Below are 72,089 nucleotides of genomic sequence, written 5' to 3' on the forward strand. Positions count from 1 at the left end.
TTGTTGATATTGTCAAGGGGCTTTCATACTTCAGAAGTTTAGGATCACTATTCTAGGTGATACGAATCCATTGAAAGCTTTTGAGCAGCGTAAAGACAAAGTGAAATGATGGTTTAGGGAAATCAATCTGATCGTGCACCATAGATTTCAAAGTGGAGACTAAAGGCCACTAAACCAATAAGAAACCTCCTGTGGAAGTTCAGTTTGGGAAAACCAGTGAGCTGAGAATAAGCAATTCCTAAGCATGATGTGATGTGTGACAGTGGGTACACATTAAGAATGGTGCACCCACCATAGATTTATTACTTCTCAGCTACAAATCCACACTGTAGTATCTGCTCCGTGAGAGAGGAGCTGACTCTGTTTGCCAGCTGACAAGGTGTTACGATTTGTCAGCGAAGGGTGCTGTAGGGACACCAGAGGAAGGACTACCTTTTATTGGTCCCAGTGTGTGTCTCGCTCTGGATTCCTGCAGCACACATGGCTTCTCCAAGGTCTGGCTTTTGTCAGTGTGCAACGTCTCTAGCACCTGGTTCCTGTAGCATGAGTTCCTATAGCATGGTTCTTTTTTTTTTTTTTTTTGAAGAGAGAGAGGGTGCGCAAGTGAGTGAGGGGCAGAGAGAGAGAGAGAGAGAGAGCAAGAGAGAGAGACAAGCATGGCTCACTGATGCAGGACTTGAACTCATGAACTGTGAGATCATGACTTGAGCTGAAGTCAGATGCTTAACCGACTAAGCTACCCAGGTACCCGCAATGGCATGGTTCCCTAGGCACCCCTTCAGGTGGCTTTGCAGCACAGCCACCAGTGAAGAACTACCACGAGGATGCTTTCTCTCAAAAACTTCAGAGTGCAATATTCCAGCAAATTCTGCTGGCACAGCACTTCAGCAACTTCTCTACCATCCAACGAGCCGTGACTGCACCTTCTCCAGTGAGGTTTGGATCAGCTCTGGTGGGGAAAATTCTTCAGCGTTGCTAGGTTAGCCCTAAGGGTAGTGACTGCTTCTTTATCTGCTCTGTTTTCCTTAGTGTTTCTTTCTTCTTATTAGTCAATACCCTCTTGAATTTAATAAACATTTATATTAAGTGTCCCCAAATTCCTGTATTTCTGTCTCCTGCTCTGTCCCTGACTGATGTAAATGGTAACTAATTTTGCTGGACACCCATAATTAAGCAACATCTTTCACACCACTCTTTATTTGAAAATACAAAAAGCTATGTGTTGTAGTCCAATAAGGTCATGTTATTAGCCATATATTTCTTGCTGCTGGGGAGCAGTAAAAGCAGTATCATATAAGCTTTTTGAAGGCTGCAAACATGATGAGTTTCTTGAACAAGTTCCTTATAAATAGAAAGGAACAAATTAACATTGTTTTTGAAATCTTTTCTATGGTTGATAGCAGGGTGATAGGAATTTTATTTATTAATTCTTCTAGTCATTAATCCATGTCTTCTCAGTTATATTGTGGCACTTTTTATTGTTATTGTGGAAATCCATCTGGGATTATGATGCTCAGGATTTCATCATTAAAACATATTTTTATACCCTCCTACTTTGGAATTTTAGCAGCAAGGTATCAGGTATTGTATTTTCATATGTTTGATGACATTTATTTATACCTTATGGTCTCAGAAGGCCAAGAGACTTCTGAGTTTAACTCATTCACAGATTTGCACTTAAATACATACTTCTGCTTGAAAATTCCTGTGTAGCTGAGGCTTGTATAGATTGAAAAACACTACATATGAATATATATTGAAAATATCAGTAAATTGAGGTGAGTGTGTGTGTGTTGGGTGGAGGCTGTTTCTTTTGTTACCTGTTACTTTGATGACTAAAAATAGTCCAGATCACAAATTAGCAAACTTAGCAACATTATGCTTTTATTATGAAATAAAATGATACCAGTTCTCTTATGAGGATGAAGGCATGTACATATTATCAAACTTATACAGGTATCTCCTGCTTTCTGAAAGTTCATTGTTGCCCTACTTTGCTTTTATGAAAGACCTTCATTAGTATGGTAGTGGCTTTTTTCATAAAAGCAAAAATCCTCTTCAGATTTCTTTCAGTTAGAGAACACAGGTGCCAATCAATGTAGATCTTCCGTAAAAGGAAAGCGGCTTCACCTAAGGTGCGGAGGGGCACCTGTAGTTAACTGGTGTTCATTCTTTCCCAAGACACCATTCTATACTAGGCCGGATAAAATTGAAATGTGTTTTTTGGCCCTGCCTTTGAAAGGGCTATATATCAGTTTCAGAACGTTAGAAAATCTAAGGAATGCCTGAGTGGGATTTTCAAGACTGACAATATAGAATTCGAGGACGCTTCACCTTGCTGTGTCAGATCTGTTATGTTGGTGATGTTACCCAGCATGTTTGCTAGATGGCGCTAGAGTTCATGCCTCTTACAGAAACTTGATTTCACAAGTCCTCTGTCTATGTAGAGGAGTTCCTTAGTTTTACAGTCATTATTGTAGGATTTGAAAACTTACCACCTTAAAAATATTATCCACAGAGTGTTACTTTGTCTAACATCATTTAACATGCTATATTCCTTTATTCTTTACATTAAAAGATCTGACAATACAATATAAAAACGCTTTCTTTGAATATTCATGTTAAGAGGGAGGCCTAAACATGTCCAAAAGGAGCTTTTTCAGAAAATAGTGAAAATTGAGCTTTCTGTATGGTTTATACTTGAAATTGAGTTGGGGAATTAAACAGTTACATGCTTATTTTAAACTTAAAAATATCAATTTTTTGCATCAATTATTTTAATGTTTTAGTTGAAAGGCCCCTATAATCCATATATGCATATAAAACACATATAGGGGGATTAGAAATGAAGAAAAAAAAATTAATTTTAAGGTGTAGTTTTTGTGTAGTCATAAATAAATGCCACATTTTTGAAGAGGCAATACCTTACATTTGTTATTTTCTTCATGTTTCGATTTAAAATTATACTATAAAGACATATATATATATATATATATATATATATATATAAAATAAGTCCCCTGCCCATTTATTTCACTTTCCCTCATCTAGGCTGACTTTGTAGAGGTAACTGCTGTTAAAAATTTGATGTCTGTTCTTTAATAAATTTTTTTGAACAAGACATAAATATATGTTTTTTCATATTTGTGGATTATCTCTCTATATCTTTATAGGTTATCTCTGATCTGTCTATAATACAGTTTTAATCTTAGAATACCCAACTTTAACCTTTGTATACCCAGTCTTGCACAAAAATATTCAAACAAGAGAACATTCCCAACACATCGTAAAATCTCTTTCAAAAACTTTTTCCCCTAAGTCCTTATTGTCAATATTGTTCTCACTTACAGCAATAATTTAAAGACTCACTCCATTCTTACCCCAAGCTTTCTAAATTTTTCCACGCAGTTCACTCAAGACCAACCCTCTTCTCTGTCTTTTCTCCTCTCTCTGCTGTAGTTCTGTATTATGTCAGTAATTTTTTTTCTCTTTGTTCAACGTCTAGATTTTACAAAACAAATTAGAGTCTTCTAGCTGACTGAGGAAACAAGTCAGTCATTTTCATCTCTCTTGTAATAGAGACAAAAAGGGTAACATATGGTTAACACTATACCATCTTTTCTTTTTATCCCTCTCAACACACACACACATATATGTGCACACACACTGATGCTCACATATCCAGATTTCTTGATCTTTTTTAGTTACATAAATGAAAAATCATACTACACATATTGTTTTGCATTTTGCTTTTTCTGCTCAACAATTTATTATGGACATTTTTAAATGTCCATATATATACATCTACTTCTTAGAAAACAAGATCATTCCTTAACAAACTAATCCATAGTATTCCATGCATTGGTAAGTATGGATGCACTTTATGTAACTGTTTCCCTACTGGTATTTGAGTAATCTCTAATTTTATGGTATTATTCTAAGAATACTCTGCTAGACACATTTATGTATTTTCAAAGATACATAATTGGAATGGCTGGTGTGTAAATTTAAAACGTAATTGACGATGCCGTATTGCTTTCCTAAAAGGTCCTACTGATTTATGTGCCCATCAGTAATGCACAAGCATGTTCATTTTCCAGTTGTCTTGCAAACACCGCTTAGCATCAATTCGTAACATTTTCCAATACGAATATTAAAGTTATCTTATTAAATATTTTCCACCTTTTAATCAAATTAATGAATGTATACATTTTATAAAGTAAAATAGGACCATAAATTTATATTTAAAAAAAGCATTTTTGGGGCACCTGGCTAGCTCAGTCAGTTAAGTGTCTGACTTTGGCTCAGGTCATGATCTCGCGGTTTGCGGTTTGTGGGTTCGTGCCCCTCATCGGGTTATGTGCTGACAGCTCAGAGCCTGGAGACTGCTTCATATTCTGTCTCCCTAGCTCTCTGCCCCTCCCCCCACTCACGCTCTGTCTCTCCCTCTCAAAAATAAATAAACATTAAAAAAATTTTAAAATAAAAGCATTTCTTCCCCCGTTCTTGTTCTGACATTCCTGCTAGTCAAATGTTGAATCTCCTAGATTGACTTTTACTTGGATAGGCCAGATTTTGCTATGATAAATTTCTGTTGTGAAGTCTCAGTGCTTAAGCCAACAACTGTTTGTTTCATATTCATGTTCAAAGCGAGCTGAGTGAAATTAGATCTGCTCCACATAGTCACACACGTGTCCGGCTGATGGAGGCTCCACCACTTGCTGTCGGTTGGTTATTTTGACAGGAAAGAGGGTGGAGAACTTTCTCTCTCAGCCTAGAGGTAACACATGTCACTCTGCTCACATTTCATTGGCCTGAACTAGTCACATGATCCTGCCTTTTCCCAAGGATTCTGGGCACATAGAGGAATATTTAATGAGTGTAACTATCTTTGCCACAAACCTAGAGGGCTCTCATCCTTTCTATCTAGTTTTTCAAGTCTGATGTTTCTTATGATATAGCCAAAATTTAATCGTTCCGCCTTGAAAAACTAGTTCTTCTAAATTTTTCAGTCACATTTTTAATTTCTAAGAATTCTTTTCTTTCATGGTCTTTGTTTTTTTTTAAACATTTTCTTCTGATTTCATGAATTAAATTTTTTTTCTTATTTCTCAGATTTTAATTTTGGTTTTAACTTCTTTGCTTTTTGCCACCTACGGTGACATTGCCATTGTTTCTTCAAATTCCCCCTTTCTGGTTTGTGGTGGGGGTGGGTTGATGGTGGTTTTTCTTTCCTATGGGAGGCTTTTCTAAAGTGGTGATTCTTGACTCTTTGTATCTAAGTCACTACAAAGATGATTAAAGTCTCCATGCAGCTGGGTGGGAGGGCTGGTGAAGGGGCTTGCTAAATGATGTGCAGGGCAGTCAGATGTGGGATATGTGTGGGAACCCCTGAATATTAAAGCTCTGTATCTGTGTGTCTTTTTTCTCTTGAACTTCTCAGTTCCTCCAGAAGACACTCTTCTAATCCCTGAATGTTTGAAGTGAAAAAGCCTGCCTCCAGTGTTCTGGTAGTTAATTGAAGAAAAAGAGAATGCAAACCTCTCATTCAGTACAAATAGTTTCACTTGACTGTCCTATTTTTAGTCTAGGATTGTGGCAGAATGACCAACTTGCCACCAATATTCATGCTTTCATATCCATGGTATATGGAGTTATTATTAGAAACAGCTTCCCAGCCAGACCTATATTTTCCAGCCCCTGTTATATCTAGGCACCTAGTCCATACAACTCTGCATGGGAGATGCTTTATACTCTTTCTTTTTTTAGTTGCTTGTAGTGGAGCTAAACCTCAGTCAAACTTTCAAATTTACATTTTGAAGATGGCAGTGTTTGCACTTGGACGCCTAGCTGACTCTGCAGAAGGTGTATTTATTAGTTTCTCGTTGCTGCTATAACAAATGACTGCAAATTTAGTGGCTTCAAACACTACAGATTTCTTATCTTACAGTTGTAAAGGTCAGGTGTCTAAAATGGGTCAGTAGGGCTATGTTTCTCTTAAAGGCCCTAGGGGGAGAATCTGTTTCCTTCTTTTTCAGCTTCTAGAATTCCTAGGCTCATAGCCCTTTGCTTGGTGACCTCTGTTTCTGTTGTCACATCTCCTTCTCTCACTCTGATCCCCCCTGCCTCCTTCTTATAAAGACCCTTGTGATTACACTGGGCTGACCTGAATACCAGAATACCCTCTTCATTTCAAGATTTTTAAATTGGTATTATCTACAGAGTCCCTTTTGCCGTGTAGGGTAACCTATGCATAGGTTTTGGGGATTAAAATGTCGATGTGTTTAGAAGGTTATTAGTCTGACTCCCGCAGAACAGGACTGTCTTCTTCACCGTTTATGCACTAACTCCTGTTACATGAGCAAAAAAAACAAAACAAAAAAATCCCAACCAACCAACCAAACAAACAAACAAAAAAACCCCAACATCTATCATGTAAAAGTAACAAAACTGGGGTAATTATCTGCTATAGCTTTTTAGCAATATGTTAACCAATACAGAATTGATGTGGGGTTATATCATAACAAAAACTTAAAATAGTAACATTGAGTTGGGGGTTCAATGGTGAATGGTGAGAAAACACAGATTTTGTGAAACTCTTATCTGTGATAACATGGAAGGCAGTCAGACGCAACTCCTACTGAGTCCATAACTCTGGTGAGAATGGCTGGGAGGAGCAAGAATATTAGTGTGCGTTGATCATTTATTGATGCATTTAGCACAGTGTTTAAAGAAAGAAATGAGTTTTGTGCAGAATTAAAGAGATTAGGCAAAGTTCAGAAATTTGTGGCCTTTCAGGCGTAAAAGAGGCAACTGCTTCTAGACACGAGACTTTAGGAAATAAAGACTACAAAAGGCTTTGAATGGCAAAAAAACCCATTAAGAGTTCCCAGTTAAACAAATGATTCATCCTGGCAGCAACTATCACATTAAGGATATTACTTTCCCTTTATTTCACATGGCCTCAAGGTAGATCCCATTAAGTTGGTAGAGAAAGAGAAATAGTCCTGAGAAGCAACAAATTATAGGAGGCTTGGATTTATGACTTTGGGGGTGGTTATGGGCACTAGGAATTGATCCGAAACAAATAGATCAGAAGTCTGTTAAGATTTTTGGAGAATTGTATAACTTAAGAAACTCTTATCTTGGTCTAAAAAAAGCATGTGTTGGTAAAACAACCACAGAAACCCCAATATTTCACCTCAGACTGAGAAACTGATGCCCAAAGTATGTAATTCCGAGCATCTTTATTTGTATTCACTTGCCTTTGCATGCCACCCATCTTCCTTTGACACCAGTTCCAGTTAGTTTCCTGAGTTAAGGAGATTCAATTGCACTAAACAACTTTTTATTTGGCAAAAAATTACAACAGGCCAGACAAATATAAAACCTTACACTCCATTATATCTAAAAATGTAGGTTCCTCTTTAGCTCCTATGAAAGGTTCCTATGGAGACCTTTCACAGAAGCTAGACTTTGCTACAGAACTTTCATAGAATTAGAGCTTGGAAAGAGCTACAGAACAGATGGTATGTGTTCAGAGGTTGTCTCACTTTTTCAGACTTTATAAGAAATATGTGCCACTTAGGACGACTCTACGTACTTTTTTGCTTTAGAGTTACCTGATCTCTGTAAGACAGATTTCATCACCTGGCACAGGACCACTCCCAATGAGTGAGTGCTACTAAAACATTGCTATACTATATGACAATGCCATAAGGTATTGGGCCAAAAATAGATTAATGGTGGATTCCTAATGACTGGGATTGGACTTGTGTTCTAAAAGTTACTGATTATACCCACAAATTTTGTATAAAACTCTCATCATGAGTATCTGATGACCACCTTCAGAGTATTCCCTGACATTACACAAGGTCCGTCTGGCCCACTGGTTTCTCTACTCAGAAAAAAAGAGAGTTGTTTAGATAGTTAAACTTAAGAATAAGAAAAATTGGAGCCTAGTTTACATTCACACTGTTAATCATTGAAAGATAATTTTGGACAGTTTTCTCCTATCCCCAACCCTCTTCAATTTATATTTTACAAAAGCCCCCAAAGATGTAAATAATCCTACATGCAGTGGTTCAAAGTATAGCAGAAGGGCTAGACAATGTAACTGAGGCTTGAAACCTACAGGAGAGGCTCCTGAAATTAGACAGGTGGTGGTCCAAAATGTTTAGGATACTGGCGTCTAGAGGTGGAATGTATGTTGTCTTAGGAGAAAAATGTTGTATTTACATCCTGACAGACCTCTCTCTAGGGTCTTTTATATTACTAAAAATATCCAGGAAGCCAAGAAATGATGACATCAGGTAATTTGGCTTTTACTTCCATATCTGGTTTTGTGGGCTTTTTGGTTTGGGGATGGGATCTTTCTCTTGGTATAATTTGGGCAGTCTTGGCTCCTGCATTATTAGTGAATTACACATTCTGATTACTATCCTTCGGCTAGTATTTGTCTGTTTTCAATGCACAAATGTATGGTTTTCAGAGCCTTAAATGCTGTGGAAAAGTCAATGTCCCAGCAAATGATCCAATTAATGCATTGTCCAGCAAAATAAGAAAATCTGACATTTATTAGTGTTGGAATGACTACCATAAGAAGTTCTACACAACCAAAACATGTCATTCAACCATGTAGAACTGGATTAATCATGTGTTTATATGATAATGGTCTATCCTTTATCTCAGGAGGCAGAATGATCTAAAGGGGGACTATATTAGTTCTCTATTGCTATGTAACAATATTGCTATAAACTTAGAGGCTTAAACAAACACACACTTATTACCTCAGCTTCATTGGGTAAGGAATTTAGGAATGGCTTAGTTGGGCCCGTAGTACTTCAGAGTTTCACAGCATTGTAATCAATGTTTCAGCTGGGGCTGCAGTCTCATGTGAGGCTTGACCATGGAAGAATCCATTTCTGAACTCACATGATTGTTGACAGAATTCAGTTCCTGGTGGGTAGTTGGATTGAGGTCCTCAGTTTTGCTGCCTGCCCTCTGGAGGCCCTTGTCTCAGGTCCTTGCTGAGTGGGTTTCTCAACATGGTGGCCTGCTTCCTAAAAGCCAGTAAGGAAGAAAATCTAGCAAGAGGGATGTTATAATATTTTTTTTAAGTTTTTTAAAAAAATATTTATTAAATTTTTTTATACATTTATTTTTTTGATAGAGAGAGACAGAGCACAAGTGGGGAGGGGCAGAGAGAGAAGGAGACACAGAATCTGAAGCAGGCTCCAGGCTCTGAGCTGTCAGCACAGAGCCGGAGGCAGGGCTCGAACTCATGAGCTGTAAGATCACGACCTGAGCCAAAGTCGGACGCTTAACCAACTGAGCCACCTAGGTGCCCCCAATCTATTTATTTTGAGAGAGAGAGAGAGCACGCATGCAAGCAGGGAAGGGGCAGAGAGAATCCTAAGCAGAATCCATGCTGTCAGCACATAGCCTGATGCAGGGCTCAAACCCATGAACAATGAGATCATGACCTGAGCTGACACCAAGAGTTGGAAGGTTAACCAACTGAGCCACCCAGGTGCCCAGGATATTATAATCTTATGTAACATAATCACATACATCCCATTGCATTTGCATATTCATTTGATTAGGGGAAAATCATAGGTCATGCCCACACTCAGGAAGAAGAGATCATAAAGGCATGAATACCAGTAGTTAGGGATCATTGAGACCACCTCATAAAACCCAGGGGATGAGAATTAGAACCAATTAATGTCCTGTTTCTGTGTCAACTTAGACTATGATTGAGGATACTTCCTGCCCATGTTTAAGCCATAATAGGACTGGAAATATTTTTCTGCTTCTACCTTACATAAAACTGAGAACAAGTAAAAGTAATTTAACTACTTGATTCAGGAACTACTTGCTCCCAGAAGTTAAAACTCTGAGCCAACTTACTTACCAAAACCAGCAGTTTGTTTATCATGACTCTTAATTACAACCCTCACCTCTTTCTGCCCATGCATCTGGAACTATTATGCCATAAATGTCATTATGTCTCTCTTACTACCAACCAGATTCTATCAAGGTGTGGTTTGCCTTACAGCAGAAAGCCTAATAAACTTAGCTTTGTTTGATCATCTTTGTTCTGGTGGTCTTTTTTGAAGGGTTAATAATCAACATTATAACTTATGGTTGTTTTGGTGTCAAATATAGTATGTATCCCTTGTATTCTAAGAAAAAGACTAATATCAAAGCAATTTTATTTAGTCATACCTTAAAGATAAGGCCTTCTCTTCATGTTATCTTAGACCTTCAGGGTGACTAAGTTCCCTATCTTCTGTTTTGGGAGGAAAGCTTATGAATATTCTGAGATGGGGCATTGCCCTCATAGGAGAGGAATTAGGTCAGTGTCTTGGAATTCTTCCACATTGGTTGTCTGATAAAAGAAAGATCTTCTCATGACTGAGGTCCTTTGTGGGTGGCAACGAGGAGAACTGACTCAGCTCTCACACAGCCTCCCTTGCTGAGAGTGAACTGTGTCCCCACTCCAGCAGGTGCTTGGTCTTTCACTTTACTTTTCTTAGAGTAATGGGTCTTGCCCTTCTGTGGTCAACTTTTTATCTAGTGCCTCAGACATAAAAGATGTCATTTGGAAAGAGGCATCGGACTACTTTTGCTTGTCTCAGAGTAGCAATGGTGTTTAATAGTCAGATGTTTCTGATGATGCAATGAGTCACTCAGGACTAGCTGTCTAAGTTGGGAAGCAGGATGGGGGACAAGGGAAGAGGCTCCAGGAGGAATGTGCACATTAACATTTCAAAATATTTGACCACACTATTTCCTCTCTACTACACTCCTCCCTCTTTATCGTGGCTGAGCATGTACATTTGAAGTCATGTAAGTTAAATAAATGTTCCATATGACTGTGTAGTTTCTTTTTTCTTTAACTTGAAGACAAATTTTTATTTTTTAAATTTTTATTAAAAATTTTTTTAAGTTTATTTATTTATTTTGTGGGGGAGTGGAGAGAGAGGGAGAGAGAGAATCTCAAGTGGACTCCGTGCTGACGGTGCAGAGCCTGATGCAGGGCTCAAACCCACGAACTGCTAGATCATAACCTTAGCTGAAACCAAGGTCTGGATGTTAACCAACTGAGCCACCCAGGCACGCCTGCAGAAAAATTTTTAAACAAACTGCTTACTTAAAAAAAATTTTTTTAACGTTTATTTATTTTTGAGACAGAGAGAGACAGAGGGCAAGAGATAGAGGGGCAGAGAGAGAGGGAGACACAGAACCTGAAACAGGCTCCAGACTCTCAACTGTCAGCACAGAGCCCGACACGGGGCTCTAACCCACGAACCGTGAGATCATGACCTGAGCCAAAGTCAGACGCTCAACCGACTGAGCCACCCAGGTGCCCCAACAAACTTCTTATTTTAGAACAATGTTAGGTGTATAGAGAAAGGGTGACACTAATACAGAGAGTTCCATTTATTCCAGACCCAGTTTTCCTTATTATACATTATTATTATGTGAAGTCCATACTTTATTCAGATTTCCTTAGTTTCTCCCTACTGTACCTTTTCTGTTTTGGTGCCCCATCCAGGGTACCACATTGTACTTTGTCATCATGTCCCCATCTTCCTTGTTTTTGATGATCTTGACAGTTTTCAGGAGTAGTTGTCAGGTATTTTCTAGAATATTCCTCAATAGGGGTTTGTCTGGGGTTTTTGTCACAATTAGACTGGGCTTGTGAATGTTTTGGAGGAAGACCATAGAAGTAAAATGCCACTGTTAATCATTGAATGAGACAACTGTGTTTGTCAGGTTTCTCTGTTGTAAAGTTACTCTCCCTCATATTTCTATACTGGTTTTTATTTTGTTTTGTTTTTTGTTTTTTTGAGAGAGAGCACAGGTGGGAGAGAGGGGCAGAGGGAGAGAGAAAGAGGATATCAAGCAGGCTCCACACTCAGGGCAGGGACTGACATGGGGCTGAATCCATGACCCTGGGATCATGACCTGAGCTGAAATCAAGAATCAGACACTCAACCCACTGAGTCACCCAGGCACCCCTATGCTGTACTTTTTGGAAAGAAGTCAGTATGCTTAGTCCATTCCAAAAGGATGAGGATTTATGTTCCATCTCCTTAAGGAATACCTACATAAATTATTTGGAATTCTTCTGTCTCTTCTTGCTCATTTATTTATTTATTGAATTAATCATTTATTTCTGTCAGTATGACTCAGGGATATTTATTTTATACTTTGGGTTATCATCCAATGCTACTTAATTCATTTTGTTGCTCAAATGGTTTCAACTTTGGTCATTAGGAACTCTTTCAGTTGACTCTTGTGTCCCTTTGACATACTCCACTATTTTCTTTTTTAAAGCACTTCCTTATTTTCTGCTACTACAAACTACGAAATGCTCCAGGCTCATCTTGTATACTTCCTGTATTTTCTTTTTAATTAAAAAAAAAAGATACTTGAAAGAGCTATCAAATGAGAGAAATTCAGAAATGCTCATTTTACCCCAACTAAACTATTTACCTTAATACATATACTTTTTCTTGTAGAAATTTTCCTATTCTCTCCATTTTAAACCATTATAATGTGAAATCATTGGTAACATCATAAAAATAATATGATAAATCAAATTCAATTAACTTCAGAATTTAGGAAACTTGGTGGATCTGATCTAGTTTCGTGTTGGCTATTGGTGAAGTTGACCAAGCAACTAGCTTTGAGTATTTAAAGTAGTCTGTTCCTGACTATTCATACCCTGATCCCCTGTAACTTTTGGCATAAGGTTTCTACTTTCATATGTACCTAAACTTTCTTGCCAGGCAAACAGGTAGCCTAGGGCTCTGAGTGGCCTGCAGTATTGGGAGAGATGGCTTCTTCTGCTTGAAGGCATGAAACCATGGGAAATTAAAGTCACCATTCTGGGAAGAGACTGGATTAAGATGCTATGTAGGACAAAGAATCAAATCTAAAAAGCAAGACTTCATTCTAAATCAAAATATTTGCAGCAAAACAGTGCAGAAAATAAGGTAGCTCTGGAAGTGAGGACTGGAGATACTCTCAGTCCAACAGTGTGAAGGGACAAAACCTTTTATCAGGTGCTTGATGGCAGGAGATAACTGTTAGAAGAAATAGCCTAGAAACAGCCTGGTTTCAGATCTGGCTATTTCTCTTACTAATTATGCATTGTTGGGAATTCTATATACCCTCTCTGAGCCTCAGTTTTCTCAAATGTAAAAATGAAGCAAATACTGATACCTACCTCATTACATTGTTAAGATAATTAAATGAGATAATATGAAGAACGCTTAACAAGATATCGGACACCTAGGAAGATTTCAGTAAGTCAGCCATTGTTTTATTGTGTATTATGTAGAGTCGGAAGTCTCTTCCAACTAGCCCTTTGTATGATATAGCTCATTAAAAGAAATTGAAGGTGCGAAGATACAAAGGAACAGTTAGCTGAGAGTGCTAAGTAGCTTTTAGCATCTTTTCCATTTCCTACAACTTAGGTCTTGTTTATATGTTGAAAATAAGATGGAGATTCCATCATTCTTTAGTTCATTGATCAGTGTAGATAGGTATACTAGTTTTAGCAGGTTTTTCTGTAGTTGATTTATCTTATATATTATAAAACTTATCTAATTTTAATTTTTAGTTGATATTTTCTTCATTAGAAAGTTTCCTGTTTTCTTTATTAGAATGGTATTTTTTAAAGAAAGAAACATGGATTAAGGTAACATGAAAAATAATGGAGTGTAAAAAGGACATTTAGTTTACTAAGCATTTTCATATAAATTACCTCAAGAGAAGCATCTTGGATATATGAGATCCAATGAGTGAAAGAGTGAAACTTCCTTGTTAAATTCCTGATAGCAGCCTAGCTACAAAATACAGAGTTTAATTGTGAATAACCTTTGTGTATTTAGTCAGGGTTCCCTATATATGTGTATGAATATATATGGAGAGAAGGAGAGGGAGAGATGTATTATAAGCAGTTGGCTCACATCGTTATGGAGGCTGAGAGGTCCAGACCCAGGAGAGCCATCTTTTATTCTATTTAGGCCTTTAAAACATTGCATAAGACCTGCCCACACTGGGAAGGGCAATCTGCTTTACTCAGTGTATGGATTCAAATGTTAATTTCATCCGGAAACATCCTCATACACACACTCAGAAATTACGTGTAACCAAATATCTGGCCACCTTGTGGCCCAGTCAAATTAACACATTAAATCAACCATCAAACTCAAGCACCAGCTCTTTCATGCTAGTGCTTTCAACAGAGCTTACTTAGCCTCGAATCTCAAGAGGTCAAGGAAATAATCTGTGGCAAGATGGTAAAGTACTATCATTTGTAAAGGAAAAAACAAATACATAAGCAGTCAACAATTGAAATATCAATGAAGACGTGTGACCCTTCAAAGTCCTGCTTTGGTTTAGCCCAACCCTTTTTCATTATGGGTAGAGAACATACCAACCAAGGCAGCTGACACTTGGTTGACATGGTGCAGGGTTTTGGACAGTATCCTCAATTTCCTCCTGGGGAGTTATGATTGTAAAGTGGGATCCAAAGAATCTTATATAATATGATTTTGGAGTACAATCAATTAATATCAGCTAGGTCTCATATTTCTTCTAGTTTCATTATCTCCCCCACCCCCGATCCCAGGATCCTTCTGTTAATTAGGATAATATAACTCCAGTATGGCTTAAGGACCCTAAGATTTCATGCCTATTTCTTCTCAGTGACTCCTAAATCTGTATCTCCATCTTGGACATCACTTCTCAGCTCAAGACTCTATACCCAATATCTGACCCTTTCTTGTCACACTCACTATGCATCATGTAGGTAATGCAGTGATCCTCAATGAAACTGAATTCTTGATTAGGAAGCTTCTAAAGCTATTGTATAAAGTTCCAGGCTGTTCTAGAACACAAGAGACAGAAACTGCCCAAAACTTTGCCTGTGCTTTGGATACTTGAGATTCCTTTAGAGACAACTGTATTTGTGTTCTGGGAAAATCAAGCACAAGCACAAGTAGTGAGCACTTTTAGATATGGTGTTGGACGTGCCCTAATGCAAGCCCCTAGTGATCCCCTCCTCTTGAGTGTGCATGGAGACTGTGACTTGATTGTAACCAGTAGAATATGGCAAAAGCGATGGGAGTTAATTGTATTTCATTCTTTATGAGTCCATTTCAATAGAGTCTGCTGGCCTGGAGAAAATAACTGCCATGTTGTGGGTCACTTGTGGAGAGGGTCACATAGTAGGGAGCTGTGAGTTGCCTCTAGAACTAGAGGGGGACTTCCAGATGATAGCCAGTAAGAAATGGACGTTCAGTCCTACAAGAGCAAGAAAATGAAATCTGCCAACAACCTGAGAGAGCTTTGAAGTAAATTCCTCATTCAAGCCTCTAGATGAAGATACAGTCCCACCCATACCTTGGTTGCATCCTTGTGAGTCTCTGATGGAAGGACCCAGCTAAGCCATGCTGGACTCCTGATGACACATGAAAGCTGTGAGATAGTAGGTGTGTGTTGTTTGAAGTTGCTAAGTTTATGGTCATTTTGTTACTCATCACTAGAAAAGCAATACACACATGTAGCTCTAAAGAAATTTCCTATCTTATGTTCCTGAGAAGATTTAAAAAAAAAAATTTATTGACTTATGAATGCACATCACAAAAATACAGTTCAGTAAAGTTATGCAAACTGAACACATCAGCACCCAAATCCAGAAACGGAACATTACCAGTCCTCCAAAATCCCTTGAGGAAGATTGGAATGCCAGGAACTAACTGGATGCAGTGTTTCAGATGGAGAAGTTAAGTGCTGTGTGTATCGATGCTAATTGGGTAAAACTTTTAGTCATCTGTGTCTATGGAGTTTATATTTAGGGAAGATATTTTATAATCTGTATTTATTTTTGAGAGATCACAAGGGGGGCAGGGGTAGAGAGAGGGGGAGAGAGGATCTGGAGTGGGCTTTGTGCTGACAGGCTGACAGCAGTGAGCCCAAACCAGGAGATCACGACCTGAACAGAAGTTGGAGGCTCAATCGATTGAGCCACCCAGGTGCCCCAAGGAAGATTTTTTTTTTAAATGAAGATGTAGACTGTGTTGAATCTGAAAGTTGATGCTCGTTTTTGGGAGCTGTATGTGTTTGAGGAGCACTGATTTTAGAGTCTGTATACTCTTCCTTCATCTCTGTAATGCTTTATTAGCATGCCATCCACTTTCTTAGTCATTATTTCATTGTATTCTCCCAACAGCCCTGCTAACTAGGTTTGTCAGATATTCACCCTGTAAGTGAGCCTCAGTTATTCATTAGTGCTTAAACATGTTTGGTATGAATCTCAAAGTCAGTACTGATTCCCACTTGGTAGGTGGGGACATAGGTTCCTGGTTGGTTTAGGCTGACAGATTGATACCCATACTGCGTATGTTAAATGTTTTGACTACCACTCTTTTTCTACCTAGAATAAATACCTAGAATAAAATAATTTCAACCTGAACGAGTCCGCGGAGATGATGTATTTCACATGTTTTCAGTAGTGTTCCCCAGATTTCATGGAGGAAGCAGTGGTAACAATGAAGGTGAAATGGGAGGTAAAAGAGAAGGTTGGAGAGAAGAAAACACCACACTCCATTCAGCTTCAACTTGAGCCATTTCAGTCTTGGCTCTTTTAAATATTGGTTTTGGGTAAGTTTTTACATGAAATAAAGGATTCTACTCCTTTAAAAAAATCGAAAACCACTTAAGTATTGTAGCTCTACCATCTTCCAAATTAAGAAATTGAAACTTACAAAGGTTAAGTGACTATGAGAAAAATTACACAATTATATCATTAGATTGTAGCAAAATTTGGATACGAACTCAGGTTTTTGAATCTCAGACTTTTTCACGTGCTCCATCTTTGATGCCTAGAGAGCACAGGATAAAGAACTATAAACATATAAACATATATGTAAGCATATATAAACATAAGTCTAATATTATCTTAATATGTTTCTTCATGAATATGTATGCATTTTTGCAAATTATTTGTTTATAGTGACCCTTAATTCGTGAAGAATTGACATGGCTTACAACAACAAATTAGGAATTTGTGGGAGGGAAAGAAAGATGGACGTAAAGGCACAAAATACCAGTACTGAGGTCTAGATGGTTGTACGGGTGGGCTATGGATGGACTGTGAGCTTGGTAGAGGTCCGTGCCTAGGAAACCAATTCTGCACAACCTAGATTGGGTTTCTGGCATCTGGAAAACACATGAGATCAACAACTGACAGAAAAACACTTTCAGAATCTGGACAAACAAAAGTAACTGCTCCAGACTGTCAGCTCTTACCGTTCTTGATGTGCATAAGGCTTACTTATTTCCCTTTGCTCTAACATACTCAGACTCCAAGTGCCTGAACATAATGTGGAGAGTTAAAATAGGAGTGCCTCAATTCCCAAAGAGCCTTACATCTGTCAGTTTAAGAGGAAACCATGGTATTGCTTTAATGTGTGTGTGAGTGTGTGTGTGTATGCGCCCGCACACACTTTTATTAAACATATGCTTCCAGCCACATTCCACTTGGCAATATCACAAGTACATAATAGCTACAAGCTGTAAAGAAAAAAATAAAAGAGAACTTAACCAGTGTTTTTTAAAAATAAGATAAATACGACCTCCCCAGCTACTTTAAGCATTCATTTACACATTCTTTGAGTGTGCACACTAGCTTTTCTTCTGTCTCCAAGTCTCTATTTATTCACTCCTGCCCAAAGATGAATATTGCAATTGTACATGGTGCAAACATTGGAAATCTGTGTTTACGTTTGTGTTTCCAACTGAATATGCTAATGGTGTTTAATCAGCAGTGATGTTGCTTTATATCAATGTTTTGTGCCACGTACAGCCTCAGTGATAATGTTGTGATAACCAAAATTTTCCCCACATCAAAACTTGGAGACCATCCCAGTTTTTTTTGAACAGCCATTTGATTTCAAAATGTGATGAAATCCTTTAATCATCTTCAGGATTATTTCTGTGTTTTCAGGAAGCATTCAATATCCCCTTAGTTTCAGTAAGGGGTGGAGGTGGGGCTTGAAACAGATTTGCCCTTGCAGCAGTTCAGAGATTTTGGTATTCCAAACAAGCTCACCAGCTGTCTCAGAGGACCTGCAGGAGGAGGCTCCAAGGTTGGTGATGCCGTAGAAGGAAATGGCTCCAGGCTACTTGGAGTGCGATTTGGGATACTCTGTGGTGAAATCCAGCAGCACACTGGCCAGAAAAACAAGAATCCAGGGGCAGTTGAGTGCGATGGAGGTGGGAAATGACAAGCTTTTAGTCACGAATTTACAGAACATATTTCTAATCCTCTAATAATCTAGCTAAGGCATGAGAGGGCCTGCACAAGATTTGATGAGTGTCTGACCCTAGGCAAAGAGCTACTCTGAAGATAAAGTATGTACTCTTTTTTTTTTTTTTTGGCAAATAAATTCCCTTATTCAATCTGGGCCACAAAGACAGAAGGTACACAGAGTTTTTTTCTTTTGTATCCTAATGCAAACCAAAAGAACAACAAATTATTTAAGGTCTATCAGTAAATGCAGTAAAGGGTCATACTCTTGAGTCTTAAGACACACACATATCCCTCTCCTCTCAAAAAAAAAAAAAAAAAAAAAGGAAGAATAGAAACCCCAAACCCCAAACTTCCTTTTATAGAGTAGAAGTATTTCTTATTCTTTGTGTATGTTCAAAGTTGGGACTGCTTTTTTTTTCCCCCCCTCAGTGAGTCTGTGAGAACCCTGCTGGGCTTTTGTTAACAGAAACATGACATACCTTTTAAGGAATACTGTCATCTGGAAAACAACCCACCCTTTGCATTTTAACCTTGTTAAATTGTATCCAGATTCTCTTTAGTGCTGCTTCTCTCACAGGACATAAAACATTTTGGTTCTTAAACACTTATGAGAGGTACACTGCTTGAGATGTACAGATAGCTTTCATTAGCACTAATGGGAGCTATGCTTCTGCAGGAGAGAATAGAGCCCGAAGATTTTAAATTATGCTTGATGCAGATCTTCCAAATGGAATAAATTACGAGGGATGCTTAGGGGGAAAAGGTCCAAATATCCCCTAAAGCCATAGTTTAATAGCAAAGCAATACTTCTGAGTAACGGAAGTGAAGTCAACAGTAATGGCTTTGCGCCTATCACCATGCTAAGTAGCTGATATTGACTCTTGAAAATTCTTTATTGGATTAGTACTGCACTTGAATTCCATTATTTTCCAAAGGACCTGAGAGATAGTTGTCTGTCTTGAATAGTCCACTAAAATGGATTCAGTTCAGTGCAGTTTTCAAGGCCATTTATCTTAAAATCAGTAAGTTTCCAATTGGCAAGCATAATACCAAGATCTTTATTTTTGTTTCTTAATGACCCATTCTGAAAATAGTGCTCCCTGAATCTTTCTTTTTGGGGCATATCTTTTATTTTGTTTTTTTAAAAATGTCTACATTTCATTTTTCTTTGAGAACTATTGCCCACATCCCTGAAATCATTGGAATTGTTTCCTATATTGTTCATTTTGTGACATATCTCCTGTCTTCTTATTTTAAAATTTGTCACATTTTCTTTTATTTGAGACTTTTTGTTTTGTGAATTATTACCTCCCTCCCACTCCCAAAATAACTGAAAAATTGGAGGTTTTTTTTGTTTTTTTTTTTAATTTTATTTTTATTTACTTTTTTTCAATATATGAAGTTTATTGTCAAATTGGTTTCCATACAACACCCAGTGCTCATCCAAAAAGGTGCCCTCCTCAATACCCATCACCCACCCTCCCTGCCCTCCCACCCCTCATCAACCCTCAGTTTGTTCTCAGTTTTTAACAGTCTCTTATGCTTTGGCTCTCTCCCACTCTAACCTCTTTTTTTTTTTTTTTCCTTCCCCTCCCCCATGGGTTTCTGTTAAGTTTCTCAGGATCCACATAAGAGTGAAAACATATGGTATCTGTCTTTCTCTGTATGACTTATTTCACTTAGCATCATACTCTCCAGTTCCATCCACGTTTCTACAAAGGGCCATATTTCATTCTTTCTCATTTCCATGTAGTACTCCATTGTGTATATAAACCACAATTTCTTTATCCATTCATCAGTTGATGGACATTTAGGCTCTTTCCATAATTTGGCTATTGTTGAGAGTGCTGCTATAAACATTGGGGTACAAGTGCCCCTATGCATCAGTACTCCTGTATCCCTTGGGTAAATTCCTAGCAGTGCTATTGCTGGGTCATAGGGTAGGTCTATTTTTAATTTTCTGAGGAACCTCCACACTGTTTTCCAGAGTGGCTGCACCAATTTGCATTCCCACCAACAGTGCAAGAGGGTTCCCGTTTCTCCACATCCTCGCCAGCATCTATAGTCTCCTGATTTGTTCATTTTGGCCACTCTGACTGGCATGAGGTGATATCTGAGTGTGGTTTTGATTTGTATTTCCCTGATGAGGAGCGACGTTGAGCATCTTTTCATGTGCCTGTTGGCCATCCGGATGTCTTCTTTAGAGAAGTGTTTATTCATGTTTTTTGCCCATTTCTTCACTGGGTTATTTGTTTTTCGGGTGTGGAGTTTGGTGAGCTCTTTATAGATTTTGGATACTAGCCCTTTGTCTGATATGTCATTTGCAAATATCTTTTCCCATTCCGTTGGTTGCCTTTTAGTTTTGTTGGTTGTTTCCTTTGCTGTGCAGAAGCTTTTTATCTTCATAAGGTCCCAGTAGTTCATTTTTGCTTTTAATTCCCTTGCCTTTGGGGATGTGTCAAGTAAGAAATTGCTACGACTGAGGTCAGAGAGGTCTTTTCCTGCTTTCTCCTCTAGGGTTTTGATGGTTTCCTGTCTCACATTCAGGTCCTTTATCCATTTTGAGTTTATTTTTGTGAATGGTGTGAGAAAGTGGTCTAGTTTCAACCTTCTGCATGTTGCCGTCCAGTTCTCCCAGCACCATTTGTTAAAGAGACTGTCTTTTTTCCATTGGATGTTCTTTCCTGCTTTGTCAAAGATGAGTTGGCCATACTTTTGTGGGTCTAGTTCTGGGGTTTCTATTCTATTCCATTGGTCTATGTGTCTGTTTTTGTGCCAATACCATGCTGTCTTGATGATGACAGCTTTGTAGTAGAGGCTAAAGTCTGGGATTGTGATGCCTCCTGCTTTGGTCTTCTTCTTCAAAATTACTTTGGCTATTCGGGGCCTTTTGTGGTTCCATATGAATTTTAGGATTGCTTGTTCTAGTTTCGAGAAGAATGCTGGTGCAATTTTGATTGGGATTGCATTGAATGTGTAGATAGCTTTGGGTAGTATTGACATTTTGACAATATTTATTCTTCCAATTCATGAGCATGGAATGTTTTTCCATTTCTTTATATCTTCTTCAATTTCCTTCATAAGCTTTCTATAGTTTTCAGCATACAAATCTTTTACATCTTTGGTTAGATTTATTCCTAGGTATTTTATGCTTCTTGGTGCAATTGTGAATGGGATCAGTTTCTTTATTTGTCTTTCTTTTGCTTCATTATTAGTGTATAAGAATGCAACTAATTTCTGTACATTGATTTTGTATCCTGCAACTTTGCTAAATTCATGCATCAGTTCTAGCAGACTTCTGGTGGAGTCTATCGGATTTTCCATGTATAATATCATGTCATCTGCAAAGAGCGAAAGCTTGACTTCATCTTTGCCAATTTTATGCCTTTGATTTCCTTTTGTTGTCTGATTGCTGATGCTAGAACTTCCAACACTATATTAAACAACAGCGGTGAGAGTGGGCATCCCTGTTGTGTTCCTGATCTCAGGGAAAAAGCTCTCAGTTTTTCCCCATTGAGGATGATGTTAGCTGTGGGCTTTTCATAAATGGCTTTTATGATCTTTAAGTATGTTCCTTGGAGGAGTTTTTTTCTATGACCCAAAGAGTCATTTCCTTTATTTCATTTCCTGTGACAGCACTGTCTTCACTTGAAAATTTTCTTTTGTCTTCCAGGGGAAATCAAGCATTATTTTAAATCAGTATTGATGACTTTTATGGGTAGGAAAAGGGTAGGGCATAGGGGTAGTGAGAGGAAGACAAGATACCATGCACCAGGAGAAGACGAGGTGACCGACAAAAGACCAAATTGGCTGGTGAATTCGTTGTGATTCACATCACCTCTGAGATGTTCAGTATCCCAGCATTCACAGGACTCACATAAGTAATGCCAATCAAACTTAAAAAGACTGAAGTAGAGAGCCCAGATAGACAAGTCATGAATATACAACAGGAGATACTATTTTCTAGAGTGGGATGGTGGTGCCTGCTCTTCAGGACACTTCTTTCACCTCTGGAATCAATGTAACCAGAAGCCAAACGAATAACCAGAAAGTTGTTCAGTAAGCATGAAATCAGCATAGAGGAAGAGGAAATAAAGGAAAATGAAGGATAATTCATCCAAGTCAGTTGATGCCCAGTGAATCATACCTTCTCTACAACAGGGTAATCTATGTGAGGGGTTTACATACTCTGTATTCCTGATCACTCTCCCCAGGGTAGTCTGGAAACTACTACCAATCTCGGGGATGTTGGTTTCTATTTTTTTCTTCCATCTGACCATCTTCCTGTGGTTTATTCAGTCTTTCTTCTTTTTTTAAATACTCAGTCTTTCTTTAGACATGGTACAAATTCAATTGCAATGGCTCTTGCTTGTCAAATTACAGTTACTTTGATTTCACTTTTGAGCTTTTCTAAATTATTTTTTAAACATTTATTTATTTATTTTTGAGAGAGAGAGAGAGAGAGAGAGAGAGAGAGAGAGAGAGAAGAGGGTGGAGGGGCAGTGAGAGAGGGAGAAAGAATCCCAAGCAGGCTCTGCACTGTCAACACAGAGTCTGACAGGGGGCTCGAACTTACAAGCTGTGAGATCATGACCTGAGCTGAAATCAAGAGTCAGACACTTAACCAACTGAGCCACCCAGGAACCCCTAAATTTTTGAGATTAGTTAAAATCTATAGTTAGTGCAACCATCATATGTGCATTTTTCTAGTTCAGAGGCATATTCATTTTCTTCAGTTTTAAGTTCACGGAAAGAGAATGCCTCTCTGTTAATCACTGTATACTGCCACACATCTGCATTATGATACTCTAATAATTTTTTTGAGTGCCTATGATGGACTGGATACTCTGCTGGTGTTCTATGAAGTTCTAAAAGCAGTCTATTTTTATAGGTTAGGAAACCGTGGGTCACAAGAGGCTAAGAAACTTTCCCCCAAACCTTATAGGTATGCAAGAATGAGAGTTGGGATTCACAGCCAGTTCTTTCTGGCTCTTTTCACTGTGTCCCTCAGCCTCCCATACTTTGTTTTTGATGTTTTGTTTGAAATTACTAAAATGGAAAATGGCATGAAAGGTGGAAGAAGATACTGCTTTACTGTTTTCTTTTTGGTTCTTTTTTGGGAAACCAATGTCATCTATTCCCTGAGCCTTACATTTATTTTAATTGTGTCTAGGATTTGGTTAGTATCCATGTCTGCAATCAAAGAAAACGCAACGGAAAAATTCTGAAAAGATGAGGATGCAAGTTGCATATTTCCAGGTGAAGTAGGCCAATCTGGAAAGACTACAAACCAAATGATTCCAACTATATAACATTCTCGAAAAAGCAAAATTATGGAGACAGAAAACGATCAGCGGTTGCCAGGGGCAAGTGGGGGAGGAAGGGGTGAACAGGCAGGTAATTTTTAGGGCAGTGAAACTGCTCTGTATGATAATATCATGGTAGATTCATGTCATTATGAATTTGTCAAAATCTATAAAATGTACAATACCAAGAGTAAGCTCTAATGCAAACTACAGACTTCGGATGATAATGATGTAACAATACAGGTTCATAAATTGTGACAAATGTACCATTCTGGTGGGGATGTTGATAAAGGGTGAGGTTCTGCATATATAGGGACAGGAGGTATATGGGAACTCTCTGTACCTTCTGCTCAATTTTGCTGTGAACCCAAAACAGCTCTAAAAATAGAAGTTATTTTTAAAAAGTGCAGTGGAAAGTAGCAAGAGGAAGTGGGTGTTCTTTGGAAATGTTGCCTGCTGCCTCTTTAAGTAGATGTAGCACATTCAGTTACACAATCACTTCTCTACCCTCATGAGCTTCCTTTCTCTTCTTCCACTCACCCATCCTCATCCATTTTCCTCACAAAACCTTCAGCAGAGAGTAAAGCATCTTTGTGTGCGTTTGTGTGTTGATCTGCGGTTGTGGAAAGGAAGGGAAATATGATTAGTGTTTGGTCTGAATAAAGAAAGAATCGTTCTGGTTTCTCCCCTCTCTCCATGTCAAGGTTGCCTTGGTAGAATTGGAGATCGTGAGGATGAATTGGAGGGGCTAGTAGCATAAAAATAAAATTCTTGAAATAACTGTGAAGAGCTACTTTCTTGTCACCTGGTATTTTTCTATCTCATAGTATCTGTTATATTTCATAAGCATTAATCATCAAGAAATACAACTCCTAGGAAGGTTTTTTTTTAATCCCCCAAATAACTCAGTCCTAGAATTTAAAGGCTCTATGTGACATTTTATATGTCAAAGATTGCAGCTTCAAAAATCCATCAAATCAGACAGCTCACACTGTTACTGGAAAGGAACATTCGAATATGTGAGCAAGCTTAATGGCCTCTGCTGCCTTTTAAGAATATAAATGGACAATTCTTCACATGCACAGTGCTAAAATTAAATTAGCAGCATGGGATGGCAAATGGGAAAATAATGACATGAAACACCCAGGGTGCCTGCTACTTGCTCAGTGGGGAGGTGAAGACTCCATAGGAGGCAGAAAGAAAAAAAAAAATAGGCTGGGCCATCTAGAGCATGTTCTATGGTTGGCATGGGCGAGGCAGTTGGGCAGCACTGACAGCTGGCCTGCAAGTTGAAGAGGATGGGAGAGTAGGAGGAACAGGCAGGCTTGACTTCAAGCTGTTTTGTGTGCATATGGCCACAAGCTGGCTCCCTGTCAATCTACTGCCCACTCCCTCCTCTCTTCATCCTGAGTAAGTATCCATTTTGGAATGTAGTCTGTCAGCCAAAGCCACTGGACATTAAGTAGTTGATCTGCTCAGAGAGAATTTGTTCCAACTATAGAAAAAAAAAAAGGCAAAGGATATAGTGCTCTGGCGGTTTTTCCTTTATTGAGATACTATATTTCAGTCTTGTAATAAAACTGACCTCTTAGGTCAAGGCTGGTGAGGGACATTCCAGGATAGACAAGGATGGATTTCAGGAGAGACCTAGAATTTAAATCCATTTTAAATCTGAATTTAAATCTACCCAATCCATTTTAAACTAATTGTTTGCTGCTATTTTGTTAAAGATTATTTCTGAAAGTTATTGAGGAACACTGGGAATCACTAGGAATTCTATCTATCTCTGTGATACTATTTTAACTATGCATAGAATAGTTTCTTAACACTTTAAAAAGAATAGTTGAAGAAGTAAAAAAAAAAAAATAATTGTTCAAATGGGATTTAACTAAACAGCTACAGACATCTGTACTCCATGAGAAGTATTAGAAAATTTTGTGCACGTGTGTATATGCATGTGTAAGTATGTGTGTGTATTTGTTTTTGGTGGAATGATTGAAAAAGAAGCATGCCAAATAAATATGGTATTTATGTTGGTGACCTGTTTTTTTTTTTAATTTTAAATTCCAATATAGTTAACATACAGTGTTATATTAGTTTCTGGTGGACTGTTTGTTGAAAGGATAATGGCTGTGCACATGTTTGGTAGAAGGCTGTCAACATTTTTACTTGTGGTAATAAGACCACAGATTTGTACATTTTAAAAACATGGCTTTTATCATTTTCTCAGGATCCACATGAAGGAAAAAATTGGGATCATTCACCAGTCATAAGCCAAGTGACTATTCATCTCAGTTCTGAATATATCGGTTTTACAAATTCTCTTTTACACAGGAATGCTACCCAAGAGCAACCCTAACTTTTCCCCGCCACACACTTCCAGAAATTCTTTTGAGATCCATAGAAAAGGGCCTTCTGTATTTACAAATAAACAAATTTACAATATATATTGGAGAAACAATTCAAGCATATATTTTGAAAATAGGGGGAATAACAGTAAGCAAAGGTAAAATATGAATCTAACTGGAAATAGATATATATTTTAAAACCAGAGGATCACACTAAACAGGTACATTTGGTAAGAGAGGGCATGACAATATCAGAAGTTCAAAAGGAGAATGGTATTAAAATTGTAAATCATTAAAGATAACTTTTATTATTTGAACTTTTAAGTTTCAGAATATGTAGCATAAGGTGGGGATGTGCATTTATGTGGATTTCCCTTAAACCACCACACTGAACATTTTTAGGCTGGCATAATTTAACTTTATAATTTAAAATAATTTGGTTTATTTTTCTCCCTGTTTCAGATCAATGGATCAACATTACTGCATTTATTTTAAATGGTGGCATGGGGAGCTCAGGTGATCTGTTAGCTGGTTCCAGAAAGAGTATTAGATTTTGAGAGAAGCTATGAATAAAAACTCCATTCTGTTGCCTCAGTGATTAGCTAAGCCATATTGTAATCTCATGGTTTACTACATGTGGGGCTGAGTGCTTACTGCTTAAAAAAATGAGAGTGACTAAAATGTCTTTAGACAAGAACTGATTGGAGGGCACTTGTTGGGATGAGCACATTATGTAAGTGCTGAATCACTAAATTCTACTCCTGAAACCATTATTACACTATATGTTAACTAACTTGGGTTTAAATAAAATGAAAAAATAATAAAAGAACTGATATTTTCAAACATTGTGATCTAATATTTACAAAGTGTTGGACATCCAGGAGGTGGTAGTAGTGAGTAATGATTAAGAGTATGGACACAACCCAGGCCGAGAAGATTGATTACCTTTCCAAAACAGGAGGAACCTAAGTGGTTCAGATGTGGCAGATACACGAAGGCATCTAAACAAATGAGAGACATTTTTCACAGACTGATAATGTTAAAGTCAGCTGGAGGAGGCTACATCTCCTCAAACCCTAGATTGTGTCTTTGATTCATTGGAACAATATGACTATTGTAAAATATGACATCATGGAGACATTTTCTGAAATCTGCAAGAGAGGGGTAAGGCATGATAATAGGATTAGTCAGGCCAGATTAGTCTCATATTGGCCTTACTGGAGTGACTGGTGCAATTTAATTCAATATTGTCAAGTGGTCAATCTGATTACACTTGAGTGTGTGTGTGTGTGTGTGTGTGTGTGTGTGTTGCAGGAGCATTTGAAGGGAGATGCTGGCCAATGTATTTATGGGAATTAGCTGGCAGGTAAAAACACTAAAGGAGAGGGTTATATGTGATTGTATGTGTGTTAGTTATCTGTTGCTGTGTAACACATTGCCACCAAATTTAGAAGGTTATAAACAACCTTAACCATTTAGTATCTATCACCTTTTCTGTGGGCTAGAAGTATGGGAACAACTTGACCAAACCGTTATGGCTTGAAGATTCTCATGAGATAGCAGTCAGATGTCAGGTGAGACTACTGGGATATGAGGACTTGACTGAGGCTGGAACATCATCTACAAAGGTAACTAACTCCTATGATTGGCAAATTGGAGCTATCGGTGGAAGTTCTCAATTCCTCTCCCGGAGTGCCTTTCCATGTGGCTTGTTGACTGTCCTTATGATATGGTGGCTGGGTTCCACCAAAGTGAGCCAATCAAAGAAACTGAAGCTTCAATACCATTGGTAGCCGATCGTTGGAAGTCACACTGTCATGTCTGCCTGTACTTTAGTTATCACATAAGCCAGCTCTGATTCGTATAGAAGGAGACTAATATACAGCATGAATACAGAAAGTGAGGATAATCAGGGGCCATTTTGGAGGCTGGCTGTCACAATCCATTAAGAGAAATTCCCTTTCCTTTTTCAAGTAATTGGGATAGAACATGTTTTCACTAGGAAGTCCTTGTGAATACTTGTCATCAGACTGTGATGTTGAATCACGATATTTATTATATGCAGGAGTACTGACAGAAAGTAGAAGTACATTGGAATTACCCTGTGGAGTAATTATGGTAGAATTGCTATCAAATAGTGGTAAGAGAGAGAAAAAAATCTGTCCCCCAGTCAGATTATCACATTAAAAGAACAAACTGAACACAAGCAAACAAAGCAAAAAAACATAATGACTCTGGAATGGCAAAAAAAAAAAACAACCAAAAACAAAAAACTGGGCTAACTTTTTGTATTAGAGACCAATCTGAAAAACCTGTCCTTTTTTGAAAAATATATATTTTCTACCTCAAAAGAGAAAGGAAGAAGCATATAGTCTGCAAACATTCAAGAACATGACACAAGTGGATTGCCAAGAGGCTTTCTTCTGTTTTCTGCCAAGTACCTCAGTGATTGAACTGTACTCCTCATTTGAGTTTACTGTATTATTGAAACTGTCATGTTGTGTTAAATGGAACCATTTGTTTCTCCACACTGGCTGATGAGTGTTTTAGGTTGGCATTGTACTTGGCTGGCCTATATTCCAGTGTACGATGACTAATTAGCCTGAACTTGGGTGACAGAGTTGGGAAGGGAGTAGTGAGTGGTTAGCGAGATGTCAATCCACTATTGCCAACTCCTACCTCAAAATTTCTTGTTCTAGGTCTCCATTTATCATCCATGTCAACTTTTCTGCTCGTTGGCTCCTGCTTGACATCTAAATCACAATTTGGGTGACCAAAGGCATTCTGATACGTAAACATTCCTTTGACCAAGTTGAGTATGTAATAAAAATAAGTCCCATAAGGGATTCTAGCCGCTGTGATTGATTGGAAACTATTCTAGGGCTGTAAAACTTGTGGCATTCAAAATAATTTTTAATATGGGAGGACTTCAGAAATGTTGTAAGAGAACTCTGCAAATTCAAGTTGTATTGATTCATGGGTGAATAACAAACCCAAGCACCATAGTATTTTCTTCCTCTCTAGATCTGTGCTGTAATGATATCCAAGTTTCAAAATATTACTTGTCTTGTAATCTACCCAGATTCTTGGCATTTTAGCAGCTGTGGCCTAGATTCGCATTGCCCATCCTAATATCCATCTCCTCTTCTTAGAACTCTAAGGCACGTGATTGTCTGGAATAAGGACAACATTTGCAGTTAGATATGGTCGTATGCCTAAAGGTCTAGCCAAAGGCATATAAATGGAAGTGCATGACAGTTTCTGGGAAACTTCTGTAAGATAGATTGTAGGTGTGCTTTAAACCTGCTTCCCCCTTACTTGCTTCCTTCTGTTTAGAACTCAGATGTGATGGTTGGAGCACCATGTTGGACCAAGTATAAGTAATCATGAAATGGAACTGAAAGCCGTCCAAGTCCCAGGTGATGAGGAAGCCACCATATCAGCTCTTGCTTGCCTATCCTGGACGTCACGTGAGAAGGAAATTTCTATTTGGTGAAGGTAAGTTACTTTGGTAGAGCTCCATTGCGGGATCTTTATGAAGTCTTAGATTTAAAAGTGGTCGTCTACTATGCTGGTAAACATGTGGCATTGCCAGTCCCTTTGTAAGCTGTGTAGAAATAACAATGGCACTTTGCATGTGATAGTCAGAGATACATCGCTTTAGTAGCATCGCAGGGGAGAATCACAGTACCTCAATGCAGTATGCCTACACAGAAGCTCCAGATGCTGTCACTTCTGTTGCCAAGAAAGCAGCTGCCTCTCCTGATTCCCTGTTGGTTCCAGTGCACATTCCTGGGTGATTCATCTTGGGACACATGTGTTCATTCTGTGCCAGAATGAGGAACACCAATTTCAACTTTTGCAATTCATTAATGTTTTCACACATGTGAGGTCATGGAAAGTTTTTGTAACGGCTGTTTTATGGCATTATGACTTCAGTGATAAAATACTAATTTTTTTTTCATATTAGAGGATAAAAAATATGAGAAATTTAGAGTCCTATATGTGGCCAAATGAGTCCAAATTTTTTGCAAATAAAAGATAGAAAACAGACTTGGAAATAAATATTCAAAACATGAAACCTGTAATTATTTAACTCACAAGCTGTAATCCTTTCTGAATTAAAGCTCTGGCTTAATATGCATGTTTCAATAGTATCATACCCTTTAAAGTGAATTCATCCACAGTTTGATTAAAGAATTACATTCGTGTTAACTGTGGCTATTTTTGTAAAGTAATTATGGAATACTTATTATGAATAAAACACTGAATTATACCCTATGAAGGGGGGAACACAAGTGTCTAAAGTAGAGAAAACAGCATGAATATGTCTTACTTAGTATGGTATTAACGGTATACACATATCGTAATTCATTGAAGACCTGAAGGAAATGTGCTGAACTTTTAGCATTAGTTTTGAGTATTGTGCAGGGTATTTGGTGAATCTTTAGTATCCCTTGGTAGCTTCAATAGGTGTTTGATAAAAAGCTATGTTTTTCAAAATCATGGCTATTATTTGATTATTCATGTTTTCATCACTAGACACTGCATATATGATGTATCTTATAATCTCTTCTAATTAAAAAAATGCTGCTACTGTAAACATGGCTGGCAACTCCCTTTATGTGCACGTTTTGCAAGTGTGAAGAATGGCTGTTCATTTGCAGCTGTAATCAGTTCACTGAAAACATTTGTTTCTCTATAACTGACAGTTCTGAAGCCTGTGTTAAAATAGAGTCAAAGTCGTTCCTTAACAGAAGTGCAAGAGACAGTTTTCTACTGTTTCCTATTATCTCTCTAATGTGTTTTCTACTCAGCTTACATGTTCTATACAGGTTTGCAAGAGAGCAGCCGCTTGGGAATCCTGATGCCGAGAGTGATAATAATGCCTATTAGACGTCAGGTATTTTACATATATTTTTTGTAAACTTCATAATAATTTAAAAGGCAGTTATCATAGCTCCCATTTTGTTGATGATAAAACTAAGACACAGAGGGGCGCCTGGCTGGCTCAGTCAGTTAAGTGTCCGACTCTTGGTTTCAGCCTCAGGTCATGATCTCAGGATTCATGGGATTGAGTTCTGCATAGGGCTCTCACTGACAGCGCAGAGCCTGCTTGGGATTCTCTCTCTCTATCTCTCTCTCTCTCTCTCTCTCTCTCTGCCCCTCCCACACACACACACACACACTCTCTCTCAAAATAAATAAACTTAAAAAAAAAACAAACCTGAGACCCAGAGATTTAAGTTAACCTTTTAAGATCAAAATACTGATTAACGGAAAACGTTGGCTTGAACTCAAGTCTGTCAGCAGCAAGATTGTGGTTTCCACTGTATGATACTACTTTCCATGTGATACTAGACTTTCACTATTACAGTCCCTTTACAGCAGTTGGGATATTGGAATGAATCTGCTTCATTTTTAGTGGGTTGAAATATTTCATGACTTTGTTGTGAAGCCCAGTTGATTTACTGCTTAATGTCAGGCAGTGTCCACTGACAACACAGGTGAAATTACCTAAGAAGCCAAACATACACACCATGATTATGACCGTTTACCATCTCTTTTCCCGAACGATGCTTTTATTGTTAAAGAGGATGTGCTGAAATGTGATGTTTTAAAATTAAGCTCATTGAGGAGAGAGAGATATATATACATACATATATATACTATTTCTAGGAATAATTTATTTCTAGGAATTCCTGGTGATGATATTTTAGGGAGTCTCAATTAAGAGAAGAGGATGAATATTCTAGTCAATGGATGCAAACAGTCCTGTAGAGATGGGTGAAAATGACCACATGATAATAGACTGTCGGGGGATGGTTTGTAATGCATGAACTGGTTTGTGGCACAGGCCGTTCAGCTGGTAATGAGGCAGCAGATACTGCCTGTGGCTTGCACGTTTAAAGCTTTCTGCCTAATTTGCAGAATATTAAAGGGAAAACCTGGTAGAATGTTAGAATAGTATTCCTTTAAAGGCAAACCCCAAAGAAGTCAGATCTACTGCCTGTTCCTCAAGGTATGATTCAGGTCTGTTTAGAGACACGCCCTTTCCAGGCCCCAATTCATTGTATTGTGTTGCAAATATAAGGCAAACGACGTGTTCCTTCCCACTACTAGAGAGCAAACTTCACCCAAAGGCTCCATTTCTCTCTCTTGTATAAAGCCTAAACCTTTTGATACCTCCCTGAGGCTTTTAAACACAGTTAAACAGGTGATCTCATGGTTTCTGAGTTCAAGCCCCCACGTCGAACTCTGTGCTTACAGCTCAGAGCCTGGAGCCTGCTTCAGATTCTGTGTCTCCCTCTCTCTCTCTGCCCCTCCCCAACACATGCTCTGTCTCTCCCTGTCCCCAAAATAAACAAACACTAAAAAAAATTTTTTTTTAAATAAATAAACAACAGTTAAGCATGGCAATGTTGGGAATGGGTTGTCTAATGAGATACTTAGAGATGACAAAATCCTGGGATCCTAGAATTCCTTGAGCTCGGAAAAAGCATCTGAAAGACTGACAGTTTTACATACATAGATTTTTAAATCTCACATTTTGTAAGAGACAAGCCATTTAGCTCTTGTTTTATCGCCAGCAATTTGAAACTATCATTGAGACAGAAAATATGACCCGTGAAGTTTCATGGCATATGTAAAACCTTTCCCATTTTTCAAGTTACTCTCATTTGCTTAGTCATTTACTGAAATAAGATTTCTTGTGAGATAAAACACCACAACCACCACCTACACAAACAAATAAATCAATAACTAACTCTTCCCTCAAATACCTTATCACAAGAAATTCATTTGCTTCTTTCACAAATCAATTATTTGTATATTTGGAGCTTGATGTCTTTGCAAGTTAATAATTGGTTGTTTAAATCAGAAGTAACTGCATTTGAACAAAGTTATTCCCATATTGGACCCATTCTTTTTTGAAGTTGGAACTTCAGGCAGTAAGGAGTTGATTATTCTTTGTTTGTATTTTGCTATTGTTAAATAATTTAAACAAGGAAGCCTTTGGATTGAGATGGCTTTAAGGTCCTAGCAGCCTACATGCATAAATGAAAATCTAAGCCTGTAAATGCCTCAAGGTTATGAATTTGAAACCTAAGGACAACCAATCATAACCAACCGAGACATTAAACTACAGCCAGTCAAGAATTTCCTTACTTTGCTTCTACCTTTGCTATAAAGTCTCTCCCCCAGCTGCTGTCAGTGGATCTGCCCTAACCACTTCTGGTTTGTTGCTGCACTGATTCAAATCGATTTTTGCTTAAATGAACCCTTAAAATTTTTGGCATGCCTCAGTTTCTCTTTTAACAGTATGAACTGTTTCCCACTCCCCACTCCCCAGTCGGGTTAAGAAGGCGTTTGCAAAATCATATATTCTTAGAATTTCCCCATGACTTTGAACAACGATTCTGAGTAAGAGATGAATTCTTGTGCTGTGTAAGGTAATAATAATACTTACCTTATGGCACTGACATAAGGATAAAGTGAGTTAGTATGGGTGAAGTGCTTTTTAAAAGAGTTCCTAACACATAATAGGTGCTCAGTGTAAGGTGGTTATAATTATTGCCTCATTGCTTTAGTCCTGATCATCATCACTTTTCACCTAAATAACAGCAATAACCTATTAATTTTTTTTTGCCATCAATCTTATCTGCCTCTAGCCTTTTTCCACAGAACAAGCCAGAATTATCCTTTTTGAGGTACAAATATGCTGCTCCCATTGCTTTACTTTAGTAGCTGCCTGTTACTCACAAGATATAATCTAAACTCTTTACTATTACAGTCTGGTTTCTCCTTAGTTCTCTTGCCTTATCTTGTAATCCCTCAACCTCAAAATCCACATCTTTTCATTTTATTTGTAAACCCAATGTTTAAAAAAAATGAATTAGAAGCTTCAACTTGGTTTTCTTTTATTAATAATCAATTCATAAATTAGTGGATTAAAATTTCCCCTGCAATTCACTCCATTTATAAATTGAGTTATTTTTTATTCCCTTGAGTGTTTCAAACCACATTAAAATTTTTTAAATCTCTTGATCTTAGGCAACTTAAAAAACAAGTAAATGTGCTTTTTTTTATAATGGTAAAAAATACATAACATAAAACTTGCATTTTTACCATTTTTAAGTGCACAGTTAGTTCAGGGTCCTTAAGTGCATTCACACTGTTGTCCAGATATACTTTTAACTAGAGCTTTAAAAATAGTCTAAGGGCTTAAGCATATTTTGTAAGTTTGGTTAAATCAAACTTATAAATGTTGAAAATTGGGTCTCCAAAAAATTCATATTCTGTCCACAATTTAGTTATTGTATATCCTTTATGTTAAAATAAAAATACCAATTAGATATTTCAATGTGAAATCACAAGGCTTTTATGTCATATTCTCTTAAACATTTGGAACATAAAAAATACATTAAAGAAAACATTTCAAAAATTTACTTATGAAAATGGGTAAGGTTTTATTACTATCTTGATGCAAAGGAACAGCATCCTAGTAGGCCAATTAAAATATTCATTTTCTGCAGGCACATCATACAGGAAATGAGAATAGTCACATAACCAATGTTAGACTTGTCAAGAAAAAAAATTCAAAGATTTGGAAATGGGCAAGAGAGATGATTGCCCTTTTAAAGGAATGTTAGGGATTTCCTTCAGAGATTATCTGACATTATAGGGCTATGCACCTTTGATTGTTTCTCTGTGACAATTTCAAAACCATAGGGGTAGAAATTAAGTTATAGACAACTGGTATTTCTCAAGTGATTCTATGCATAGCAATACAAGTGAATTATGTCATGTAGAGATATAACTTGTTTCTACTATGTGGAAAAAATAATTTCAAATATTATGTTTTAAGTTATTAACCAGTTTTCATCTATTAGCAAATTCATTTTAGCAATCTTGATTGCCTACACATATATATCTATCTGTGCTTTAAATTCACCTTTCAACCAGTTTTAACACCTTATTGATTTGCTCATTAATTAATGAGCTAAAATAAAGTGTTTGATAGTATTCATTTCATACTTTTATGAGTCATGTTCTTAATTTTGTAAAAATATATACTTCAGAAAATTAGATTTTTAAAATAGAATGTCTGATTAAAAATATCCTGGGGCGCCTGGGTGGCTCCATCAGTTAAGCTTCCGACTTTGGCTCAGGTCATTAGCTCACGGTTCCTGAGATGTGACGGGCTCTGTGCTAACAGCTCAGAGCCTGGAGCCTGCTTGGGGTTCTGTGTCTCCTCCTCTCTCTGCCCCTCCCCTGCTCATGCTCCCTTTCTCTCTCTCTCAAAAATGTATAAACATTAAAAAATTAAAAGAAAAAAATTGACTGACAATTGACAGCATGCTGAGAGTGAACTATTTACTAGGTGAACAAGTCATAATCCCTATGTTCTTTAGAAAATTGTTCACACAGTGGGGATTTATTCCCAGAAGAAGTCATTAATTACTGCATGGAAAACATTTCTGTTCTAGACCAGTGTTGAGAAAAGTTACAAACTTTTAGAATGTTTCCAAAAATTATTCACAACATTCTTGAGGTTACAGAACTACTTACCATTTCTGGCTGTCCTTGGAGAAGAGACCCAGGATGATTCAGCCAAGCCGCAGGTAAACATGCTGAGTATTCCCATCTCTTTCCAAGGAATTTTTTAAGATATGCTTTTTTGGTGTGTATATGGTATGCATCTTTGCTTTTTTCCTTCCTTCTTTCTTTCCTTCCTTCCTTCCTCTCTCTCTTCCTCCCTCCCTCTCCCACCCTTTCTTTCTCTCTTCCTTCCTTCCATCCTCTATTTCTTTCTCCCTCCCCCACGCTTTCTTTCTCTTTTTCTCTCTCTTCTTTTCTTTTTCTTTCTTTGTCTCTCTCTGTCTCTTTCTTTCTTTTGCCTTTCTATTTTTCATCCTCTGATTTTGATGGATAGAATCAAAATCTTACTCGTTTAACTAGGTAGTGCTAATCTCTTTGCTGAATGTTTAAATTCAACAAATCTTTTTATTGCCTGATTGGTTTCTATTTCTCTTGCTCATTAGACACCATTCTTTCACTGACACCCATCTTCACTCTTTTCCAGCTCATACAGAGAACTACAGACATTGCCCCTAGTACACTAGGTTGTCTCTTGTCTTTAGATCTTTGTACCTAAACCTGCAATCATCCTGCCCCTACTTCTGAGATGAACTTCTCTGGGAGGTTTTTCTGCTTTGAAACTCAGGGTTAGGTTTCTTTTGTGTGTGTGTTCTCATCACAGATGTATCTATCTCTCCTGCAGTGCTTATCACACTACATTGTAAATACCTGTTGCCTTGCCTGCTATCTCTATTAGATAATCTTGAGGATGGGGACAACATCTTGTTCACTGTTGGAGCTTTCACACTAAAGAGAGGCCCCATAGAAGGTGCTTAGTACATACTTATGAGAAAAAAAACAGATGAAGTTCAGGGAACAGCTCTGAGACTTCAACACTATATTCTGATGGTGGAACAAAGATCAAACACTAGAAAAAGAAATCCATGTTGTCAAAGCTCCTAAGGAATCTAAGTCCACTTTAGTAGCATTTTGCTAGTCTTGTCAGTTTACTGACCTTATCTAATTCATTCTTCATCAACCACTTTTATAGAAATATCCTGAGAGGACCAATGGCTAAAGGTACTTGTGACCTTATTAAAAGCGCTTATGGTTGCTGGATGAGTAACTTTAAAACAGAAATCAAGTTTTCTGTTGTCATAGAGAATGACACCAACTCTCCTCTGCTCATACAAAAGATTTAAGCCGCGATAAATGATGAAACAATTTTAAGACATCATATTCCAGCAGCTGCTAGTTTGGTGTTTTCTACTGCAGGCAGACACGGTTTCATAGAGTCTTTGGTGGTATTAAAGGGAAGCCCTGACTCCAGGCCTTTTCCATAGGTGAGGTCTCGTTCCTGTCTTTTCGTTTTGTTTTGTTCCTTAGAAAATTTTTTTGTAAAGTTTACTTTGGACTGTCCAAGATTTCCAGTGTTTCTGTTGCAATCCAGTTGGCTATGACCTAGAGACTTATAAAGAAAACAATTAGCATTTTATGTTTAGCTGCAATTTTCAGTGTATCAACCACATGTGATTGTACCATATTTCTGCTCAGTGACTCCCTAATTAGTGACAGTCACAGATGCTCTTGCTGCATTCTTGGAATCACTATCTGAACAAAAATAAAGTTAATGTGCTCTATTTTAGTTATAATAAATTTTCAGGTACCACACAAATCATGAAAATAGTCAATGACAACAGATGTTACCAATTACTTTGTAGTTCTGTATTTGGTCGGGGGGGGAAAGAGGGGGTTGAATATGCATACGACATTTCTTTCTTTCTTTTATATTTATATTTTGTGATAAAATGGTAGCTAAAAGAAGTGAGATAACATAAAATTATTAACAGTGTGTGTGAAATTGTACAGAATACTTCTATAATTCTAATGTTAAGGAAAGAGTTGATACTAATATATTACCTTAGGTAATTATGACTTATGTTTATTGTGTTTCAAGGGATGTGATTTGCTTTTAAGAGCCAGACAGATGCTACAAATCTTTCTTCCCAAGAAAAAAACATTCTGAGATTCCTCTCAACAATGGTGAATTATTTGTTTTGAACATTGTGGATGTCTGGCATTCATTTTGTGTTATCCTGACCCTTTTGTAGCCAGGCATCAAAATCTGTTTTTCTAGTACTGTGGTTAGTCTGCCTGACAAGGATTTTAAAATGCATTTTAGTTTGGAACCATAGTAATGTAGTTAATGAAAGTACTTTCTTACTTTCTATTCTGATGATGAGGAAAATGTCTGTGCAGTGAAAGTAGTTAGCTAGTAAAGAGTATCATCTCATAGCCCATTGATATGTTATTTTATGAAATTAAGTGAAGTTTTCTTCTTTCTTGTAATTACTGTCTATCTTATTCCATATAGAATGTCAGATACTAGGAAGAATAATAGATACTTTAATTTTACTTTTTTAATTATCAAGACTTAAAAAAAATATGACCTAACCCTTCAAGGGTGGGTATGATAAGAATGTTTACATCAAGTATTCCAGGTACTAGAAAAAGCTAATCTGAAAGTTAACAACTACTTTTAGAAAGAATTATTGGGTTGGGGCACCTGGTGGTTCAGTCAGTTAAGTTTCTAACTTTGGCTCAGGTCATGATCTCACAGCTTGTGAGTTCAATCTCTACCCTGGGCTCTGTGCTGACAGCTCAGAGGCTGGAGTCTGCTTTGGATTCTCTGTCTCCCTTTCTCTCTCTGCCCTTCCCCTGCTTGTGCTCTCTCTATCAAAAATAAACATATAAAAAAATAAACATTAAAAAATTGCTGGATTTATTTCAATTTATATAATATAGATGTATATTACACATATAATTAATGTTGACTTTTAATGTACCTGACTTCACCCATGAGGGGTTGCCAATTAGGGAATTGTGTAACAGTGTCTAAGATGACAAGAGTAGCAAGGGTTTTTGCTTTTTTTTTTTTTTTTAACTTATCATTTATTTTGAGAGAGAGAGAGAGAGAGCACGATGAGGGGAGAGGTAGAGAGAGAATCCCAACCAGGTTCTGCACTGACAGCATAGAGCTCAATGTGGGGCTCGAAGTCATGAACCACAAGATCATAACCTGAGCCAAAACCAAAAGTTGGACGCTTAACCATCTAAGCCACCCAGGTGCCCCTGTTTTTAAATTTTCACCCCTATTTTAGTTTTTTTTCTTTTTTCTTTTTTTTTATTAAAAATTTTTTTTAACGTTTTATTTATTTTTGAGACAGAGAGAGACAGAGCATGAACGGGGGAGGGGCAGAGAGAGAGAGGGAGACACAGAATCGGAAGCAGGCTCCAGGCTCTGAGCCATCAGCCCAGAGCCCGACGCGGGGCTCGAACTCACGGAGCGCGAGATCGTGACCTGAGCTGAAGTCAGCCGCTTAACCGACTGAGCCACCCAGGCGCCCCAACTTTAGTTTTTTTTCAAGACACTAGTCAATTTGGGGACATTGTGAGCCATTGTGGTATTGATGTAAGCTTCTTGCTGAAAAGGAGATTAGTTGGCTATAATAGGAATCTAGACATACCTTTTTAGTAGATTAATTGCATCAGTGGTTCCAGATCTTTACCCCTCCTCTAGCCCATGAATTTTGCTTTGTGACTTTGAAGTTGCCCTTACTTAAAGAGGTAAAGTTTCTCTTTGTCCCTAAATTCTGAATTTGGCCACGTGATTTGCAGATTTGGTATGTGTAGATGTTTGAAAAAGTGCTTGTATACTCCTGTTTCTGCTCTTGACCCTCTGCCTTTTCCACAGGAACACACCCAAGCTAGGCTGCTGGAGGAATGTAAGGGACATGTAGACAGAATCAGCCACTGACAGCCAGTCAACCCGACATGCAGGTGAGTCCAGTTGTTAGCAGAAGGCCCACTTCGTCTAACTTGCTCACATATAGACTTGTGGGCTAATTAAAGGCTGATTTCCGGCATAGTTCATTCATAGTATCATTGTGGCAACAGGTAACTGATATAAATCTCATTCAAGATTTGTTTCTTTTGGGGGGAAATGAGAATTCCCAACTAATGGCTTCAGGGACACTTTCTTTTTCTTAGATTCAGACAGTTCAACCACTGGATAACAGAGGCCTGATAATTCCAGTTAGATAGGATTATAATTGTAGCTTAACCGTGAGGATCAATAGAGCATATGTTTTAGGCCCCTGGTGCCTGCCTCAGGTGCAAGAAGAAGTATTAGGCTGAATGCAAAGTATTAATTACCAGAGAACACAGAGTCAGGCATATATTTTTTGCTAATGGAATGTACTAAAACCTGATTACAAAAAATCCTAGGGGACTTGGGAAAAAAAGCTATAAGGGACATTTTATAATGTCTCACTTACACTGAGTTCTAAGTTAGGTCAGGGGGATTTAAAAGCTTAACATTATCCAAAGACTTTCTTGGTACATCAGGTGTTTATAAGGAATTTTCAGCATATTATCTATTCACTATATAATCACACACATAAATATATTTTTGCCCTCTCTAGAAAATTTTAGAGGGAGATTTATTTTATCTTTTCTTTCTTTTTAGTTTCTTAATACTACCACTTTTGGCTTTGGTATTTCCTTCCATTAAACAAAATACTAAGCTCCTACAGTCTATAATTTAAAAAAAATTTCAATGTTTATTTTTGAGAGAGAGAGAGAGAGAGAGCATGCGACAGCATGGGGGAGGGGCAGAGAGAGAGGAAGAGAAAGAGAGAGTGGGAGAGGGGCAGAGAGGAAGACGCAGAATCTGAAGCAAACTCCAAGCTCTGAACTGTCAGTGCAGACCCTGACTCAGGGCTGGAACTCACAAACCATGAGATCATGACCTGACCCGAGGTCGAGTGCTCAACCGACTGAGCCAGCCAGGTGCATCTACAGTCTACAATTTTAACCTCTACTTTTAAAATTAAAAATACTCTAGAAATTTATCATAAGCGTGATATTTAATGGTTGTATAATACTTAGTTGCATGAATTTAAGCATAATTAACCATTTCCTCTTCTTTTCTACTCTATCACTATTCAAAGTTTCGCTGTAGCAATATTTTTTGTTTGTATTTCTTTCTGATTACCTTTTTATGATGGATTTCCAGAAGAGAGGTTACTGATCCAGATGTTATCAGTATCGTAAAGGCCTAAACTGAATACACGTAGCCTAACTTTTTAAGAAAGGTTATGTTGCTTCTTGAAGTGTGTGAAAATGCTTTTCTTACAACAGACTTGCCAGCATTGAGTACATTCTTGAAAAATTACCCTATGATAGTATGCATATATTATGAAATTTACAAAGCTCAATAATGCTAAAAAATAACAAAAGTGTAATTGTTTTCAATTGCAAAAAATAGTAACTTTTCTCAGATTAAAGATTATTATGTGGCTTTGAAACTGTGATAGAGCTAGAAAGGCAACATTCTTTTCCCCCCACCCCATGCTTCTCAAGGGACCTAGAACAATGATTCATGATAGCATTCTAATTTCCAGCTAATTGAGGGCATGTCTTGAGGCTTTTAGTTTTGGAACTCTAGGTACATAAAGAAAAGGGAATGAGGTGACAACTGCCACAGGGAAAGTAGCAACTGGCCCCAAGAGTGTGTGTCTGAAACTTCACAGTATAGGGGGAGGTACAGTTGTGGATATTCAGACCATATTATAAGGCTTGAATGCTTGGATGTTGTGATGCTTGAAAACAGGAGACGGTGAGATAGAGTGAGACTAGTAGAAGATTGAGGATACAACAGGCCTTGTTAGAATCCTGTCTCTGACACTTATGAACAATGTTGTCTTGGGCAACCAAACTGAGCCTTATTTTTCTCATTTTCTAAAAAGAAGATAATATTTTTCTTATTTTCTAAAAAGAAGATGATTGTTTCTAAAAGAAGATAATAATAAAGTGTTCTGATGTAAGTAAATAACAACACAGTTTAAAAGCACTTAGTGGTGCCCCTGGGTGGTTCAGTTGGTTGAGCCTCCAACTTTGGCTCTGGTCATGATCTCTGGGTTTGTGGTTTCGAGCCCCGCATCAGGCTCTGTGCTGACAGCTCAGAGCCTGGACCTGCTTCAGATTCTGTGTCTCCCTGCTTGTATCTGCCCCTCCCTGCTTGTGCTCTGTCTCTCTCTGTCTCTCTCTCTCCCTCTCAAAAATAAACATTAAAAAATGAATAAATGCACCTAGTAATAAGTTATCAAAAGGAAATGATGAATGGATTTAGTGTCATGGCATAGATTTAATGATGAGGTTCTGTAAAATTTGAAGCATCAGGAAGCCGAAGAATAACAGAAATTTGGGGGGACCTGCAAAATGTTGTGGACTAAGTGAAAAAAATTTAGGGCTCTGGTGGGCACTTGGGCATTTTTCCTTTTATCTGCATGATAACTCAGTCTCCCAGTGGTAATGCTTAATGGAGCAGTGACCAGATGTGAATACCTGGGCTGCCTTGCCTTGCTACATCTTTAATTTTATCCTCTAGTGAAATTACTGTTATCAGAAACCGTGTGTTTGGAACTACGAAATTAGAGAATTTTGGGCATTTATTGGGATTGCTCTAATCGAGGGCATCTAGGAGAAAGACAATAACTTGGTGTGTCAAAATGATATGGAGGTTGGGTCTGAGGGGCACCTGGGTGGCTCAGTGGGTTAAGCATCTGACTTCAGCTGGGGTCATGATCTCGTGGTTCTGTGAGTTTGAGCCCCACATAGGGCTCTCTGCTGTCAGTGTGGAGCCCACTTCATGTCCTCAGTCTCCCTCTCTCTGCCCTTCCCTTGCTTGCATGTGCGTTCTCTCTCTCTCTCTCTCTCTCTCTTTCTCTCTCTCTCTCTCAAAAATAAACTTAAAAAAAAAAAAGTTGATGCTGAGATATGGCTATGGCCAAAACCTGGTTTCAGAGAAATTCTGCATCTGTATTTGGGAGGCTAGAAAACAACACAGATGGTCTTTGCCTCAAACCCATTGTGGCTAAGAAACTGTTAAAAAAAACTTGGTGGTTAACAGTTATCTAAAAACTGATAGAGAGGTAAGTTGTAATGAGACACAAATGGTTTGAATTTTCTAATGCCCATATCCTAGGTCTAGACCTATCATTTTATATTCACAAGAAAAGAAATGTAAAACATGTGCTGGCATGTAATGCCACATTTGATTAATTTTGACTATTATTAGGATTGTCAGTAATTCCTGCAGCTAAATTTACTGTGTAGACATATGCATTGATTATTGAGATGGGCACATTGATGTGTCAGCTATGCCTGCCACTGGCAAATCATTTCAGCTCAATATAGAAAGGCAGAGTTTGATATCTTGTAAAAGTCTTTTATTTTTTTTTTTTTATTTTTTTATTTTTTTTTTTAATTTTTTAATATATGAAATTTACTGTCAAATTGGTTTCCATACAACACCCAGTGCTCATCCCAAAAGGTGCCCTCCTCAATACCCATCACCCACCCTGCCCTCCCTCCCACCCCCCATCAACCCTCAGTTTGTTCTCAGTTTTTAACAGTCTCTTAGGCTAAAAGTCTTTTAATAAAACCCTCTATTGGAACTAGCCCTATTTAAATGGACCATTATGATTAGGAAAGGGACTTTGGTTTCCCCAAAGAGGAGTCTTCTACTAATGAGGATTAATTTGAGAATTAGGGAAATTACTTAGAATCAGAAACAGCTGAGAGGAAATGGTTTTAAAGATTTGAATTGGGTTGAATGACTGTGGCTCAAAAATTGGAATTGTTCTTTGTAAGAAATGCCATTAACCCAAACTGAAGGATTAGCAGAGGATTGTGAAAAAGTAAATGAGGCAGTTCTCATTAAGATAGTTTCTTTGGACTGAGTAAAGACGAACGAAGCACTGTTCTTGTATTACTCACTGGTAAAGTGTTAGTTGGACAGAAAGATCCACACAGATTTAATTTGTTTTTTTCTTATTTTTTTCTCTTGTACATTACATGTATTTTTCATTCTGCAAGGGGATGTTTATAGGGCATCACTAAAAATGACACAGGAACTAGGACCGTATACTTCTAGAGTGGATGGGATTTTCATTTGACTTTCTACCCTGTGACAGTCTTCCTGATAGTAAGTTGGTGTCTGTGCTGGAATAAATCCAGGTCGGAGAAATTCAGGATCTCACGAATCAGTCCATTTCCTTCGCTGATAGCACCAAATGTTAGCAAACTCTTCCTTGTGGGGCAAGAAAAATGGTTGCTGCACACCACCTGGGGTTTGCTCTCGGTAGCAGGAGAATCAATCTTCTGTTACATATCTACTCTGCTGTTCTGGGAGCAATAGTGATGGAGGAGAGCACAGTGACCTTAGAGCCCCTCTAAATTCTTAGAGAATTTCATTAGGAATTTTTGAAGTCCTAAATAAAAGCTTAAAAGTTAGGATTTAGGTGATTCTTTGAATAGTTAAGATGAAAGTCTGGCTAGCAGGCTTTTTTCTTTAGGAAAACAAATTTTCAAAAATTATGAAAGCAAGACCCGGGCTATATTAAAGGGGAGGAAATGCATAAAAGAGAATAAAACTTAATAAAGGAATAGGGATTTGGCTTTGATCTGGGGTGATCTAAAGGCTGAGTTTGAGGTTCTGGGACTCAGGGAAGAAATCACTTTATAAGTGGTGTCCAAAAACATGGTGTGGGCAAATTAACTCTAAGAACATTAGTTTTGATATTTAATTACAGGTTTTGGTTCAGTTGGTTAGTTTCATACTGTAAAGCTTCTCAGCAAATGGAAGATTTCAGCAAAAGTATGTTTTGTAACAACAATAGATGATGGTGCTTTGTGAAATGAAAGGGGGATGGCATGGGGCAAAAAAAATCCAGGACAGTTGTAGAAAGAGGGTGAGGCAACCAGAGTAGCCTATGAGAAAACATCAGAGCAGGGGCGGCAGGTGAGAGCAGAGAAATGGCTTGTAGAATATAAGCACCTTCTTCGTCCCTCCAAGAAATCATGGAATTGTGGGGACGGGAGGAGTGTTATTTTGCTTGCCTACTAAAGAAAAATAAGAACACAGAAGCTCACAGAGGACTTGGAGTCATTTGGGTTACAGTAGCCAATGATTATATAGCACTAATTGATTTTAGTTTTTAGAAGCCTTCTCGAATAAGTTTAATACTATGTGCACAAGGACTTTTCTCAACCAACTGAGCCACCCAGGTATCCCTTGCACAAGGCCTTTTCTTAAATATTTAAAAGCTGCCCTGCCTGTCCCCAGTTGGACAGATACAGCTCTATCAAGCATTCCACAAATACTTGGACTCCAGATCTTCTCCCCTCACCATCTTGGACTTGGTTCTCTGGACGTGCATTCTTTTCTCAATATCTCTCTTAAAATGTCATACTTAAAATGGAGCTTGTATCCCTAAGCTAGGGATAAGACTAGTCTATCCAATGAGATTCAATGAGAGAAGAAGCATGTGACCTCCCTTTTTCAGAGCTTTGTACTTCTAGCTTTGCATACTGAAACAGAATCAATTATAATTATGGACCCCTTATCACACTACTGACCCATATTCAACTTTGGTTTAACAAAACACCTAATTTTTTGACACAGATATTTTTTAAAATATTTTTTAATGTTTATTTATTCTTGACAGAATGAGAGGGAGAGGGAGAGAGAGAGAGAGAGTGAGCGGGAGATGGGCAGAGAGGGAGAGGGAGACACAGAATCCAAAACAGGCTCCAGACTCCGAGATGTCAGCATAGAGCCGGTGCAGAGCTCAAACTCAAGAACCATGAGATCATGAACTGAGCTGAAGTCAGACGCTCAACCAGCTGAGCCACCCAGGTGCCCCAACACAGAGATATTTTTTATTCATATCTCCATTATTCTACAGGTGTGGAGTTCATATTTTTTAAGACTAAATTTTATTGTGCACATGTGGTCCATCTTGTTTCTTGAATTCACTCTGGGTCTTGATTTATGCCCTGTAAAGATTTTATAAGGTTGCAAGATGTATATGCTTTCTTTTTCCCTTTTCCAGCTTTATTGAGGTATAATTAACAAATTGTAAGATATTTAAAGTGTACATCGTCGTGATTTGATGTACATGTACATTGGGAAAGGATTCCCACCATCTGGTTAATTAACACATTCATTACATAATTATGTAATTACTTAATTGACTTATTGGTGAGAATATTTAAGTTCTCCTCTCTTAGCAAATTGTAATGATAGAACACAGTGTTATCAACTATAGTTTCCATGTTATACATTAGATCTCAGATCTTACTCATCTTACAGCTGCAGACTTGTTCCTTTTACCAACCTCACCCTATTTCCCACACCTGCCACATTTTGGCAACCACTTTTTTACTTTCTGTTTCTATAGGTTTGATTTTTTTTTTTACCATGAAGTATTTGTCTTTCTTGGTCTGGCTTATTTAACCTAGCATAATGCCTTTAAGTACCATTCGTGCTGTTGCAAATGGCAGGATTTTCTTCTTTCTCATGGCTGAATAATATTCCATTGTATATATACACTACATCTTCTTTCTCTATTCATTTATTCATGAACACTTAAGTTTTTCCATATCTTCGTTATTGTAAATAATGCTGTAATGAACATGGGGGTGCAGGTATGTTTTCGAGTAGTGTTTTCAGTTCCCAAATAGGAGTAGAATTAGTGGATCATATAGTAGTTTTATTTTTAATTTTTTAAGGAACTTCCATACTGGTTTTCATAGTGGCTATGCCAATTTATAATCCCATCAAGGGTTCACTTTTCTCTCTGTCCTTATTGACATTGTGATGTCGTTAGCTCATCTTTTTGATGATAGCCATTCTGACAGATGAGACAATACCTCATTGTGGTTTTGATTTACATTGCCTTGATGGTTAGTGATGTTGAGCACCTTTCCATGTATCTCTTAGCCATTTGTATGACTTCTTTGGAAAAACATCCATTTGGTTCCTTTGTCCTTTTAAAATGGATTATTTTGCTCTTGAGTTATATGAGTTTCTCATATAGTTTGGGTATTAACCCTGTATTTGATATATGGTTTGCAAATATTTTCCCCCATTCTGTGGGTTGCTTTTTCACTTTGTTGATGGTTTCCTTTGCTGTACAGAAGCTTTTTAGTTTGATGTAGTCCTACTTGTTTATTTTAATCTACTTTCTTGTCAATGTTGAAAATACTGAAAAGAACAAGGCAGAAAATAAAACATGGCAGGCCATTGTTTAGACACAGTTACTCAATCAACTACACATCTGTGTAAACATGCAACATTTGGCTCTCATGGTCTCTCTTAGTCATCTAGAGATTCTGGAGAATAAAACAGCCTCCATAATCAATAGAATCTCATGCCACATATTCTACAGTTTTTTTTTTTAATTTTTTTTTTAACGTTTATTTATTTTTGAGACAGAGAGAGACAGAGCATGAATGGGGGAGGGTCACAGAGAGAGGGAGACACAGAATCTGAAACAGGCTCCAGGCTCTGAGCTGTCGGCACAGAGCCCGACGCGGGGCTCGAACTCACGGACCGCGAGATCGTGACCTGAGCTGAAGTCGGACGCTTAACCGACCAAGCCACCCAGGCGCCCCTCTACAGTTTTAATTTCAATTAACAAAGAGATATAATGTTTCATTCAAATGAGAATATACTGTAACCTGCTTATGGATCTTCAATTTCTTACAAATACTATGACCTCTTTCAAATTTATGGTATTAGGATTGTTTTTAAATAGCTTTTTTTGACATTTGCCAACTTAGGACTTGGAGGTTCATTTTCTTCTCTCCTCTGAGTAACAAGAAGTTTCACCTTCCCTGAATGTCATGAGATCCTTTCTCCCCTCTGTTCTCAAGACAATTCTTGGAAGATGTCTCAGACTGTGCTCTTATACTAAAGGAATTTTGTAATTTTAGTTTGTGAAGAACTAAGATGTGGTGTTTGCCCAGCTTCTGTCTGTGATTACTTTCTTCATCTTGCATTTAAGCCTTCAGTAAAATATACAATCTTATTTAAAGAATTTTTAAAAAACTTTTTACCCCCTCCCCATTATTTCAGGCCAAGAGAACATTTTAACTTGCTTAATATAAATTTAATTTAAATGTAATTTACATACTCTATGTTGTATAAGCAATATACAAACATGGTCTTGTTGTAACAATATAAATGTTATATAAACACAGTTTTATTCTGTCAGAGTCTCAGCTATATTTACATCACTATCTCCTTGTATTAGTCAGTTTTCTTAGGTATAGTCAAATTCACTCTGGTGAGTTTACACGAAAAGGAATTTGTTACAGCATGTTAGTGGGCTCAGAGAATTTCTAGGTGTACGTTGAATCAAGGCTGTATTATACAGACAGGAGCAATGTGAGTAGAAGAAATGCCCAAACACATCACGGCACTATTCCCAAAGAAAGCAAGAAATCTTACTACAGTCTTCTGTTATTCTATACCTATTCACCAAAACCTCCTCTAGAGATACTGATAAAAATCTTAGGGCCTTCTTGACCATGAATGTCAGACCTGTGCAACCCCTGCTCACAATCTTGTCTCTGTCAAAGTCTCATTAGTGAGTCTGTTAGTGGAATATAGTCAAATGAAGAACCTACCTACAGGCAACTTGGGAAATGCAGACGTAATTTTCCCACCCCTAGGGAGCAGGGAGATACACTGTAAGGCTGCTGGAGTGGTGTGAAGTGAATCAATATGCAGTATCTGCTGCGGCCACCTCTTGGGTCATCTAACATGCTTATGTACTCTTTTTTCCCAGAGTACAACTTCCCACAGCAATGGGAGCCAGCAGCATGCTCTATGTATAAAGAACCTAATATAAAGGAACAATTCTTTTTGGAATTGAAGAAAGGCTGACCTTCTCCCGAAAGGGGAGGATCACTATATCATCAGTCATTAAGTGATGTTCATAATTCTTGTTCAGTCATTATTCTGGCTTAATATTCTTAATTATGTACCAGATTTATAAAGTTTATCATGGTCAGCTTATCTTATATAAACTAGTAGGAGAAATGTAAAGGCAAAAAAAAAAAATAGTCAATTGGTAAGGGAAGGGAAATTCTTAATTCCTGATTCATTTCCCTGTGTATCCATTATCTAATTTTGTCACCCTCAGCCCTGTATTGAGTTGTAGCTTTTCTAAAATTTATTGCTGGATAAGGTGGTACTAGGAGTCCATTGGTTTCATGCTTACTCCTCCTGCCTCCCCTGCACAGCAGAACCTTTATTTCCTCTTGAAAATCAGCACTGGGGGACCTGGGTGCCTCAGTTGGTTAAGAATCTGACTCTTGATATCAGCTCAATTGTGATCTCATGGTCATGAGATCAAGCTCCACGTTGGGCTCTATACTGAACGTGGAGCCTGTTTAGGATTCTCTCTCTCTCTCTCTCTCTCTCTCTCCCTCTCCCTCTCTCTATCTCTCTCTCTCCCTCTCCCTCTCTCTCTCCCTCCCCACCCCCCTTCCACATTCTCTCCCTCTCTGTCTCACACACACACACACACACAAAATAAATAAACATTTAAAAAAAAGAAAATCAGCATCAATTATCCTAGTCTATATAGTAATTTCCAGCCTATTGGTCCAGGACATCAGAAAAGAAGATTGGGCAACTGCCGGTTCAACATAGATTTCAGTAGAACTAATAATTTCCCAGAACCTGGACAGCTAATATTTTCAGCAAGTCAAATAAAATATTTGTTATATTCTCTGAATTGGCCTGAATAAACTTCCAGCAGATGAGCAAGAAGGACCTTGAATCAGCTTTTTATATGTTTAGAATCTCTGCTAATCATATTATGATTACTTCCAGCTAGGTTTATGATGATGTAGTTTTGTTTTTCTTCTCTCTCTCCACATGTTCTCTGTCATTCTCTTCTCAAGTCAGTGAATCTTCATGTAGATATCACTCTAGCAAGATATAGTGCTTGGTAAATAATAGGTGATCCATACATGTAGAACGTTGTTTTTTTAATCCTGACTTCAAATTAGGTTCACTTGGACAGAAGTTAAAGAGAGAGAGAGAGAGAGAGAGAGAGAGAGAGAGAGAGAGAGAGAAAGCATGGAAAAAACTTCCTCCATCCTGGACAAAAACCCCCAAAGAAAAACAAGTAAAACTCATACTGGGGCTTTACTTAAGACCATCTATAGGGCATCTGGGTGGCTCAATCAGTTAAGTGCCGACTCTTGATCTTGGTGCAGGTCATGATCTCATGGCTGTGAGATTAAGTCCCTCTGGGCTGAGCATGGAGCCTGCTTGGGATTCTTTTTCTGCCCCTCCCCTGATTGTGCACACTCTGTCTTCTCTCTCTCTCTCTCAATAATTTTTTTTTTTTTTGAAGATCAACTATATGAGGAGTTCTTTGAATGAGGCCCAGGCATCAGTATTTTTAAAAACAGTCTATGTCAGGGGCACCTGGGTGGCTCAGTTGGTTAAGTGTCCAACTTTGGCTCAAGTCATGATCTCATGGCTCGTGAGTTCGAGCCCTACATTGAGCTCTCTGTAGTCAGCATGGAGCCTGCTTTGGATCCTCTATCTCCTTCTCTCTCTGACCCTCCCCTGCTCTCTCTCTCTCTCTTTTATCACTCTCTCTCAAATAAACGATTAAAAAATAAAAATAAATAAAAATAGTCTATGTCATTCTCATGTGCTGCCAGATTTGAGACATGCTATACAATTGTAGGCCTGGAGACAGCCCCCAAATCTCTTATTACCTAATTTCACCTTTGGGTAGAAACACCTAAAGCAGCTCAGCCAATGAACACTAAAACCTTACAAATACACAAACATACTTTAACTGTTATGTGTGTGTTTAATATTATCCATTTATTGAAGACAATTTTTTTTTTAATTTTTTTTTAAACGTTTATTTATTTTTGAGACAGAGAGAGACAGAGCATGAACGGGGGAGGGTCACAGAGAGAGGGAGACACAGAATCTGAAACAGGCTCCAGGCTCTGAGCTGTCAGCACAGAGCCCGACGTGGGGCTTGAACTCACGGACCGTGAGATCATGACCTGAGCCGAAGTCGGCCGCTTAACTGACTGAGCCACCCAGGCACCCCAACAATTTGTAAAAATAGAGGTAAAAAATGAAAACAATATCACTTGTAATCCCCTCACATAGAGGCCACCACTGTAGACATTTAGATTCATATCCTTGTTTAGAAACCCATCCACAAGTAATTGGGGATCGTGATATATACTTAATTTTTATCCTGCCTTTTCTCCTTATGTTGTTTTGAGCTGTTCTTCAGGTTACTAAATGTTCTTTGAAAAAGGGGAGTTTTAGAGGCCACAGAATACTCTACTATGTGGCTGAACCAAAATATATTTATCTTTAAATATTTCTCATGGAAATTTTCAAAGTAGAGATACAGTGGAAATGAACCACCACATACCCATTATGGGACTCAAACTTTACCATCCTGATTTAACAGCTTAATTATGGTTTATGTCCCCCTGTAGATACAGGGGAATAGTTAGTTACAAGGCTGTCAGTCCTAAATGATCACTTTGGTTTGTCCTTAGGACACCTTCCTGTCAATGGCCACCATGGATGTTCGTACATAATTTAACCTCCAGATTCAGTTTTGTATTTTCAGTGCAGGCCTGGGGAAGTTCAAAGCATCCACCCCCAAATGTTGGACTCAGCCTATCTTAATACCTTTGGTAGTTTTTTCTTTCAATTATTGTTATGGCTTTATGATTTTTGAACCATGTATCTTTACCTGGAATTTTTGCAAACTGATGGATTTTTAAAATAGCTTTATAGAGATATGAATGATATATAATAACATGCACATATTTAAGCTATACAATGTGATAGGAATTTAAGAAACAAAACAGAAAAAATAGAGAAAAAAACAGACTTTTATTTATTTCTTTTATTCATTTCTTTATTAATGTTTATTTGTGAGAGGGAGAGAGACAGAGCGTGAGCAGGGGAGGGGCAAAGAGAGAGGGAGACACAGAATCAGAAGCAGGCTCCAGGCTCTGAGCTGTCAGCACGGAGTTCGACGCGGGGCTCAAACTCACGAACTGGGAGATCATGATCTGAGCCGAAGTCAGATGCTTAACCGACTGAGACACCCAGGCACCCCTTTTTTTGTTAATATTTTTATTTTTATATATTTTTTAATGTTTATTTATTTGTGTGAGAGAGACAGACAGAGTGTGAGAAAAAAACCCAGACTTTTAAATATAGAGAACAAACTAGTGGTTGTCAGAGGAAGGTTGCTAGGGGGATGAGTGAAATAGGCGAAAGGAATTAAGGGTAAATTTATCATAATGAGCACTGAGTGATGTAAAAATGAAAATAAGAAGAAAATAAAAATAATAAAGTGCATAATGTGATAAAATGTGGAATATGTATACTGCATGGTCTGAATGTTTATGTCCACCAAAATTCATATGTTGAAATCTTAACCCCACAGGTGATGTGGGAGGGGGTGTGGACTTTGGGAGGTGGTAGTACCTTTACAAAGAAGGCTCCAGAGAAACGCCTTGCCCCTTCTAACATGTAAGGGCACAGCAAGAAAGCACTGACGATCAACCAGGAAGATGGCCCTCATCAGAATCTGACCATGCTGGAGCCTTCATCTTGGACTTCTTAGCCTGCAGAATGGTGAAAAATAAGTTTTTGTGTTTTATAAGCCACCCAGTCTATGGTATTTTGTTATAGCAGCCCAAATGGACTAAAATATGTGCACTCTTGAAACTATCACCAAAATCAAGACAATGAACAAATTCATCACTCCAAAAAAATATCCTCATACTGTTTGTAATATCTCTCACTGGACTCATCCCTGTCCCTCTCAAGTTTCTGGACAACAGTGATCTGCTTTCTGTCCCCATAGATTAGTTTGCATTTCTTACAATTTTATATCAGTGGACTAATACAGTATGTACTCTTTTTTGTCTTTTACTCAGCATTATTATTTTGAGATTCCTCCATATGGTAGTGTGTATCACGAGTTTATTCTTTTTTTATTGCTGTGTAATATTCAATTACATGGATAGACCACTTTTGTTTATCCATTAACCTATTGATGGCATTTGGGTGGCTTCTAGTTTTTAGCTACTATAATGAAGCTGCTACAAATATTTATGTACAAATCTTTTTTTTAATGTTTATTTATTATTATTTTATTTATTTACTTATTTATTTTTTTGAGATAGTGCCAGTGGTGGGGAGGAACAGAGACAGAGGGATACAGAGGATTTGAAGGAGGGCCTGTGTTTACAGCAGAGAGCCTGATGCAGGGCTCAAACTCACAAACCGTGAAATCATGACCTGAGCCAAAGTTGGAGGCTCAACCAGTTGAGCCACTCAGGTGCCCCTCATGTACAAATCTTTGCTTTCATTTCTCTTGGGTGGGAAAGCAAAAATGAAATGATAAAGTGAAATGACTGAATCATATGATAGTGCATATTTAGAGAAATTGCCAAATTGTTTTCCAAAATATTGTACTGTTTTATATTGCCACCAGCAGTGACAATGTCCTCCTTATCTTCACCAACATTTGCTATGGCCATTCTTTTTAACTTTAGCTGTCTTAGGAAGTATAAAACATGTGTAGTATATCTCAGTGTGGTTTTAAACTTGTATTTCCCTGATGACTAATGACGTTGAGCATACTTTTTATGTGCTTATTTGTCACCTATGTATTATCTTTAGTAGGTGATTGTTCAAATCTTTTGACTAGTTTTCAATTAGCTTTTTTCTTATTGTTGACTTTTGAAAGATACACTTATATATATATGCATCTGTATACAGGTCTGTATACAGATGCATATATATATATATGTATATATATATATACACAGATGCACATACATATTCTAGATTCAAGTCCTTTATCATATGTAAGTTGTGCAATTATTTCCTTATGGTCTATGGCTTGTCTTTTATTATTTTAGTAGTGTGTTTCGAAAAGCAGCTTGAAATTTTGATGAAGTCCTGATGGATTTTTGACAATACTGAATAATCTCTGTGTAAGATTTGCTTTAGAATTTGTTATGAGCCAGCTATCAAAGTTATTACCAGTGACTGAGAATGTTCTGTGTTCTTTGTGAGGAAAAACAGAATTTTAATGAAATGTTGAGTTTTTTCTCTGGAAAAATACCTTGATCAAGAAAAAATTATTCTGTATAATAAACATTTCCTTATTTGATTAGCATCAAAAAGGAAGCCATACTTTGCCTAGAGATAACACTGAGCTTTTCCTTCACCCTAAGATGAGAATACACAATGAGAAATTTTACCCCTCCTTGGATTATACCTTTTGTCATGTGTATCAACTAACAACGCATCCTTCTTGTCTTTGTTTCTTGTGGGAGACTTGCCCCCTAATCATGATGGCCTATGAAGTCATAAGTAAGAATGTTTTGGATCTATTCTACGCACATGGATCTAAGTGGGCAAATCTATACTTGTGTGTGGTTTCCTGTTCTGTTCCTTAGCATAGCTTGGCCAATGCCTCCCATTTATAGTCAGGATTCTATTCAGGACAATACTCTGCATTTTGGGCCAGTTTGTATACATATGGCAATGGTGATGGTGATGACAGTAGTGTAGAGAGATGAAGATTTGTAGCATAGAGCTTATTGGCCTTAATTTTAACATTTTCCAAAGTGTGTATTTATGGAAAATTCCCAAGGAAATTTTTTTTTGAGGGGAAGAAGGTTTTTTTTTTTTTACTCTTTAGTCTCTCTGCCAAATTAATCCATTTCTATGTTTGTAATAAATATCTGATATTTTTGCCTTCAAAACATTTCTTTTTCTCATGACAGCAGTCTGAATTTCCTTTGGGGGAACTAACTGCCTCTTCTTTATTCTTAGTTCATGTATTTTAGATGGCTATGGTTTCTCCTTCTGGTTCTAGGTGAAGATCCATCACCCAAAGCCTGGACTGTAATAACCCTGCATCCTCTTGACCACAACGATGGGTTCAAGGGCAGGAATCTGATTCTTATGACCTTTGAAAGCCTTCTTCTTTTTAAAAATTGAAGTATAGTTGACATTGAATGTTGTATTAGTTTTGAGTGTACAACATAGTGACTTGACAGTTCTACACATTGCCATTGCTCATCACAGCAAGTGCAGTAAGTGTGGTTACCTGTGTCACCACATTATTACAGTATTACTGACTATATTCCCTGTGCTGTACTCTTCATCTCTGAGCCTTATTTATTTTGGAACTGGAAATTTTCTTAATGGTATTATTGAAAGTGCCTGAAAGGGGTCCCCAAGACATGCCGAAAAGTTAGAAAAGAAGTATGCAACTGCTCATGGCCATTTTGCCACCATGTGGGAGGGGTATTCCTGAGAATGAAACCAACACAGAAAATGGCAAAGCCAAGAGGTGGGTGAGATAGAGGTGGTATGTTCCAAAGGTTCCAGAGGTGGTATGATATTTTTTGAGACTGTGAACTCTGCCTTCATATTAAACTGGTTTTAATTTTTGAACTCAATAAATTATCTCTTACTTAAACTGGTTTGAGTGGATTTTTCTCACTCTAACTAAAGGAATTCTGGCAGAAACAGTGTTTGAATAAAATTAAGCCCTTGACATAGAAGTCTCTTATTATAGAGAGTTCTGTTGTATTCTCGTTCTCTGTGACCCACTTCCACTAAAAATATTTGTAGGTTCTATTAATAGGATTTAATTTTTTTTTTGGAATCCAAATAGCCTAGAACTCTAGATGGATTTAGCTATTTATTTTTCTTCCTGTGACTATCTTCTTTCTCACTTTTTGAGTAAGTAGGAAGATATGGATGGAGAGAAATTAATACTTGGGTTAGGATAAGTTGTTGGAGATGTTCAAGTATAGTCTAGATTCTCCCTTGGCAGATCTGTGGAATGCAGCTGTGAACTACCTGTGGTCCTCTGCCCTGATTATTGTGTTCCTTGTCTTCATGCTCACATTCAGGTTTGCCCTTCTAGTTTACTATACTCCTAAACTGATTTATAAAAAATTATTTTTAATGTTTATTTAGTTTTGAGAGAGAGAGGGAGAGAGACAGAGCACAAGCAGAAGAAGGGCAGAGAGAAAGGCAGACACAGAATCAGAAGCAGGCTCAGGCTCTGAGCTGTCAGCACAGAGCCTGACACAGGGTTCGAACTCATGAACTGCTAGATTATGACCTGAGCTGAAGTCAGACACTTAACTGACTGAGCCACCCAGGTGCCCCTACTCCTAACCTTATTTCAATTCACATCTCAAACATCTCTTTCAAGAAGATTTTTCTACCCTCTGTAGACTTTAAGTGCCTTTCTTCTTCTGTAATACTCCTTTGATACCCTCTGCTCTTTGTTAATTCTACATCTTATGTCTGTATCTTTTAAATGGCGAGCTCTTCAAATGCAGCCATTGTGTCTTATTCATCTGTATCCCCAGTGTCTGGAGCTATTTATTCCTAGTACAGAGCAGATGCTCCATAATTGTTCTTTCAAAGACAAAACAGAACAAAAAAAAATGAAACAAAGCAAAAATGAATGCATAGATAACTGGATTTAACTTCTGGATGGTGGGGTTGATCTAGATCTGACCAATTATCAAAATCACCTGGAGACATTTTTTCCTTAGCTTTATTGAGATATAATTGACATATAATATTGTAAAAGTTTAATGTGTATAATATGTTGATTTCATACACTTAGATATTGCAAAAATGATTACCACCATAGCATTAGCTAACGGTTCTGTCATATAATTACCATTTATTTTTTGTGGTGAGAGCACTTAAGATCTACTTTCTGAACAACTTTCAAGTATATAATGCATTATGGCTAAGGGTAATCGCGATGCTGGATCAGTAGATTCCACAGAACTTATTTATCTTCTAACACCAATATCTTTCCATTTCCTCCATCTGCTCAGCCTCTGGCATCCACCATTTTAACTCTCTGTTTCCAGGAATCCAGCATTTTTAGATTTCACATATAGGTGGTATCTTACAGTGTTTGTCTTCCTCTGACTTATTTCATCTAGCATAATGCCTTCAAATTCCATGTCTGTTGTTGCAAATGGCAGGATTTCCTTCCTTTTTTGTGGTTGAACAATATACTCCACTGTATCTATACATACATCTTCTTTATCCATTCATTTTTGGCAGATACTAAGTTGCTTTCGTATCTTGGCTATTGTGAATAATATTGCAATAAAAGTAGATATCTTTTGATATCCTATTTCCATGTCATTTACATGTATAAACCTGGAGATATTTTCAAACAGAAAAATTATTCGGCCAATATGTAGAGATTGTGATGTAGTGGGCATGTTAGTCTTCTAGGGCTATATGAACAAAGTGTTACAGACTGTTATTTAAGCAATAGAAATTCATTTTCTCATGATTCTGGGAGCTAGAAGTCTGAGATCAAGGTGTTGGCAGGGTTTTTTTTTAAATTTTTAAATGTTTATTTATTTTTGAGAGAGAGAGACAGATTATGAGTGGGGGAGAGGCAAAGAGAGAGGGAGACACAGAATCTGAAACAGGCTCCAGGCCCCGAGCTGTCAGCACAGAGCGATCATGATCTGAAGTCAGATGCTTAACTGACTGAACCACCCAGGTACACATCAGGGTTGGTTCCTTCTGAGGCCTTTCTCCTTGGCTTTCAGATGGCTGTCTTCTGTTTTCACAGGAACTTTCCTCTGTGTCTGTCTGTTTCCTAATCTCCCATAAAGATACCAGTTGTATTGCTTTAGGACTCACTGTAATGACCTTATTTCTCCTTAATTACTTCATTAAAGACCCTATTTCCAACTACAGTCATATTCTGAGGTACTGACAGGACACACAAATTTTGGGGGGATATAATTCAGCCTGTAACAGTGTGTCTGTCTGGCCTGGGAAGTAGAATGGTGAAATAGCTCCATAATAATTCTGAAGATTAGTCTCGTTTGGAGATCCTGGATCTAAATTGTCTTCAACATTTCTGTTTCTATTAAAAGTCACACGTTTCACTCTTCTTGCAGCTATGAAAGCCAACATTGGTGTTCTATTTCTTTGTTATCTTGAGACTCAGGTTATGCCAAAATATCCACATGCAAAATGTACCTATTTATTCAATCTACAACAATAACTATGACTCTTATTTAGTGTATAAAATTATTAATATTTTTGACAAAGCTTCTCTGGAAGACCAAGACTGATTATATTAGGGAACTCTTTTGTCAGAAATGCTATGGGTCTGGTTTCTAGGGGAAAATCATTTGCAAAATCAAAGCTTTTTTCAATTACAAACCATGAGAGCCTGTGCATATATCTGCCATATATGCTTTTTGAGTCTATCCAATGCCCACACAATGCTATGTTTCTGAAGGGCTTACTTTCTCAATTGTCATTTATTTGCTTTGTCATTCCAGAGTGATGTATTGTATGGATTTAATTCCCAACACCACACATTAAGCCCAGCTATTCATAGGAAAGGGGACTCTGTCCTTCACCAGGGCAGCTGGAGCCATTATCCCCCCACGTACGCTTTCTTAGAGTTTTTTTTGTTCATGGAGTCTAGTAAATGTTTGCCTCCCCCATTGCTTATTCAAAGTCATTGAATATTGTAATTTCTTTCCATTAATCAGCATTATACCTATACGTATGCTGTATGAACAGTGGAAAGGAGTAATGAGGCATGATGTTTACTCTGACGCTTTTGGTGGGAATGTTCATCTTATGAAGAAATGAACTGAAACCTAAAGCATTCTCCCAAGGAGCACCTATTATGCATTCCACTGAATTTGCTTTTTAGTTTTCTTCTCCTTAGGAGAGAGGGCTTCCCCCACCCTTTGGTCAATCGAGTATGGCACAAGGGTAATGACAAGTCTAATAGATGCTGTAAACCACTACTTCTAATGCACAATGTAATTGAGTCAGAATATAGTGTCTATACTGATGGAGTCCCTGGTGCTTTAACGGCTGAAATTATGATTAGAAAGATCCAGATAATGCTGACTTCTATTACATTAAACCACAGTATTATATGATTTTCCTTGCTGAAGCATATCCTTTTCTTTTGAATTATGCAGTGTTGTCTTAAATGGTTTAATATTACTTTGGAATAGAATTTTAAAAAATTGCTGAGAGAATTTAACATTTTTGGTAAAACAGATGCAAGCTCAATTTCCAGCAGTGTTTTTCAACAATTTCTTTCTGGAACTTTCACGGGAAAGAGCCTTTTTAAATAGCACTCTATGGCAAACCTTCCTAGCCAACTAAAAGGGGATCATGTAGGGGGCAGTCCAATGCCCTGGACATGGAAAGATCATTATCCTAATTGCTGTGTTGCATGCGGAAGCTGTATATGCACTTTTCACGTTGTCAAGGGTGCAAGGTGAGAAAACACTTTATGGATGGTAGTGAGGAGTGGGAGTTACTATTAAAATAATGAATGCCTCCATAACTCAGGCCTAGTGAGGTGTGAGTGAAATATGTTGTTTTCTCCCTTTGTGAATAAAGAACATCAATTACTGCTGTGGACTAAGACACTTTTATGTGTGATGTAAAGCCACCCAATGTAATACTCTAAAACTGTTAGTTTCACCTTGTCTTTACTCAATTGTTTATAATTTGTTTTAAAGGACATTCACTATAACCATATGAATAATAAATAACAAAAGCGATTTTGTGTTGCTGTTAATGGTGTTAAGAGTTACCATTGTTTGGTTCTTTGCTGAGCATTTTACGTATAATAAAATTCAATCCTCACATGATAAAGTTGAAAGAGTTTAAGAAACTTGCTGAATGAACAACAGCCGGTAAGTGGCAGAGCTGGGATGTGAACTCTGGTCTTTGTAAAGCCACTATGCTTTATGACATCTCTTGTGAACCTCTTAGAGAGATCTACCTATCTGAGGGAAAAACAAAAATCATTACCAATGAATTCTGTAAGAATTGGGTTGTTAACCATGACCCTATATGTACATATCAAGTAAATTGGAAACATGAGGACTCCCTGGTCCTCCAGGACATCTACGATGCAGAGTAATATCAATCTGGACAAGGAAAATATATGTTTATTTAATAAGAAAATAGTTTATATTAAACTAAACAATATTAATAGGATCTTGCAGTCAGTTTATATAGGGTGTCATACACAATCATATTTAAACCATTTTCTAAAAAAAGAAAAAAAATTCAAAGGAAAAAGTAACAATAGTAATAGCTGACATTGAACACTTACTTTTCACCCGGCATGGTTTTAAATACTTAGTATGTTTTTTTTTCTTTAAAAAAACTTTTTTTCATTTTTTCATTTTTGAGAGACAGAGTATGAGCAGGGGCGGGACAGAGAGAGGGAGACACAGAATCTAAAGCAGGCTTCAGCCTCTGTGAGCTGTCAGCACAGGGCCCAATGTGGGGCTTGAACCCATGAACCGTGAGGTCGTGAGATCACGACCTGAGCTGAATTCAGTTCCCTTAACCAACTGAGCCACCCAGGTGCCCCAATATTTCACTTTCTTCATCATGACCGTTAAGATATTATGGAAATAGGAAGCAAGAAAAAGCAACTACAGAAAATACCAGTAATTTTAACAGAGCAATTAAATAACTTGTCTGAGTGGTAGGAGCAGAATTGAAATGGCCTTGGTGATTTCAGTGGGAATGATGGATCCCAGAGTGGCAGAGGCAGTCATAGTTTCCATTACTGGCAGCAAAAGTAGAGTCATAACCAGAATTATATGACCTTTAAGCATATTTGGGGGTGCCTGATTGGTTTTGGGTTCACTGGGATTGAAATAGGTAGCTTACTAAAATCTTACATGAACTGGAAAACCAAAAATAAGCAAACAAAGAAACAAACAAAATACAGATTCTAGGTGTGTTAAAAAGGAGCTTGTCTTGGGCCACCATGATGGAGAGTCATAGGAATTCTTGAATTCCAGGAACTAAGTCAGTTTACAAAAGCAGACACTCTGGGAAAAAAAAAAAAAAAAAAAGAAAGCAAGAAAAAGAGAAGGATTGTATACTTGAGGAAAGGTTCTGTGATAATATCGTAAGACTTTGCTGAAATCTGCCTCCTAACTTTCCCCAAACTTGCTTTCCTTTATAGGGTAACTGTGTCCGGTGCCTTAGACACTGACTTTAAGCCAATACTAATCAATGCAAACTTCATTTAACTTATCTGTTTGGCCATTTGGAAGATATACTGGTCTTGAAAAATGTGACATGATTTCATCAGCTTATTCAGTAACTAATTTTCAGTTGCTGCTTCAGATGTTATCTCTTTATTGGAACAAATTAGGAAAGTCTGTGGCATCTACTGTATAGCTCTCGATTTTTATCTATTCCAATATGCAGAGAACAACAGAGGCAGTTTTCTTTTATAAGGAAAGCAATACGTTTTCCTCTTCTGGTCTTAGAGCCACGTTAACTCTTTAGATTCATGAAGAAAAGGTAGTCTTCAGGCACTATGACTTTCTCACCATTTCACAGGACATTTTGTATCTTAACTACACCGATGTCATCATGCTGAAAGGACGAGCAGTTCACGGAGTAGCGGTTATTCTACTCTCTTGGGACATTTTGAATGAACTGGTACTTTCCCTGGCAAACCAGTATATGCTGAAACATGGCGGAAAGTAAATTCCTTTAGCAAGTGGTTTACATTCTTAGCACTCCTGTGGCACCTGTGTGGCTCAGTTGGTTAAGCTTCTGACTCTTGAGTTCGGCTCAGGTCATGATCTCTCATCATGGTTTCACAGTTCATGAGTTTGAAGTCTGCATCAGGATTCTCTCTCTAAGAATCTGCTTAGGATTCTCTCTCTCTGTCTCTCTTTCTCTCTCTCCCTCCCTCCCATGCACTCTTTCAAAATCCTATCACTCCATCATCATCCTATGCCAGTGACCTTTGACTGAAGAAGGCAAAAATTAGAAGTAGATTCATTAACACTATGTGGGCAATAGCTGAAAGTGGACTGCTGCGGCATGGTAGTCACACTTTGAGGAGGGTCTGAAGACTTGAGGCAAGGGAAATGTTCCCAGTGTATAGCTGGTTGAATAGTATGCCTCATGTTCGTTTCATCTAGAAGAACAGATACTTGAGGTATGCATTTGCAATGATTCATGGGGAGATGCTAATGCTTTGGCTGGACAACCCAGGAGCATTGAGTCAACAGATAGGAGGGTTAATGAAAAGAAGATCTGGAGGAAAAATATGTGGGTTATTCTTTCAGATTAGGTAGTGTGAGAATATTTGAACATCTAGCATATACCCTCCACTATGGAAGAGGCTCTTGATAATCAGCTATGCATGAAAGACCATTTCATCCATAGGATTTTCCCAGCCAAACCAGTGCTTGCTCAGTGTGATATCAAATAAAGTGGCTATGGTGGCAGATGATGGTGGCATCCCTTATTTGACTAGCATCACTGCTGAACGTAGCAGAGAAAAATCTTTGCTCATAGGACTCTACTGTTAAATGTTTAGGAATTACGTGTTAACTGATTTACCCCTGTTTATTTGATTCCTTTGCTATTTTACCTATTTAATTTTATTATCCCTGTGGTGATGGTTGACTTCTCAATCTTATCTATTTGTTGCAAGCTATTAGGATGAGGTCATTTGGTTCCAGGCTTGGAGTTGATGCAGCAACCAGTGATGTGGATAGTTCTCCTTCTGGGGAAACAGCAAGTGCACTTTCATTAAAAATAAATAAATAAATAAATAAGTGCAAGGGCACCAGGGTGGCTCAGTTAGTTAAGGGTCTGACTCTTGATTTCTGCTTAGGTCATGATCTCATGATTTGTGAGATGGAGCCCGGTGTCAGGCTCTGTGCTGATAGTGTGGAGATGCTTGGGATTCTCTTTCTCCTTTGCTCTCTCTACCCCTCCCCTGCTTGTGCTGTCTCTCAAAATAAATAAACATTAAAAAAGGGTGCATTAGGTAAATATAAATATAAAAATATAATGTAAATATTTGTTGTGGTGGTTGTTAATGTTTGGAAGTTTAGGCATAGAAAAGTGGGATTTATTGATGGTAGGCAGAAACCATAGTGAACATTTATCTTATTTATGGTCTTCCTAGCACCTTCTGAATACCCCTCCTAAAATTTCTCACCTAATGATATATCATTCTAAGTCAGAGGACAGAAAGGCTTCCTACTTACCATTAGACCTAAAATGAAGTCTAAGGAGAACGCACTTGGGAAACTATTTCGGGAGAGAATGACATGAAGAGGTCACACATAGAGAATTAATTCATGTGAGAATAAAGGAGAGACAATGAGCTCTCAGAAGTAACATACGCACACATGAACACACACACATGTTCTAGGGGTATAGTTCCATGCTCTGGGTGGGCAGTACAAAATCCATGGCCGTGATGGCAACAGTAGAACCTTTGCCAGAACACTTTGTAAGTAATTGAACTATTCTTCCTGGCTGTATAGTCTGCAAAACAGATATCTCCAGGATTCCCTAATATTTTGCAAGTAACCCCATAACCTTTAATATATTATTTTACTATATATCTTGGATGGAGTGGGTTCTATTGTTTATAGCTAAAAATGACTCCTGGTACAAGGATATTTGAGGTAACTAAAGGGAGGAATGTAGGAATGGTCAGCTATCATAGAAGCAATTTTTTTTTAAAGCTACCTACTCGTGGTTAAAAAGATAGAGCAATCCCAGCAAAGTCCCAACTCATGTCATGAGAATTGCTACTTCCTCCACAACAATGTATATAAATCTGCCTCAGTTTAAAAAATCTCATACACTAAATCTTCACTTACAAAACATATATATTAAAGGATCTTTTTTTTTCAATTTACCAAAGGATTCACCATATTTAAGGATTTATTATATATTTTACTTAACTGGCCAAGTTGCCATTTATTTACTACATCGTAACTAATTAAGAAATTCTGCCTTTAAAAAGGTTTCTTCAAGATAATATTTGCTACATAAATACAGATTTTTTTTTTTACTTAAGAGAATTTAAATGCCTGCTTGGGAAGTTGTGAAATTGCTATAGTCCTGGGGCCTAACAAAGGATGCCAACCAGCACTTTCAAAATTGGAATGCTTTTTAAAAATATCAATATTATGAAGAATGTATACTGTTGAGGAATAAGTTTATTATGTAGGGTTCTTAAATGAAGACAGTAAAATACACATCTAACTAAAAAATTCAACAGCACAAAACAGAATGCCATTCAGTTCTTAAACCTTTTTGTGTTAAAGTGGCTCACTACTGATTTTGCAGAGTCACTATAATCCATTTTGTAGTTTTTTTTTTCAAGTTGTAAATTTTAAAAACCTTTATTTAGGACCTATGATACTGTACAGGTAGCTGACTATGCCTGCATTCAGTGTGTGTGTGTGTGTGTGTGTGTGTGTGTGTGTTGTACTATATGGCAACATACTTATAAATACCACTAAATCCCTTCTGGGTTCACAAGTTCACAGCAATGTTGAACACCTATTAGGCATTTAAGAGTATCATAAAAAGACTATCTCTGGTGGGTTGTGTTTATGCTTGGAATAGATCTCCTCCCGGCAAGTTGATAGCCCATTAAAGGGATTTGATCTCAGCCTTTGTGAGATGTTTCCTTTTCTATTAGAGAGCAGATCTTACAGCTATAACATCGGTAGTTGTCTGTTTTATTCTAGGAAGTAGCTTTATAAGAGTTATAGGAGCAGGCCACTAATATTTAATGTGATGATATAGATGGAGAGATTTCACAAATAAAAATTTAAAAATCAGGGGCACCTGGGTGGCTCCGTCGGTTAAGTGTCCGACTTTGGCCTAGGTCATGATCTCATGGTCCGGTCCGTGGGTTTGAGCCCCGAATCTGGCTCTGTGCTGACAACTTGGAGCCTGGATCCTGTTTCGGATTCTGTGTCTCCCTCTCTCTGTGCCCCTCCCCCTGCTCTCTCTCTTTCTCTCTCTCTCTCTCTCAAAAATAAAAATAAACATTAAAACAAATTTTAAAAAATCAAAAAAATCAGTTTATCCTTCTACCCAGGAGAGCTGAAAAATACGTTAGAACTGCATCTTTTAAAGCTTTCTGGAGAGGTACTAGATTTCAGATTATGTAATAAGCTCTGTTATTGAAGTTCGGTCTTCCAGGTAAAACATTGGATCTTTTTACAGCCCTGGAAGATTCTTTTCTCATAAATGAGATCTTATAAAATATTGGTTCAAATATTTGTGGGCTGCATTTACAGTTTCACCATATTTGAACAGCAATAGTAAATGGCTTATTGGATATATTTCAGTTATTAGTATTCCCAATGCTACTCAAACCATCATAATTCTGACCCTAAATCCATCCTTTTCTCAGTTAACAATTTCCTAAATGGCTTTAATTAATTAGCTACCTCAAGCAACCAAAAGTTAGTGGGAAAGTTTAAAGGAAGAGTTGAAACACAAATATTGGGTTTCACTGGTGAGGAGAAATTGGAATTGAAGTTGTCAAATGTGTTTAGTCTGATTTTGACAATAGCAAAAGCTGAACGTGGAGATTAGTGGTTTTGTTTTCAGCCTACTTGATCTGGCCAAAGAACAGGCTACCTCAAACTGAAAGGTTACATATTTTTACCTACAATCTGCAGATAGGGATGTGGTTATGGTAACTAATCACTCAAATTACCCTAGTAGGTTTATGTCATTTTATTTTTTCGGAAGGTCCCAAGATGTGCTTCATTTGTATACTCTCTGATATTTCCACAAATAAAGTGTCCTAGTTTTTCTCTAATGGTGCAAACTGGCTGGCTGCGTATCTGCTTGAGGCTCTGTTTCAGGATCTTGAGATCATCTCCATGTGGATGTCTGCTTGCTGGGGAAGGATGTCAAAATTTCCAGAGCTGAGAGCTAGTTTATCTGCCAGGCCTATTTATCGTGGCATTGTTCTACTGGTGTTATATCTTGCAGTAACCACCCTTCCTGCCTCACCCCTTTTTCCATAGAATTACCTGTATTTCCATATATCTGCTAAATCCTACACATTTTACTTTACAATACAGTTTTTTTTTTTTCTGTATGGTCCTTCCTCTTCATATATTCATACAATACTTCTTACTGATTTCTCAGTCTTCAGTCTCGAGCCCTTCAATTCATGTCACACCTGTGCTTAAAAATCTGAAAAGGATTATCATTACCTACTGGATAAAGTTCAGACATAGCAAACCAGGTTCTCCATGACCTGGTCTATTAACCACTCTAAACTTACTGCTTGTAATTTTCCTATAGATATTATAATATTGTATGCCTTGGGACTTATGCTTTGCTTCACCTTAAAGTCTTCTGTTATACTTTTCTGATTCCTATCCATCCCTTTAAGATCTAGCTCAGGTGATATACCTTCTGGCATGTACCAAAGTTATTTAAACTTGTTTTATTTCTATCTGCTTTTAGTCTGCTCAGTGGGCTCTCCTTTTTGTTCTGTGTGCTTCTAGTTGTTGATTGGTCTCTTTGTGATGACTGCCTATCTATATATCTATGTATCTATATCTATCTATCTACATGTCTATATCTGTATCTTCCACCATGTATCTTCTACCTGTTCATCCTTGTTAATGGCTTCAGTACAATTAGGCATTTCTAAACCAGATGATGAATATTGGGACAATTTTGATTTTGAAATGCTTTCTTCAATGGAAGACAGAAGTCAAGAATTCTTTAAAGTAGCCCATTCTGTGTTTAATTGCTCATGATCCTGTCCTGTTAGGATCCTCACAAGGCGGAAGCCTGAGGCAATATACAGAATGAAATCATATAGAGAGAGGATTTGCAGAAGGGTTTTTGAAATTAGGAAACTTCTGTCCTTGACCTAGGAGTCATGGTGTATTAGCTTTAACTATTGTGAAAGTAAAGACCTAAAAATTGACATAAAAAGTTCAGCTTTTAAATATTTAGTCAGCTGGAGTTTCCAGTGAAATCAGTACCTGGTTTGAATGAAAGAAGGCTTCTGATTTTGAGACAGCCACTATACACATTGTTTTCATTGTCAGCCACACATAGCTCCCCCTAAGTCTGAAGTTTAATGGCTAAAATTTTGCAAAAACAGCACGATAAACTCAGACTTTAATTAATTTTGTGACTTTTTCTTCTCCAATCATCTCCATTGCACTAATTTGCCTAAATAGTATTAGACGCTCCAAGACATTTGACCTAGGTCAAAGGTAATTAGTTCAACAGCTACTGATAGTGAGCTGATGAATTTTTCATGCATGCAGTGGTTTGTAAACTTAAGCAATCTTTAACTGAATGGCTATTTCAATTCCTCAAGTGATTAATGAAATAAAAGATGTTACAATATTGCACATTCAAAATGTAACACTCTAGAAGTATAGTAATAATGCACTTTATTAATTATTATTATTATTAATTATTTTAGAGAGAGTAAGCATGAGTGTGGGAGAGAGGCAGAGGGAGAGAGAGAGAGAGAGAGAGAGAGAGAGAGAGAGAGAGAATCGTGAACAGGCTCCATGCAGAGCCGGAGGTGAGGCTCAATCCCACGATGCTGGTATCATGACCTAGGCCAAAATTAAGTATCTGGCACTTAATGACTGAGCTGCCCGGGCATCCCAACAATGCACTTTTAAACAATGAAGTCAAACCAGTATTTTACATGGGAGAGTGACTTCTGTAAGGATACAGTTTACATCACTAAGATTGCAAACTATTGTGGAAAATTTTGATTTCTGGAATGAAGACATTGATCCCAGGTGATTCCTCTTCTGAACTTGTCTTTATCTTACAACAGCTTTATTTCATAGAAATAAACTCCCCTGGTACGAACAGTTCTGTGTGTAAATTTGACTTATAAGCAAGTCCTTTTTTTTTCTTTTTAAATAAGATTTTCCTGAGCTGGTGAAGTTTTTTTTAATCCTTAAGAATTCTGAAACGAACATCTAATTTAACATGAAGGAGACAGGTATGCACCACTCTGATTTTAGCCTATCTACTCTTGGACTTTGTTACAACAAGTATCTTTTTCTCTCCTGAATTCCCTCTCTCCTGAATTATTCCAGTCAGTTTGTGAGCAAACTCTCATATCCCATCTTAAAAAATGAAAATTTAGTAGATGAACAAAATAATGTCCTTGACTCCACAGCATCTCAGGTATGGCATCTGTCCCTTTTTATAGCAAAATTCTTCAAAACTGTTACGACTGTCTCTATGCACTCTTCTATTTTCTTCTCAACCCTCTTGCCATAATACACAGTAACTTAGCTGCATTGCAGGCTCTAACAGCTTCCCTGTATCCATGCACTTTGGTCTCTAACTTCCTAGTCATCACCTACTCTGCTTCTGGGTTGGACTTAGACTTGCTTTTGCTAATAAGATGTGGAGGAGATAATGAAGTGCCAATGTGCAGTCAAGTTTTCAGGATACCTTGTGCCTTTCTGCCCTTTTTCCTGGAACCCTGCCACCATTCTAAAACAAACCAGGACTGTCCTTTGGGAGGTTCAGAGACCCTGCAAAAACTGTGATGAGTCATCATTTCAGGTGAGGCTATTTTAGAGCAGCTGACCCCTAAGATACCACACTGGTTACATGAGCTAACCCAGCTGAGATCAGCTGAGACTGGTCCAGATTAACAGAGCTATTAGCTGACCATAAATTTGTGAGAAATGATAGTTGTTATTTTAGGCCATTGAGTTTTGTGGTAGTTGTTACATAGCAATAGCTAACTGGTATATGCCACTAATTAAGCTTTCATTGACACCAAACTTCTGAAATGGTCTTATCAAGGTCACCAGGGCCCTGTAATTCACCATATCCTTGAATCGAGTACTTGTCCTCATCTTTCTTGACTTCACAGTAACCATGAACAAGATGCTCCTTTTGACTGTTCTGTGAGCCTTCCTAGTACCATAGCTACTGTTTCTTGTTCCCTCACTGAGGCTCTTTCTTAATTTCCCTTGCTTCTCTTTCTCTTCTGCAGATCTTTAAATGTTGGGGACCACAGGAGTCTCTGTGTGTCCCCTTTTCCTTTCTCTATGTTTTCCCTGCATTCAAATACTATCTGTATGATCATAACTCCCAAATATAAATCCCTTTTTCTATATCTTCCCTCTGAATTCTAGAATCATATACCTGGAAGCTTATTTAGTATCTCCACTCAGAAAGGTATTAGGCATTACCAACCTAACATGGCAAAAGATACTCTTTATTCTTCCCTCTTTCAATTATTTTTTTGTTTCTTTCCAAGTCTTATCTTTACCGTCTCCCAAGCCCAAACCCAACTTACAAGTATGTTGCTAACTCTTCTTCCAAAATGCATCACGTATGTGATCATATGTCACTAGCTCCTTCCACTCTAGTCTGACCTACTGTCTGTCATGTCTTATTTGCCCAACTGTACTTGCCTCTTAAGGGATTTTCCTGCTTTCATTCTTTCCTCTTATGGTCAATTTTCTTCACAGTAACTGGAACAGTTCTTCAAAAGTTTATATCAAATCATGTCATTACCTTACTTATACCTCCCAATGGCTTTCTATGCCAATTGGAAGAAAATCCAAACTTCTTATTTTCCAAAGTCCTCTGTGACATGCCTAAACTGTCTTCGTCTCTGACCCCCCTCATTCTTTTTCACTATTTTTCAGCCCCTCTGGTTTTCCTTTGTTACTTAAGTACTCCAAGATCACCTCTGTCTCTGAGGCTTTGTACTTGCTGTTCCCATTGCCTGAAATTTTCCCTACTAGATTTTTCTTGGTTGGCACTTTTTCAGATAAAAATTTTCTTAGATTAATATGTCATATTTTCAGAGAGGGCTCTTGGGACCATCCTAGCTAAAATAGCTTCTCCTATAGCCCCCAATTCATCCCCTGACCCACCATCCTGTTTTATTCATCTTCTTTATAGCACTTATCTATCTTCTAATTCTTATCTAAATTTAGCCTATTTATTCACATGGCTATTGTTGGTCTTTCTCCATTGGAGTATAGCCTTTCTGAAACTAGACTCTTACTTGCCTTGTGAACTACTATTATACTTCATGCCCACAATAGTACTTGGCTCTGAATGGGTGTTCAGTAAGGATGTAGTGAAAGAATGAATGCTTCTGAAGTAGAGCACTTTAGATGTATGTGTCAAAATATCGGATCTTGATCTTACTTCAAAAAATATAATGACAAGAACCTACAATATATTTCTAAACTTCACATTCTTTAAATGTGTGAAAATAAGGTATTGCAATGGATTAAACTTGAAAAATCTCTTTTTTAATGGCATTGATCTAGTCATTGACATAGCTTTTGTATTAGCCAGCAGAAGGCTACTGGTGTGAAGACACATGAGTCCATTGCTCTGGCAGCTGGCCTTTTACTAAATTGATTTTCCAAATGCCATGCTCCAAGTTAGACAGATTTGCAACATAGAAAGTTTAATTGTGTCTATGAATGGGCTACGCTCTCAGGGTTGCATATCTATGATGTACCAAGGAAATGCCAAATACAGTCAAAGGTTTTATTTAGGAATGAAAATATGTTTTCAAATGAGAAATGTTTCATTCATAGAATATTAAAGATGTATTCTTTAAGATTTAGCTTAGGCATTATCTTTCCTGGCAAGAATTCCTTGGTCTTCTAGAAAATGTCAGTCACATCTTCTTAGGCACCTAGTGCCTGAGTGCATTGACCACATTGAATTTTTAATGGCTGAATTACAACCCTGCTTTTCCCTTCACTGAATCTTGAGATCCTTCAAATAGATCTCATGCCTCCTCCTTCATCTTTCTTCTTGAATGAAGATCCTGATTTTGGCATCTTTAGTTAGTTTGTAAAACTGAGCAAAGCTCAAGCAACTGTCTGTTGAATTGAATAGAATAAGTGTGTACTGGGTTGAATTACTACTTAATTGTTTCATGTGACTAAGTTTGCCTTTAGAATATAATACTTGGGATGGTAGAAACCATGTATTATATTTCTTATGTATTCCTCTTAGAGTATACTATACTACTCTGCATATGTACTCTTCATTGGATGTGGCCTCCACCCAGGCTCTTAACTACCACTGCAATGATTAGTGGAATTGGTAATCAACTTCCACTTAGGGTTCTACATTAAGTCTCTGTCTAGTCTCCTTTCCTGGTGAGCTAACTGGATAATATGAAAATTTTAAGAAATTTCAAGAGCCAGCATAGTTTACAGTTATGTGACTTCGGGCATTTTATTTAATCTCTGTCTCAATTTTTTATGGGTATCCAACTCATAGAATTGTTATGAGGATCACACGAATAAGGATATAATCAGTATATGAAGTGTTCTAAATGAGTGGTTCATATTACATTATAAGATAAGTAGCTATTAGTAATAATAATAATTATTATTACTGCTCTTTCTTGAGGCTTACATCAGAGCTATGTCTAAGCAATTACATCGTTACCTCCTATTTTCTATTTTGCTTAGACCATCCGAGCTGGGGCCTCAAAAGTCAGATTGAACCAACAGATAAAATCAGGAGAGTGTTTCACTTATCTGTATCAGGTTCATGAAAAGATTTCTTTAATCTTCCCACTGATGATTCTACATTCAATCTTGAGAAAAGGGTAAATGGTACATTTCAAGGTAAAAACTTTGTGTGTCTTTTCTTCTATTTTGATTTTATGTATCACAGTACAAGTTGGTGTGGGAGAGAGCCAGGATGTGAGGTTAAAGCAGCATGTGGTCAATATATAAAAATACTTCCTGAGGCAAATAAATTTTCTTTGTGTTGATGGTTTCCTTTATAGAAAAAAGTCCAGTGGAATGAGCTTCCTCTTCAGGAATAAGTCAGTAGAAAAAAGGTACAGCTTATGAGGAAAGCAAATAATGGATTTGGAGCTATGGGTGTGTATCTCCAAAAATATGAATGAGCTGAACTAACTGCTATAAAAACCAAAGAAGTCAACTCTTATCACACAAGACAAGGATAGGCAACAGGGATTACAAGAAATCTGAAAGTGGTTAGCAAAACTTACTCAGATTTTAGGGAGTACAAAATAATCTTTTCAGGGTACTCCTCCTTAGAGTCCGAGTTTACAACTTTATGATGACTTTGGTCCCTGTTAAGGAAGTAAGTACAACTCCTTCTTCTTCTTGATTTTATTGTCTTATCATAAAACTTCTGTAGGTCAGAGTTTACAATCTACTTATTAAACAATTCCTGCTAGGGAGACCTATAGATTTGTTTCAATCATGGAAAAATATTGTAATAGTTTTCCTCACGAAGACGATAATTATGGTATTAAAAAATCATAAAAACATGAGTGAACTACAGCTTTTTCCTGTATTTTTCTATTGAGTGTTTAAAAGTAAAGTTATGAATTTGATGAATAAGTGACCAGGCTTACATACTGAAATTATTACTCTATAAACCATGTGATAAAGGCTGCATTTTGATAGAAATTCTCCAAATTTCACTGAACACATGTCGGTTACAGTTGACTCCCACTTCTTCATGATACCATATTGCTATTAATAATTATGGCTATTCATACATCTATAAAGATACTCATGTATTTGGTTGATAGGGAAATCAATCTCTAACTTGCAAGTTAGTTCTCCAAAGTGACAATGTTTTCAGAATTCCCACTGAGCCACTACTCATTTCGGGCACCTGGAACATCTATTTTCTTTCTTCCTTAG

At 37.6% G+C, this 72,089-nt stretch overlaps 1 non-coding gene across 1 annotated transcript; it reads right to left on the bottom strand.

Annotated features, from left to right (window-relative positions):
- Positions 1-18,466: 18,466 nt before the first annotated feature.
- LOC122229060 lies at positions 18,467-18,587 on the bottom strand. Its single transcript, XR_006206920.1, has one exon. It is a non-coding gene; the product is annotated as a small nucleolar RNA SNORA31 (small nucleolar RNA).
- Positions 18,588-72,089: the final 53,502 nt, after the last annotated feature.

Source organism: Panthera leo, chromosome C1 (assembly GCF_018350215.1).
Source record: "Panthera leo isolate Ple1 chromosome C1, P.leo_Ple1_pat1.1, whole genome shotgun sequence".
In the NCBI taxonomy this organism is placed as follows: domain Eukaryota; kingdom Metazoa; phylum Chordata; class Mammalia; order Carnivora; family Felidae; genus Panthera; species Panthera leo.